Source organism: Panthera onca, chromosome B1 (assembly GCF_046562875.1).
Source record: "Panthera onca isolate mPanOnc1 chromosome B1, mPanOnc1 haplotype 2, whole genome shotgun sequence".
NCBI classification, from domain to species: domain Eukaryota; kingdom Metazoa; phylum Chordata; class Mammalia; order Carnivora; family Felidae; genus Panthera; species Panthera onca.
This window is the reverse complement of record NC_138342.1, coordinates 200208705-200280793: the sequence shown is the minus strand read 5'-3', so window position 1 is coordinate 200280793 and position 72089 is coordinate 200208705. Positions and strand designations below refer to the sequence as shown.

At 43.3% G+C, this 72089-nt stretch overlaps 1 protein-coding gene and 1 long non-coding RNA gene across 3 annotated transcripts in view; one reads left to right on the top strand and one right to left on the bottom strand.

The window, feature by feature from the left end:
- CSMD1 (CUB and Sushi multiple domains 1) overlaps nt 1-2644 on the bottom strand; it is a 2002273-nt gene extending 1999629 nt beyond the window's left edge. For both annotated transcript variants that reach the window (XM_078445226.2, XM_078445227.2), the window contains exon 1: nt 2230-2644. In XM_078445226.2, the coding sequence (XP_078301352.2) occupies nt 2230-2314 (85 nt within the window). In that variant the 5' untranslated portion in view covers nt 2315-2644. The remainder of the gene's footprint in view (nt 1-2229) is intronic.
- Nucleotides 2645-25786: 23142 nt separating this feature from the next.
- On the top strand, nt 25787-47319 carry LOC132693166 (uncharacterized). Its single transcript, XR_009616628.1, has 4 exons — nt 25787-25834; nt 35670-35763; nt 42722-42833; nt 47137-47319. It is a non-coding gene; the product is annotated as an uncharacterized LOC132693166 (long non-coding RNA).
- Nucleotides 47320-72089: the final 24770 nt, after the last annotated feature.

Sequence of the window (72089 nt, the reverse complement as noted above, 5' to 3'; positions counted from 1 at the left end):
CCAGGCTCCGGACGCCCGGGACTTGGGGCCCCTGCCCGGACAGCCCCAGGACCCGCCCGGCAGCCCGCGCCCCAGGCCCACCAGCACACTCCCGCCCACTGCCTCGGCCCACCCGCGAGGGGGCGGAATCCGCCCGGCACACGTGTGCGGATTACTAAGCAGCTCCGGCAGGGCCGCCGCCGCGGTCTCCGCGCAGCAACCCCTGCTAATTGCGGGGGAAGGGCTCTCGGAGCGCGCGGAACCGCGGGGAACCGAGAATGCGCTCGGAGGCTGCGCCGCCTGCCTGGGGAAGGAGGCGGCCGCGGGGACACAGCTGGACTTGGAGTGCAGCGCGAAGGGGTGGGAAGTTTTGCCGAGTTGCGTAGCAGGTGTTTCCTCCCCACGCAGGGGCTCGGCCGGGCAAAGCCAGGGTCTGTCCGCAGGCCCCTGCCCCGACCCGAGGGAAAATAAACCCGCACGCACTTCCCGGAGATACCCTCCTCGCCCGGACTTTGCTCGCTTCGCCTCTGTGTTCCCAGCCAGGCCGGCGAGACCCAAGGCCGCTGCCCACCCGCCCCTGCTCGGCCCGCCGCGCCTCCGCAGCAGCTCCAACAGTGGCGCCCAAGGCAGGGCGTCCGGACCGAGCTGGGCCCGTGGGCAGAGGGTAGGTAGATGTCTGCCGGAGGGTCCCCGATCCGGAGCGACCGGGAGTTCAGGCGACTAACACCAAACATTTGCGCTCCCTGAGATGTCGGGGGCGCATTCCCACCGACACCCTGTCGTAGGGGCGAGTGCGCGCGTGGAGGGTCTGGTGCCTGGCGGTCGGCTCTCCACGGGCCCTGGCCGCCGGGTGGGGAAGGGCGGCCGGGAGGGGAAGCCTAATCTGCCATTCTCTCCATCTCTCTCCAGGCCAGGCCCATCTGGAGTTTCCTAATGGAACCAGAGACAGTCCTCCTTCGCCTTGTCAATCACCCTCGAATCTGGAACACTCAAGGAATAGAAAAAGGGTGGGGAAAAAATGGAAGAATCTAGAGAGGGAAGGGGGGGGATAATATGTGGGGAAAGAGCAAGTGGCCATTAGAAAACACACACACACACACACACACACACACGCGAGATGTGACAGCACCCTTCAAAAAGGAAAAGAAAAAAAAACGTATTTAGATATAGACGTTCCCAGGAGCGGGACGATGGGGTGTCGATGGATACGAGGGGCACGCAAGGAGGCCAAAATGAGGAAGGGGGGCAGGCACTTTGCAATGTGAAAATCAATCAATATCCCCTCTCTCCGGCTCCTCTGTGTCCCTCCTCCCCCCTCTCCCGGAATCAAGAGCGAGCCTGTTTTCTTTCCCAGAGAATAGACAAACGCCGGGGCTCCCGCCAGCCCCGACATCGCAGCCTGTGGGCTACTTGCAGGAGAACATTCCCCAACTCGTTTCAAGGAGAAAACCAAGTTCACAGAGCTCCCAGCCCCGGGAGTGACCCGGGGAGACTCCTTCTCTGGACCAGACGGAGCAAGGGGTACAGCCCCGTGGCCACAGCGGGCACCAGCGAGGTGGAGCCCCAGCCGGGTCTCCCCGCGTCCCCCACGCACCTCGCCAGCTCCTGCCAACTTGCGAGGAGCGAAGTCCAGGCAGAGGGAGACGGGGGCGACCTTACGGAGGCGACCGGCCAGGCAGTCCTCCCGGGGTCCGCTGGAGGAGGAGGAAGGGGCGGCCGAGAGGGCGCGCGGGTGCGGGGAGCCCGGGCGGCAGGCGGGCTTGCCCGCTGGCTCCCACCACCACCACCACCCCCCCCCCCCGCCCCAGCCGCCCCGAACCCCTGGAGAGGCAGAACTTGCGAGGCCGGCTTCGCCCGGGCCACTTTGGCAGCCGCCCGGGGTCCGGGGAAAGTCCCGGGGACCGGCCGAGCCGCCCCGACCCGCCGTGCCACATCCCGGAGCAGGCGGCGTCGCTCGCCACGGCGCAGGTGCAGCCCCAGTCGGGCTCCTTCCTCCCCGGCAGCCCACCGCGCCCCGCCGAAACACGGAGAGCGCGTCGTGCGGGCCGCGGGAAGGGGAAGGAGGGGAGGGGGAGACCAGGGCGGTGGGGAGGCCACGGCAGCCCGGGTCCCGGGCGTCCGCGATGGAGCCCCCCGCCGGCCGGCGCCGGCCCCGGCACCCTGCCCGCCCCCGAACGCGCCCCCGCGCCCGCGAGCGGGGCCCTCGCAGGGCTCGCCCGCGTCCCCCGGCAGCAGGCGAGCCCGCCTTACCCTTGGCCGCAGCGAGGAGCCCCGCGCACAGCACCAGCAGCGCCGGGAGCAGGAGCGGCCGCTCGCGTCTCCTCCGCGCAGTCATGTCTGCAGATAGTCCACACGCTCGCGGCGGCGCGGGCGCTTGTCGGGGGCTCGGCGGGGCCACGCACCGGGCCGAGCGGTCAGCGGCGGGCAGGGCGAGCCGGAGAGGGGTCCCGCCGCCCCGAGCCGCCGCGCACCCGACGCCTCCCGCAGGTCCGCGCGCCCGGCTCGCCGCCCGCCCGTAGCATCGGTCCCGAGCCACTGCGGGGCTGAGCGGCTCCGGGCGGGGAGAGGCTCCGAGGCGGCGAGGCTGCGGGCGGGGGCCGGCGCGGAGCGAGCGCGCAGCCGGGCGAGAGCCGGAGCCGAGGCAGCTGGAGAGCGAGCCGGCGAGTGGGAGCCGCGGGAGGGAGGGAGGGAGGCAGGCAGGGAGGGAGGGAGGGGGCGCAGGGAGGGGGGGGGGGGGGAGGAGAGCCAGCCCGGAGAGGGAAGGCGGGGAGCGCAGGAGACAGGCTGCTAGCGGCACAAGGAGCCGCCGCGGCGGCGGCTGGACTCAACCATCCCTACCCACGGAGAGGGGAAGGAGGCTGGGCTCGGCGCAGCCCCAGACACAGCCCGGCCTCGGGCCCCGCGCTCCCCGCGCACCCCGCGCCGCGCTCGTGCGGCCTGGGGCGCAGCAGCAGCAGCAGCAGCAGCGGCGCGCAGGCTGGAAAAAGGAGGCTCGGCGGCCGCTCCGGTGGGGGACACCCAGCCACGCGCGGGGAGAGGCCGCGCCACCCGGCCACTCGAGCGCACGGGAGGGACTGTGCGGGGGCGGGGGCCGGCCTCCACCTGCTGGTGTCTCTCTCCCCGCTGACCTGAGAGGAGCCCCCTGCGTAACTTGGAAAAGAAATGCGGGTGGAGACAGCCCGCAAGCTCTAACCCCAAGGAGCAAAGATGAACATTAAAATAAAATGAAATAAAATAATTATTATTATTTTGAGATCTTTGGGCATGATGGCTATCTGCAAGAAGTTAGACCGATTTACCTATTTCCTGACTTAGGTCGTGTTAGGGTTATCTGTGAACAAACTTAGGTTCAGATGAAATTCAGAATCAGGCAGGACGTCTGGAATTGATAGCATGGTCTAGGCAAGAGAGACGGCAGGTTGGCAAATCTTCAAGTGGAACTGTGTCAGATTTAATGGGCTGGGTAGAGACTTTAAGAGAAAAGAGACAGAGATCCTTTCTGAATCTGCTAAAGGGATGAAGCCAGCAGAGAGAGAACAGAGCCCTAGAATGGCAAGTGGTTGGTAGAATGAACCAGATTCCTCCCTCCCCAAATTAAAAAAAAAAAAAAAAAAAAAAAAAAAAAAAAAAATGTGTTTATGCAATCTCTGGGGAATATGTAAGGCAAGGCATTTTAGGGAATGCCGCGAAGTCCATACAAGACAGAAACCACAAGTGAGTGCTAGCACTAACAAAGGGTCATTTAAAGGATTTATCACTTCTGACCAAAAAAGGTTTAGTAACTCCATTAGAGGATTGGAGGGAACCAGAACATGGACACCCCACACCTTAGTAAGAGAGGATTCCATTTTATCTCCAGAAACACAGTCACTGTTGATACTAATCGCCGATCTGCCCCATCACTGAATGCCTTTGGTGGAATGGAGAGCCCATGGTTGGCAATTGCCCATGGTGCTTTACCCTTGTCTCTTTCAGTGTTCAAGACTGAATCGGCTGACAACTTCAGAATAATTTCTTACATTCCTGCCTTATTTCTCTTATATTCTCCTTGCCCCAATGGTCTCTAGGCTACACAAGAATGTGATGACCATCCAGAAAATGAAGGGTTACAATCTTGAAATGTAAGCCCCAAAGCATGATTTCCTCAGCCTCCCTACAGCCTACCAGGAACTGGGAGTGCCATCAAAACCAAGGTCTCGGGGCGCCTGGGTGGCGCAGTCGGTTAAGCGTCCGACTTCAGCCAGGTCACGATCTCGCGGTCTGTGAGTTCGAGCCCCGCGTCGGGCTCTGGGCTGATGGCTCGGAGCCTGGAGCCTGTTTCAGATTCTGTGTCTCCCTCTCTCTCTGCCCCTCCCCCGTTCATGCTCTGTCTCTCTCTGTCGCAAAAATAAATAAAAAACGTTGAAAAAAAAAATTAAAAAAAAAAAAAAACCAAGGTCTCTCTCAACAGAGATATGAGCTTCCAAATATGAGGAACCAAATGTGCTTCTCTGAAAGTTGCAGTGTTAGTAGACATGACTTAGATACATGCAGAGTCCTATTATGTCGTAGCTCTCCCTGGAGGGAGAATAAGAGGGCAAAATGGCTCAAGCATTGGGGAATTCCCAGTGGATTCCATGAGTTCTATTCTTTGGGCTAAACTGGGCATTTAGAGGGGAGGATCATCCCTCTGTGACTTCAGATCAGATCCCAGACGGTACCCGTAAATCAGCAAGTCAACAGAAATGCGTTCTAAGACCCATTAAGTGCTCCAATAGTTCATTTGCAGCTTCTCATCAGGAACAAACAAAAAAATTGGTTTTAGAAGGCTAAAGAGCTGACTTCTTGAGAAACAGAGTCTTGTCTTTCCACTGCTATCCTTAATGACTCATGTCACCAAGAAGGATCTCTCCCATTAAAAAATCATTTCCAAAATGTAACCATCCTGGTCTGGATGCATAGATGATTTTTGTTTTATTCGGATCCCAATCAGCAACGCTGAGTGTCACCGGCACAACCCAATACTCTTACGCGTGTGTGACAGTCCCCAGGCTGTAGTTTGAACTTCATGTTTCTTGGGTCCTGCTTAAGGTCTTTAACGCCACCCCCTTTCTCTGGGGTACAAAAAAACTGTCCGACTCTCATTTTTAGGAAACAATGATCCCCAATAACCATAACTACCTTTTCTTGCTGCGATCTAGGTGGGGCATTTTCTTTGCCCAGATCATGTGTCAGAGAGTTACACTGGTTCCTGCCAAATTGCTCCTTGATCTTAAGTATGGTGAGGGTGGCGAGAGGGCTGTCAAATAAAATCGACTGATCTTGTAATCTGGTTGTGTTTGTGTGTTAATAATACGAGATTTTTTAATCCCCAAGACCTTAAGGTTTCGTTTGGGAGAAAAGCGTGTGGTGTTGCTGCCATCTAGTGTCAAGCTTTCCTTGTTGGGTGTTGCAGAGAAATTGGTGGTCCCTTAGTTGATCCGAGGACCCCTACTTGCTTTTAGAAAGCCCCTCTGGAACTCTCTTGCCCCCTTCATGTAATCAGGCTGTCGATGAAGGCCATGATTATGTTCCTAGGAGCTCTTTCCCCCTTTGATTGTTAAATGGATGTGAAATCCTTGATTTATATCACAATTCTAATGCCAGTTATTTAGAGCAGCATTAACCAAATGGGATTAGAGTTAAGTCAGGTACTGTGGGGAATTCACACCAGGCAGATTTGTGACCACTTTTCTGTTTTGGCCTGCAGTGTCTGGCACACCGTGCTTTTGCATTGAGGTGTTTTGTTTTGTTTTGTTTTGTTTTTTTCTCCCAGCCGTAGGCATACTACTGTCTTAATTTTCGGGCTTCTGGCTAAGCAGTACTAGCGATATTTTTGGCACTCAGCAATGGGAGTTGAGCAGGTAAAAACTACCTTATTAAGACTCAGGTGGTGGGATGGCAATAGAAACCTCTGAAAGTCTTGTAAATGAAGAGGGAGAGTGGTTTTAAGTGAAATGGCCTGAGGAGGGGACAGAAAATAGGAACAGGATACCTGAGATACAATGAGGAATTAAAAACTTTGCACAAATGAGAATGCTCATTCGCCAGAAAAGCAACGCATGCATGAAAATCTTAGAGAGTACAGTATGCTGTCGTGAATGCTAAGCGGGTCACTGTTTGGCTTTTTTAATGTCATGGACTAAAATGTGAGGGGTGACTATGGAACTGGGTAAATTGTCAGAGCCACAGGATTCCTGTTTCCCTAAATGCAATGCCTATCTTGGAGGAGCAAGAAGATTGGATGCTCAAGGAATTAAAGCAGAAGTCAAAATAATTGCTGATAGTTTGCAGACGCCTTTGATACATAATCTCAATAACATGGATGACATGATCACCACCCCCGCCCCTTGTGAGGAGGAGGAAAGGGGGGGGGGGGTCTTTCAGGAATCACGTGACTTTGTAGGAGGTCACATCTTACTAAGGACCAGATGGTGACTAACACTCAGCCTTTCACTACATCAACATTTACAGACCATGTCTACTCCCCACCCCCCACGCCGCCCACACTGAGTAGCACCCAAGCCTGGGCTCCGGTGCTCTCACAAATGGGCCTCTCCGCTCCTGTGGTTGCTTTATGAAAGAACAGAGCCAGGGATCTATAGAACACTCTGCTCAATATTGGCAGACTACACATTCTTTTCAAGTGTGCGTAGAGCATTCTCCAAGATAGACTGTTTGCTAGACCATAAAATAAAATAAAATAAAATAAAATAAAATAAAATAAACAGATCCTGTGACTATTTGCAAACTATTTACTCATGTAAATCTTGATTTTTAAAACTATGCTCATTGCATGGTTTGAAAATAAATAAGCTGAGTGCTTTTCAATGTTTTTTAACAAAAGGACACCCTTAACTACATGTATATGTGTATATAAACATACATATGTATATATGTGTATGTATATGGAGATTACTTTCGCTTTGTTAATGACATATAAACAGAAGACAGATGAATGGTATTAGGATGTAGGAAACTAGGATGTGTTAAATCAATCTGAGAAGACAAACCATGCTATAAGTGATCCACTGGGAAGGAGGAGAAAATTGTGAATTCTCTTCTTTCACAAACAGGTAGCCAAATTAAAGAGGCCCAAAATGCAGGCTTCTGTGTGCCTCAAAATGGCACAGAAGGCTTGTTGAAGCACAGATTTCTGACCCCAATCGTGGTGCTTCTGATTCAGCATGTCTGGGATGGGGCCCAAGAATTTACATTTCTTACAAGTTTCTAGGTGACACCGGTGCATGCTGGGACCATTCTGGGGAACCATTGGTATGGGGGTTTAGTTTGTGGTCACAATGTCATGCTTTAAATCCCATATCTGCCACTTTCTAAACAGGGGACATTAAAAACCACCTAATCTAAGTTTGATCATCTGAAAATACATCAAATGCTACTTACCTCATAGTCCTGTTGGAAAGTTAACAACAGTTGATATATAGCACAATGATCAAAAAGATATGATTTTCCTTTTCTATCCAGTCAATCTCTGAAGGAGGAGAGAAGAAAACAACCCAGATGGAGAAAGGCTTACCCATCTGCTCTGATCCACATTTTAGGAGTGGCAAAGTGGAGTTTGGTAGTGAAAAAGGAACGCATTCAGTCAACATCCCCCAGATTGTCTCAAGGTGAATCCCACAAGAATCCATGTGGGGAAAAGCACAGGCTTTATTGACTATGACTTTTAAGATCAGCTTGAAAGGCTGCTTCACGCCTGGCTCTTTCCCAAGGCTTGCAGAACACCAGCAGGCTTGAAAACCTCAGTCCGGAACTAGGTGACATGACCTTCTGAATGTTCATTAATAATGCTTTCTTCTTGCACTAAAACAAACCTAGGGCAGAGATGCTTTTAATAGCTACCAGCACGGTCTAATACTGAGGTCATTAGATCAGTGAGGAGAGATTTGGTTGCTTCTCCAGGTCTCGATACTGTTGTGAAAACACAACCAAAAGTTTATCTAGCTTTAGGGACAGTTGCCTAGCAGTAGGTGACTTTTTCCAGAGACTTCCGCAGATAGCCATTCTCCAAAGAGATGAACTTTTAGAAGGGCTGAACATTTTCTCTAGCTTGATGCTTTTGGCAAAACTACCTCCCTTCTGAGACTCAATTTCTTTAGCTAGAAAAGAGAGTTTGGGTTCATATTTACGCTAACTCTAAAGTTCTGATTCTTCCTTTCTTATCCTACTTTTAGCATTTTCCTCTTCTTCAGGTAACTATATAATGACAAGTGTTTATATGTCTCTTGTTAGGTTCAGGGAGTTAAGGAAAAGCATTACAAAATTATAATATAAAAATAATCCTTTTATCAGAATGACCTGCAAAGAAGCAGTCACAACACACACACACACACACACACACACACACACACACACACCCCTCTGCAGCAACTTTCCAATACAAATTGTTGCATTTGTCTTCAGGTATGAACTGGGACTGTTCTGATTTTTATATGTTCTTTCTAAAAAGTCGGTGGTTGTACAGTAATCACAAAGCTGGAAATAATCATTTTGCTCGAAAATGTCTTACATTCAGACATCAGGAGGAGACAGTGACACCATCCACTGTGTTGTATCAATCCATCTTGCTTGTGATGACTGATTTCCTCATATTGAGAAAGCATCGAATTAAAATGTTTCATTTGCCTGTTTTTAAAACACATGGAGAACAGCCATAGAACCATGGCTCCATTTGAAAAATGGGGATTCTCATACTGGTGGGCTTTCATTCCACCCGTGGTCATGTAGCATGTCCTCATTCTGCCAGATTGACTGTATTAGAGAGAAGGTCCCGGGATGAGCATTAAAGGTGCCAGGAATTGAGGTTGAACGTGCTTGGTCTTCTTCTCCTCCTTCTCCCTTCACATATTTTGGGAAGAATATGACTGAGCAGTGGGGGGGAGCAGGGGGTGAAGAAGGGTGTTGTAAAAATCTCCTCATAAAAGAGACACAGACTGCTCTAGAATATTTCCATCGTGCTTCCTCTGCCTACCCAGGAGTTCCTTCCCTCCACTCCTTGCCCGTTTCTCTTTGACCTCAAGGATAGACGAAGTGTATGATTACCTGTATATTTTATATGTCAACTGTCCAAATCCCTTTGAATTTCAGTATGTCTAAAATGTCACTAGCAGAGTCTTGTCCTTTGAAGCTTGGAGGCTTTTTGGTATTCCCAAACACCCCAAGAGGCAAAGATACTTGTATGAATTTTGAGTTGTCATAGTCAACTCTTACGAACTAGCCTGACCTTTCACTGAGAAAGCAAAATCCCTGGAGATTTGGGCAAAGTATGGTAGTAAAGGCAAAGAAACATGTTCAGAAAGGCATCGCATGATCAAGGACTGATAAGGCTACCTTAGAAGCCCTGTTTCTTCCATCTGGCTGTAGGTCAACATTCTGTAAGTGGAGAATGTGTTCTCCCCACACATTCCTGGTGTGGGGAGAACACGAGTCTTCACTGACTGAGGTGATGTCCTAAATTCTTCCATTTCCTAGTTGGTTGATCTTGTGCAGTTACTCAAGGACATCAATTGCTAGGTCCCTAAAAGAATATCTACTTTTTTCTTAAGATTGCTGTGAGAAGTATTTGAGACCCTATATAAAAATACTAAGTTAGAACTTGAGGAGAAAAAAAAAAAGCAAGTTTAGCTCCCTTTGTCCTCATTCTTTTTAGTTCTGCCTTTGAGTTTAAATATGTTTTCATATTTTTTTTTCCTGAAGGATTATCCTTCCTTACTTATTGATTGAAATGAGATCCCTCTAAAATATTTCCTGAAGCTATATATACAAAATCTTTCCTATTGGAAAAGCTTCTCTAAAAAGCAATAGTTGGCATCCTTGGAATTACCACAAAACAGTTCATTCTTAGGTTATTCTGTTTAAATGAGGAGCAGAGCTATAGTATGATCTAAAATAGTAGGTGATTGCTACATCAACAGCAGTAGCAATAATATAATTTATGCTGAGCTTCTGAAATGTGTAGGATTCTGCGATCGGTGCCATAATACAAAGAGGTATCAGGCATGGTTCCTCTTGGGATCATCATCAGAAGAGAGAAGTTGCCCCCATAACACACCTACTATGTGCCAAGTATGTGCTTATGTAGAAAGGTAGACTCCAGGTGATTAATGAACATGTCCTGGCTCACATAAGTAATTATCAGGAACCAGACAGAAACTCAAGTATGAGGTCCAGGCTTTTTTCATGACATCCTGATGCATCTGGGGTTGGTACTGAAGGTTTTCTGATATGTCAAGGTTTTGGGTGACCCAGGAGGAGAGATGGGATTTCCACACCAATGGAAAAAAGGAAGAGAATTCTAGGGGAGGGCACAACACATATGAACAGGTTTAGAGGGGTATATACATAATGAATCAGAAGATGTTTTACTTTTTTTTTTTTTTTTTTTTTTTTTTTTTTTTGAGCATGGACCCAGGTTTGGGAATCCTACCGTGAATGTGTATTTACAGACTATGGATCATTTGATCACAGGCAGGGTCACCCGGATTGTGCTGTGTCAGAGGGGAAGGAAATGCAGTCCATGACATGGTAAATGACCTGGGGATGGGAGAAGCCTGTTCCTGACACAATTCCAGCCGCCCTTCCTGGATTGCCACATGAAGCCATTCCCACAGATCCCTACTTCCATTAGAAACACAGTGTGCCCAGCCTCAATTGCAAACAGTGTTAGCAAGAGGCTGACAAGCCCTTGGGCACTCGATGGAAAAATGACTACTAACAGCAGCTATTGTCTCTCCCCAGGACTTTACTACCCCCTGCCCAACATTACCTTATTTGTAAACGGAACTAATCAATGGAACTGATCTATCCAAAGGCAATCAAGGGCCCTATGTGTTTATGTAAGTATTGTCCATCTCTGAAACTATGCTCTATGGTATAAGACTGACATGTGTTTAAGCAGATGATGCTCTAAGTTAAATCATAAATATACGGAGAACATTGTACTCAGAAGCCTCAGAAGAAGCTGAAGTGGAGAACTTTGCAGGGATTTGCTAATTGTCTTAAGAACAGCCCCCCTGTGAATCTGGGCTTCCGGAAGGTAAGGAAGCAGGCGGTGGGAGGAGGGCCCCAGGGGGCTAGGAGATAATAGAAATCCGTGCACCAGCACTGTTACCTCTCATTCTACTCCCGTACAGGGCTGTCAGTTCTGATACCAGACTAAAGAAAATGCTGAGTGAGATTGAATTTCCGCGAGAGGAAAACAATAAAAAGATAGATCTTCCTAGCCGGGATTGCTGTGTGGCGGAAATGAGACAGCCACCATTCTGCCGCTCGCTGGGGAAGAGACCCAGGAGGACAGTAAGACCAGCCATCTTGCTCATATAGAGGACACTGCCTTGTTCTCAGGAAGTGTAGAGGGCCCAGCAATGCCTTGGATACTTGGGGGACATTTGTATTGGATCTTTGGATTAAGACATGCAGGATCCAGTCTCCCTGTGACTGTCGTCACTCTCCATCTAGGTTGAGGGTCTGTTCTTCTCATGACTGTGCTGACACGTTAACCAGAGCAGCAGAGAGTGACCCCTCGGTTAGAGTATCTGTCCTTCAGTGGACTCCCCCACAACAGGAAGCTGAAGTGTTTTCACCTTGGGGCAGACTCACCGTCAGCAAGTGGACGCCCCAGTCAATGCAGGGCCTCTGTCGCCCTTCCCGAGCTCACTAGGATGATCGAGGCCAAGAAGTAATCAGTGGTAATCTGGCAGGGGAGTGCTAAATCTACACTCAGTGGCCCACGATTCCTTTAAGACACGGAGCATCCCTGGAAATAGACAGGGATTCCCTAAGAAGCGGGTCAGCTGTGTATGGCATGCGGTGGGATTCCCTAGAGCCTGGCCTGTTCTCAGGGACCTTGAGCATTAGAGCTGCCATTACAGGATGGATGCAAGCCCAGATCTAGGATGCTGGTGGGGAATGCAGTGCCAAACACTGGAGAGTGCTGGGAAGGACACGTTGGAACCATGCTTACACGTCTTCTAGGAGAATGGCCGTCCATAGGCCCTGAGGATAGGTATTACGTCCATCTAAACAGTAATTACGTGGATCTCGAAGACACATCCCCACGGGACAGTCCTCAAATGGGAGTAGAAATTGGAATCTGTAGCTCAGGCCTGTGACCTCACACCAAAGGTAATGAAAAAACTTTTGCATGTCCATTAAGACATTTTTGTATCAGTCTCCCCAATAGTTTGGAGAATTGAGCAATTTGTCACTGGAATCATGTTCAAAGAAGCTTTTCGGGAGCGATTCAGAGTTTATCTCTGCACTGACTTATTCCTCTCTCCTCTCACCACTGTTTATGAAGCTAATTCAGATCAGAGAAAGCAGCTTGATATTGGGGGCTCTCAGGAAATTAACTGAAGAAGGGGATTTCAAGTGCATGCAGAAGTTGAGTTGGGGGGGACTACTGTTGACGTCAGATGGACCGAGGCCCCCAATATTGCAACGCTTACCAACAAGCCTTGCAGCAGAAAATAAGTAGACACTTCTATTTTCAGTCAGGAGACACCCCTCAATTTAGCCAGATGCTCTGATTAGACCCAAATCCATGAATTTGCTTCAGATTCCAAGAGTGTGTTCCCAGTCGTGACAAGTGTGACAACTCACGCGCATGCACGTGTGAATGCAAACCCACACGCTCTGAGTTACAAATGCCAACTGTGTCTTTGTTAGTGAAAGGGCAAAATCTTTTGCAAACGGCATCTATTATGACAGTGGTCTTCTGATATCGGCTCAGGTCATGATCTCAGGGTTGGTGAGTTGGGCTCTGTGCTGACAGTGCAGAAACTGCTTGGGATTCTCTCTCTCTCTCTCTCTCTCTCTCTCTCTCTCCCCGTCTCTTTTCTCCCTCCCTCCTCCCCTCTCTCCCTCTCTCCCTCTTCCTCGTACCCCTTCTCCTCCCCTCCTTGCTGTCTCAAAATAAAGAAACAAACAGTAAATAAATAAATGGAATATTCCAGCAGCTGAGTGGAATATGTGATTAGAGAATCTGGAGGAAGAACCTTGGCTTCAGCCTGCTTTTGGGTAGAGCTGGCATCACAGAAAGGTAGAGGCAGAAGGAAATGAATGCAGAGTAAGCCGGCCCAGCTCCAAATTCTCCCTATCCACCAGCCGGCTGTGAGGATTGGGGAAAGTCACTTCCCATTATAAATTTCTTTGGTCTTAATTTCTTAATTTCCTTGCAACAACTAGGCCAATAATATCCGCCCACGTTCCAGGTAATTTTGAGAGCATAGTAAGTACTAGATGGGAGAACACTATTGAAATTTAAAAGGTCAGCACAAATATTTATTATTATTGAGTAGGTCCAGTACCATTAACAAAGAGATGTGGAAATCGTTCCCAGCCATTTGTCACTGCAAACATTGAGGGGCGACCTAGTATAACCGGGGTGGCCACGATTGTGGCAGTCAAGGAGGTGACAGGGCCAAGCCCGTTTATGAACAGGAAATGCTATAAACTGTCATTGTTTGAAATAAGAAGATGCGATTAGAAGAGGTCACTAGACATCACGCAGCACAGTCCCTTCATTCTACACATTGTGCACTCGACCTCATGCAGCCCTCATGGGAGCCTTGGTCATCGGTATGATGATGCTTACATAAAGAAAGGAGACGCGGGGGTCACCACGGACCTGTCCAAGCCACAGCCCCTGCTAGCACGCTGGTGAGTAGACTAAGGTGCTTCTCAAAGGTAGATGTGAAATTGGTACTAGTGGGAAAATGCTAACTCACTGAAACAAAGAATTGTGAACGCATTATAAAACATCTTCCTTCAAAATATTAAAAATCCTGGGGCACCTGGGTGGCTCAGTCAGTTAAGCCTCGAACTCTTGATTTCGGCTAAGGTCATGATCCCAAGGATCCAAACCCATTGGGATTCTCTCTCTCTCTCTCTCTCTCTCTCTCTCTCTCCCTCCCTCCCTCCCTCCCTCCCTCTTTATCCTTTCCCATCCCCACCTCTCACACTCACTCTCTCTCAAAATGAATAACATTTAAAAACATAAAAAAAATAGTGAAATTCCTAATCATTTCAGAAAATTTTCCAGATGGGCAAGTGAAGTTGAGATTTTTAATACTATAGGGAAGGGATTTTAACCTGGGTCTATGCACTGTTTTCAGGTGATTAGATGATCACTCAAATAATTTGTAAGTGTGTGCGTGTGTGTGTGTACGTGTTTTTTGTTTTTTTTTTTTTTTTTGCAGATAACAGTCCATGGCCCCCCAAATGCCCCCCTTCCAATACAAATAATTTCTTCAGTTAGAAATAAAGTAGGTGGGGGCGCCTGGGTGGCTCAGTCAGTTGAGCGTCCGACTTAAGCTCAGGTCATGATCTCATGCTTCATGAGTTCGAGCCCCGCATCAGGCTCTGTGCTGACAGCTCAGAGACTGGAGCCTGCTTCCAATTCCGTGTCTCCCTTTCTCTCTGTCCCTCTCCCCCTCACACTCTGTCTCTCCTTCTCGAGAATAAATAAACGCTAATAAAATTAGAAGTAAAGCAGGTAGAGAAGTTTGTCTCTCCTAATAAAATGCTTAGTTTGTGTTGCAAAAATGAAATGTGCAGAACTATGGCAAAGAGTGCATGCCACTGTTAGCGAGGGAACAGCCTGAGAAGGCAGCAGAGAGAATTACTGCCTTCCTCCCGTCCCCTTCCAGTTTGTTGATTTAATCCCTTTTGCCTGCCAGGACAAGAATTTCCTTTATCACAATTCTGGAGCTTGGTACAGTCTAGCTTGAAATGTCAAAGTGACTGAGCTTCCATCACTTTTATTAGGAAACGGTTCTCCCGCCTGGAATATCATGTGGGGGAAGTGTGCACCGGATAGTCTGAGATCTGCTTTCCTCAGTTTTAGCAAAAACATGAAGCCCTGGGGGAACTGCCCCTCACCCCCCTTGAGTCTCCCCTACACTCTCTGGGTCCAGTGGCTCTAAGCCATGGGGATGGGGGTGTGTGTGCTGGGGGGACCCCATGGTCGATACAGAGAAACAGCGGCACTCTCTTAGTTCAGGCTGCTACAACCTCAATACCATAAACTGGGTAGCTGTTAAAAAAACAACGGAGACTTACTTCCCACACTTCGGAGGCTGGGGGAGCCAAGATCACGGCGTAAACGGATTAGGCGTCTGATGAAGGTCATTTTCTCACCACTTCCTCGCATGGTGGGAGGGGCAAGGGAGCTCTGTGGGGTCTGTTTTATAAAAGCGCTAACCTCATTTATGAAGGCTTCACCCTCATGGCATATTCTCACCTCCCCAAAGCCCCACCTCCTAAGACGGTCACCTTGGGGATCGGCATTTCAGCACAGGAATCTGGGGAAGACACACTCTTTCGGTCTATAGCAACCACCATAAAAGCCTAATGTTCAGGAAAGAATAAGAAGCCAAACGTGGGGGAAAAAACACGAACCAAAGCACCTTCTGTTGCAAAGCCCACTTACGGGATGTACTTCCGTACTTCCAAGAACACCGTAGCTTTTTGGCCCTTTTCCTGTAACCTTTTCCCTCTCGGTGTAAGACTTACTAGACTTTGCTGTCCCCCTCAAGCTCACCATCTCTGTCATTATTTTGTAACTCCTTTGCATTTTCTTTTATTTATTTACTTTGAGAGAGAGAGAGAGAGAGAGAGAGAGAGAGGAGGGACAGAGACAGGGAAAGAGAGAGAATCCCAAGCAGGCTCTGCACTGACAGCATGGGGCCCAAGGCAGAGTTTGAGCTCACAAACCATGAGATCATGACCTGAGTGGAAACCAAGGGTTGGCTACCTGACTGAGCCACGCAGGGGCCCTTCCTTTGCATCTTCTAGTCCCTCCCTGCCGTCCCCAAGGCCTCCCCTGCAGGACAGTCCTTCCCAGTAGCCCGGGTAGTGAGGTAGTTCAATATGTAAAAACGAGGAACCAGGCTCTGGGGAAACCTGTTGACCTTTTCTTGAGCCCCATAGTCTCTGGACACAGTGACCGTGCAGAGACACCTTCTGCCTTTTGTGTTTCAGGAAACACCTGTTGCAAAGAGCTGCCTTCCCTTGTCCAACTTAGTAAGATTCAGAAAGGCCCCTTGCGGGCCTATGACAAGGCCAGACACATCCCTCCAAACTTCCTTCTGTTCTTCTCATATAAGAATAGCTGAACTGTTGCCCGCTGAGCAAGCCAGCAAAACACCTGCTCTCCTGAACCTGCCGGCCGTTAGCCATGGTTCTTAGCCCCACGGGCTGCAGGACTGGGGCACACCGGGGCACTGGCACCTAGAACAGACGCCGCCCCTCTGAGAAAACCCTTCCAGAACCGGAGGTGCACCACCTCGCCAATCCAGCTCATCGCCTGCCACTCCCTGGATTCTGGCAGGGTGCATCCCTCCCACGGCAGGTGCCCGGTTCCACCGGATCTGGGAGACACCTGCACATCTCACATCTCCAGGCCTGAACGTTCCTCCCGCTGCCCCAGTCTCTTCGGTCAAGTCTCTTGTCATCTGAGCCTACATTTGTGGTTCTGTGGCAGGATGGGCGGGGCTGAGTCCTCACCGGTAGTTTGCAAGCTCTATGACTTTAGCTCTCCTCTGAGGACACTAACCTGTTTCCCTCTGGAATCTTCCTGCTCTCTCCTGAGATGTGTTTTTATTTTGGGAAATATGAGCCCGCATCACCCGTTTTCCCCAAGACGCGACCCTACTCACTTTCAGGTTGGCTCATTTTGAGATTTTTTTTCTTCCCTGTTAATAGAATGTGCCCTTCCTATCATTACAGAAGTTTCCGTCTGCCTCTTTGTCTTTACATCTTTCGCTCAAACGTTATTTTGCCAAAATTTCTCCAACAAGCTGCTCATTCGCAGACAACCGATGACATTTTTAACATTTATTTATTTTTGAGACAGAGAGACACAGAGCATGAACGGGGGAGGGGCAGAGAGCCATTTTTAATTAAGCAAATAATAATTAAACCAAAGAAACAAATAGTGACGCTTCTGGACAGCTCCCTAAGCAAAATATTTCTAAACCTAATTCCCATCCACAAATGTGTCTATAATTACCCAATGAATCTTAGAGTCATGAAACTGTACTTAGACCACATTATTTAAATGAGTTCTATTATTTTATAAAACTCTATAGCGTGGCCTTACCAACATTTGTACTTAAAATTTGCTTCCAGGTAATTGCAGATTCAGACGCCACTGTAAGAAATGATCTAGAGAGAGAATCCTTTTCTACTTTGCTCCCCATCTCTGCCAACAGAAACACTTTGCATGCTACAGTAAAACATCACAAACTGGATACTGACAGTGATGTAGTCACTGGTCTTATTCAGATTCCCCAAGATTTCCTGGCACCTGTTTGCGAGTTCCACACAAACGCATCATGCATTCACCACCACAGTTAAGAAACTGAATCGATACCACAGAGGTTGCTGGCATTGGCCAGTGCAACCATCTCCTATTTTAAAATGTACCAAAGACTTGTTTTCTAGAGGTACGGTGCGACAAACAGACCTAGAAATGATGGTCATGATGGATGAAATATATTCTCACGGATTTCTAGAAATAGGAGGCCCCTGTAGGGCCACATCGGGAGGCACTGGGGCCAGTCAGCAGCATAGGGAGCAGTGGACTGGAAGCAAGGAGCTTCACTGTGGTTTCCACTGCAAGGAACAGCTGAGGATGGGGAAGCAGGTGCAGGATGGGCTGGTCTGAATAATTTCAGTGGGCTCAAGGACACAGGGGTCACTGTGAGTTGTCTGCACCTGCCCTGCGGTGAGTGGGGCAGTGGGAGAGTGGCCTGGGGTGTGAGGGCCCAATTAGGGAAGTCGTCAGGGGGTGTGGGGCGCTAGATTGGTTGTCTTGCATACAAAGGATGCATTTAAGCAAGGTGTTTGCTCTCTAGGAGTTTGCTTGCCCTGGAAGGGGCCATCTTTCCAGAGTCAGTAAGGCCTCCCTACGTCAAACCATCAGAAAATGCAGAAAATAACAAGTTATAGTTAACACACCCTCCTTTCTTGTCTCTACTCTTAAACTCTGTCAACCACTAAGCTGTCATTCTTTCCTAAAACCTTGCCTTTCAAAATGTAATATAAATGGACCCATACAGTACGTAACCTCTGGGGACTGGCTTTTTTTCACTCAGTATTTCTCTGGAGATTCATCCAAGTTGTTGGTGGATCAACAGCGCATTTATTTTTATTGCTAAGTAGTTGTGCATGTTACAGATACATCACAGTTTAGTTAACCATTCACCTGTTGAAGGACATCTGAACTGATTCCGTTTGGGGCTATAAGCGGATAAAGTTGCTATAAAAATCTGTGTGCAGGTTTTGCGTGAACCTATGTTCCATTAATCAAAATCCCAGCAAAGGCTTGAGCTGAGTATCAGACGGGGCTGTGATTCTTGTCTCAGGGATGAAATACTGTCTATAACAATCAGGAGGAGAATATTCTATTGCATACAGCCATGTTTCCGCTCTACCTGCGGTGCCTTCTTTCTGCTCCAAGATTCCTTCTTTTACTCTTCCCTGTTGGAAGAACACCCGTTAGCCAGTTTCTACAGGAAGGTCTGCTCGGGACCAATTCCTTTCTTTTTCCCTTACGCGAGAATGTTCTCATTCCCATCTCATTTCTGAGTGACAGTTTCACCAGATACTGAATTTGCAATGGACACATGAAAAACAAGGTGCTACCTGCTTCCGGCTTCCATGGTTTCAGACAAGAAATCTACTGTCCTTCAAACTCCTGTTTCCTGCAGGTAATGCCTCATTTCTGGTGGCAACCTTCAAGATTTTTTTGTCTTGAGTTTTCAAAAAATTATCTAGGATGTGTCTTCCCGCATTCGTGTCTGTGTGTGTATGTGGGGGGTACATCCTATTTGAGGTTTACTCAGCTTCTTGAACCTTTAGATTTGTATGTTTTACCAAATTTGGGGAGTTTTCAGTCACTATTTCTCCCAGTACCTTTCTAAATTTTCTATTTTATTTTAGAGAGAGAGAGCACGTGAGTGGGGTAGAGGAGCAAAGGGAGAGAGAGAGGGAGAGAGAGAGGGAGAGAGAGAGGGAGAGAGAGAGGGAGAGAGAGAGGGAGAGAGAGAGGGAGAGAGAGAGGGAGAGAGAGAGGGAGAGAGAGGGAGAGAGAGGGAGAGAGAGAGGGAGAGAGAGGGAGGGAAAGAGAGGGAGAGAGGGAGAGAGGGGGAGAGAGGGGGAGAGAGAGAGAGAAAGGGAGAGAGAGAAAGGGAGAGAGAGAGAGGGAGAGAGAGAGAGAGAGAGAGAGAGAGAGAATCTTAAGCAGGTGCCATGCTCAGTGTAGAGCCTGACATGTCGCTCGATGTCACAACCGTGGGATCATGACCTGCATTAAAATCAAGAGTCTGATGCTCAACTGACTGAGCCACCCAGGTGCCCTCTCCCAAAACCTTTCAACTGCACGCTCTTCTGTCCTACTAGGACTTCAAAGAGACAAATGCTGGATATTTCCTTACTGTCCCACAGGCCTGAGGATTTGTTCATTATTTTTCAGCCTAATTCTTCCTTGTGGTTCAGATTGGGTGAATTACTCTAATCTCAGTTCACTGGCTTCATCCTCCATCATTTCTCTACTGTTGGAGTCATCTCTTGAGTTTTTTAACTTCCGCTGATGTGTTTTCCATATTTATATGTCCATTTGTTTTGTTTGTTTTAAAGTTTATGGATTTATTTTGAGAGAGAGACAGCAAGCAAGCAGGAGAGGGGCAAAGGGAGAGGGAGAGAGAGAATCCCAAGCAGGCTCTGCGCTGTCAGCACAGAGCCCAATGCGGGGCTCAAACCCATGAACTGTGAAATCATGACCTGAGCCGAAAGCAAGAGTTGGATGCTCAATTAATTGAGCTACCCGGGCACCCCTGTTTTGTTTTGTTTTATAACTTGCAGATATTTGTTGAGATTTTGTTTTACCATTTATTTCAAAATTTGAAAACTGAGGGCAAATGGGCAGGAGCAGAAATTAATACAGAGCTCGCAGAGACTCAAAAAGCAACAGCAAAAAAAAAAAAAAAAAAAAAAAAAAAAATCACAGTGAGAAAGAGACACGTGAATGAGGGGAAAATGCCAGAGAAAAACATCCTGGCAGAGAAGAGGAGACAGATGCCAAGGAAAATAGTAACAGCCCACAACAGCCTTGATGGAAATGCCTAGAATGCCTTTTTTTTTTTAATAGAGTTAGTATATAAATTGTTTTTCCATTGAGTTAGTATGTAACAAATTATGAAAACAACACTGTTGAATGTCCACCCATCCTGAGCCTCTGTGTGTTGTGTTGTGTTGTTTTCCACCCGGAGCTAGCAGTGAAGGTAGACTACTGGTCACCCAGCATATTGGAGTGCCCTCCCAGGATTAATTTGCCCACCTATCCTTCAGGAACCTGACTTCTTCCCCCAGTCCAACTGAATAATTCCTGGTCCATAGGATTTTATGAAAATTGGAAGACATGATAAGTGTAACAAGTTGTATTAAAGTATCTATATTTTAATGCTTCTTGGTGCATGTGAGTCTTGGCTGAGATCGTTCACCTCGAACATTTGCTTTTCACCTTTCAGTCTGTGCTAAGGGCCTGGGGCTTCCACAGAGACTTTACCTTTCTCTAGGGACATCGGCACGGGTTCCTGGTTTCTGTCTCCTGATGCTACCTGACCCAGTCAACAATTATTTGGCCAAACAGAAACTTAATTTCTTCCTTTTGACCCACAACTTAGTTACAACTGTCTGAATCACATTGCTCCTCAGGTTTGGCACAAGAGTAATTGCTTTCTTGATGCTATTTAAGTGCTTTATTTTAGGTAATAGTAACACCCATCATTTCATGAGTGTTTACTGAGTGCCAAGAACTCTCTATATCTGGGACCTCTTCTAATCCTCACAAAAATCCTTTGAGGTAAATACTTTTATTTTTCTTATATGGAAATACATGTGTCTTGCTCTTGACCTGGTATGTAAATCTGAGGAAAAGAAAGATGAAGCATATGTAGGACCTAACGACCAGCCAGTGGTGAAGCCAAGCTTTGAATGCCATTGTTCTAATTCCAGAGCTTAAACTCTCTCAGCTCGGCTCTCCTGCTGATGGAAACAGAGTCAGTGTCTGTCTTAATTCAGATGAAGTATAAATGGGGAGAAATACTTAAGAGGAAACTACCTTCTAGAGGTTTCTAGAGATCTGAAACTATAAATGAAAACTTTCACAGCTGGACAAAAACAAATGTAAAAGATGGAACCATTTTATTCTTTACAATATGCCCATCCATTTAGAAGTGAAATTGAGGCTTTGTGTCAATGGAGAAATAGTCATTATTTGTTATCTCATGGGTTTAACTCTTTCATGAAGGTTACAGGATTTACAATATCCACTGAGGAAACTTCCCCCCCCCCCCCAGTCCCATTATTCTTCCCATATCTTTGGGCAAGAAAATCCCAATGTTCAATATCCACTGTGTAAATTCAAGTTTCACTTTTCTTCAAGTCCTCAGTAGTTTAAGGGTTATTTTCAGACCTTACTACCATGAAACCGTGTTTAAAGCTCATGCTTTGCTAGATTGTTCTAAATGGCCTGAACTCTCTTTTCCCTTCTTATCCTTCTACCTACATGAAATCATTTTATACTTTCAGGTACCCTTGTGCACAGAGTTGGTTATACAACAATGTGGTTACCTCTACAAAAGGATTTAGTTTCTAGGTTTTTTCAGTAATGAGTCAATATTGAACACCAATAATTCCACATAAAATTATTTATATTACGTCCTTCACCTATTACTTTGTTGAACTTTCATGTCTAGGTTGTTTGCTGCATATATCCACTGGAATAAATATTTTGTGAAATATATATATGGAAGGAAGAAGACTGGGTCACCGTACATGACCCCATTAGAATCCGCATGGGCATGCATTTTGGAAGGGGGCATTGTGGGAGGGGTAGATAGAACATATGTGGTGTGGAACTCAGAAAGGAAGATTATGTTAACGGTCCTGCCATGGATGGAAGTGGTTTGGGGAGGGATGGCAGTTCCAGTGGAGAAAAAAGAGGAGAACAGATAAGGTGTGTTCAGGTACAACCTACAGAAGACGTGTCCCCTTCTCCGCCACGAACAGAATTTGTTTTGGAAAAAATAACCAGCAATGGAATTTACAAGTTGGAATGGAATCACAAGAAATGATAAGGGATCTTGAACCCTACCTTGAACACAGGCCTATATTCTAAAATCAGGGCCCCACGCAATTTAAGATTCCTATTTACAAAAGAAAACAGTAAAGTCCTGTAAGTGATGGCAGAAGAACTAAAAGAATGGGAAGATCAGATACCTTAGCTGACTTTTCAGGAATCAGAATGGAAGGTAAGGAGTCAGGAGGACTAGGGAGGCATTTCTGTGTGGAATTTCACACGGGACCACTTTTGAGAAGCCGGCTGGAAGGAAAGGGCTGGGAGTATCAGCAGAGCACTGTCTTCTGTGACCAGTACAGAGAGAAGCCAGGGCAGGTGAGGCCACTCTCTGCCCCCATCTGCTGGGGCTGCCACAGCCGAGTGCCACCGACTGGGGGGCCTTTCCAGCACACAGAGCTGAGTCTCACTGTTCTGGAGCCTAGAGGTCCAGGATCAAGGCACCAGCGTGGTTGGGTCCAGATGGCAGACTTACATGTCCTCTCATGGTGGGAGGGGGAAGGGGTCCGTCTGGGGTCTCTTCCCTGAGGGCACTAATCCCATTCGTGAGAACCCCACCCTCATGAGGTAGAACCTCCCTGAAGCCCCTCCTCCCAGTATTCACACTGGGGTTAGAATTTCAAGATATGAATTGGAGGGGGCACCCACATTCAGACCACAGCACCCTCTCCTTCAGCCTGTGGTACATGATGCTCAGGTAGCATTCCAAGTGAGAAGCAGGCTCCACTCTTCTCATTACATCCCTGGGGCACCCTGTACTTTAGGTCTTTCCTACTCTCCCTCTATTCTCAGACACCCTCATTGGCTCCTTCACATATTCGCTTGGCTGGAATTAAAAGGAATGAACGCTTTTTCCAGAAATTTTTTTCTCAGCAATTCAAAAGGTTTAAGTATGTCTCATCACTTGAATACAAGACCTCCTTAACTCAGAATTCAATGTCTTTCTCCAAATGTGAGTGCCCACCTTTTGCTTCCTAAACTCCCTGCTCTGATCGCAAACCAACCCTCTTCTCCTGCCAAAGAGCAGAAGCTCAGCCATGTGGTCAGAGGCTCTGTTCTAGCAGGGAGCTGGTGCAGAGCTGGGGTACGACCTCTTTCAAGGTGTAGAAGGAGGTCAAATTGGTGGGACAGAAATGGTTCATGCACAAGGGCAGAGCCTGAAGGGTTATGAAATCTAAAGAAGGGGGATAGAAGGCAAGAGTGTTCACATATGAAGAAGCTGAGAGTGAGTCACTGAATAGAGAAACAGGGATTGCAGGCGTGTGTGTGTGTGTTAATTTCTGGGACAGTGGGCTGTATGAAGCATAGACCATCTTCATAAGGTAATGGGTGGTCTATCCATTACATGGTGTCTCTGTTCTTTTTTTTTTTTTTAATTTTTGATCATACACCGAAATACAGTCTATTCTGCTGCCTATGTTGTTTCTTTGATATTTATTAATTATTTCAGAGAGAGAGAGGGCACAAGCAGGTTAGGGGCACAGAGAGAGAGAGAGAATCCCAACAGGCTCCACACTGTCAGCCCAACTCGCAAATCGTGAGATCATGATGTGAGCTGAAGTCGGGCGCTTTACCAACTGGGCCACCCACGTGCCCCTGTTATTTGATTCAAATTAACTTATACACACAGGAAAATAAGGTGAGTTTGTATACATCCTGCCGGTTCATCTACAATTTCTCCTGGCACGTTAATAATTTGAAGGGATTATGGTTCAAGGTCAGATCAGGATTAAAGATAAAAACATCAGCAATATATAAAGACCTGAAGGAAAAAACATGCAAAATCTGCTAGAAGCATCCTACTCCAGTACAAGAAATCGGTGACTTAGTCTTCGTTCTCCAGCATAAGCTACCTGGGAAGCTGTAAGGATAGACAGAGAAGGTGCAAGGAAATTTCTCCCTGTATTCAAATACTAACTGATGAAGAAGGTCACCCCTGAGCTGGAGTTTTCACTTTGATCACATGGTCTCTACTAGAAGTCAATGTCTTCAAAGCCCCGTAATTCTGAGGGCCTGTAAAGATGCACAGGTGATGGCTCTGAGGGGTGATGGCCATGGAAAGGGCTAGAACTCACCCGAGTATCATTATTGCTTTAATTAGGGCTCTGGATGTGGAGTCCCCAAGGGCTTAAAAGAGTTGTTGCTGACCTTTTTTTCCTCATAAACCCTGTGTTCTAGCCCATGATTTTGCAGAATACAGAGTTTTTCAGAACACATGTGGAGTACTTTACATTATTTTATGCTGCTGCAGGTAAGCATTATTCCGATTTCCAAGGGTCTCTGCTGACAACAATAACTTTAAATCGTTTCAACAATCCAGACTCTGAGTTAAAAGTATGGATCCTTCGGAGATATTGTGAGGTTATGTAATGGGCATCCCTTTCCTCACGTCTTTTGCCTGTAGAAACAGGTCAGGCCTGGGGTCAGTGAATGTGATCGCCCCGATTCACTGAGCAAAGCAGGTGAGAAGGAGCCGGGAAGGGTCAAAGCGAATGCTGAGGTTTTGGAGTTTCCAGCCAATTTCATAGTCCTGGGCACGTGAAAGCCTTCCCACAAAACACAGGAAAACATCTACTCTCTTACCTTTACTTGTATGTTACCGCAGAAGAGTTTTGCTTTTTGGTGTTTTTTTTTTTTTAATCAATATTCATCTCTAGTTTATTACTGCTTTGCTGAAGTTAAAAGTTAACTTTGGAGCAACTGAATGATCTACGGTGACACCAATCACCCAGTGATCCCGACATGCCGCTTGATCTCAGGAGGTACAAATCTATCCCACTGTTAGAATGGACAATGCAGATACCAGCGCCCGGAGAAGATGGGGGTAACGAGGCCTGCTGTTGGGCACTGAATGTTTGTGGCCCTCTCCCCAGTTCATATGCTAAAGCCCCAAAACCCAGTACAGCTACTTTTGGAGATCGGCCCCTAAGAAAGTACTTAGGGCTACTTCAGGTTAAATGAAGTTCTAAGGGTGGGCCCTGATCTCATAGGATTAGTGTCCTTTTAAAAAGGAACCAGAGCCTGCTTGTTAGCTCACGCTTTCTCTCTCTCTCTCCCTGCAGGTGCTCACAGGAAAGGCTAGGTCCGCAAGCTAAGAGTCCTCACCAACAGGGGAAACCAGGCCATGGTCTGGGGACTTCCAGCTTCCAGAACTATGAGAAAATAACTTTTTTATATCATTTAAGCTGCCCAGTCTACAGCCCAAATACACTAACACCCTTGGGGTCAGTTGGCAAGGCATCCAATGGGAATGGCAAGTTGCCAAAACTCTATTCCTTTACTCTGGTGCTAATATCTACCTTGCCGGTAAATATTCGAATTGCAAGGCATTTGGATGGTGAAAATATTACTTCAAATTCAGAAGTAGAAATGCATAATCATTAAAAACATAAACACCGTGTTAGTTTCTAATATTGCCTTGCAAAATCTCCAACCTAAGAATTTGTTTTGAAATTAGGCTTTTCAATGAGCATCATTCAGGAGTCCATCTTTGACCATCTATAAATCAAAGCGCTGTGCTATTTTCAGATGAATATGCTACCATGGAAACATATGTGAGGTCACCACAAGAGCTCCATTGCTATGCAATATATGGAATGTGGGTTTACGTTTCTTGAATGATAGGTAATAATGTCAAGCTTTGAATGGAAAGAGATAATGTTGTACACATAAAATGTGAGTAGCAGGTATTCATGGTTAATTATCTCATTTTTATTTACTGATTCCTAACTTTCTGAATGGAGACAATATCTGGGCATATGGCTATTGAGCTAATGCCATTAAAACACTAATGTAATATTGATTTAATGCAGGTTTCTCAGAGGCTAAATATCCATTGGCTTCTGCATAAACAGCATGAAACAGAACAAAATGCAAAATGCTACTTGATAAGAATCTTAATGTCTAATTACTTAAATCCAGAGACTTTGGAAGAAGCATATGCAAATTGATTAACTAGTTGAGGCAAAATGCCTTTAAAGCCACCTACACAAACACGACAGCTCTGCATCTTTTATCTGTCTGTACCGGATTTCCATTTCTCAGTTCCAAATGTGGCAGGCTTTTCCTCCCTTTGTTCCAATGAATCCAGAACTTTGATATTTCGCGTCTTGACATTTGGCCCACTGAGAGAATGTACAAAACCTCAAGACATCCACAGTCATCACTTCAGGAGCTATGTGTATGGGCAGATGCCTAAAAATGTTGTACTAGTCGCTGTCTTAATTATCACACAGAAAAGTCTTATAACACAAAAGGGAACCTTACATCTAGCGCGTGAGAGCCCCGGGGGGTACGGCGAAGGGCTGAATCACCTTAGAAAGCTTTGAGTCACAGTCTGCCAAGCAGGTGCTCTGGGGATTTGAGCAAGGCCCTTTGCTCTATAGGAGTTTATTCCCTGGATGAGCGTTTAGACACAAGACAAGAACATCACAATTGATCTCACCCGGTATCATTCGGGAATGAATAGAAATCTGAAGAATACTTATGTCATGTATATGCCCTTTCAAGTCACATTTTTGAAATATTCTCAAGACAATTTAATTTCCTTAAAAAGCAATCCCTTGCTTCTTTCTATCTTTTATTTATGATTGCATCTGACAGACAGAAGCCTAGATATCAGATTATTATGTCACAGCTTAGTGATTTGTCAACATATATTCTTTCTTACCCTTCATGTTGCCTTTAAATTGTACTATATGGAGTAGAAGCAAAATTAAAACACTGTGTACAAGAAAAGTTACAAAGACAAGCACCCTTCATGAAACAAAACAATTCAATAAAATATTTGGATGTATGTGTAGGGGAGCATGTATCTGTGTGTGTGTACATCTATTCATGGATGTATGTACATACACTCAACCAGTAGAGAGCTGGGACAGGAAGAAATAGAAAGACACAGTGAGACCATTTTCTTTTTCCTGAATGCTAAAAAAAGCATATTAACACAGACGTTACCTAGACTTAGTGTGATGGTTATTTCACAATATATACAAATATGAAATCATTATGTTGTACACCCAAAACTAATATAATGGCATATATCAATTATATCTCAAAAAAAAAAGCAAACAAAAATGATTCAGATTATTTCTATGCTGGAGATCGTATCAGATTTATAAAGACAAGCCCAAATATGTATTTTACTGCCAAATATCTGATGTTTTTTCAAAACTACCTGCAATCTTCCAGGAAGATAGATGTTGCTTAGCCCACGAAAATTTAATAAATATTCTGTTATTGTGAAGTAATGTTCATCATGTTAATTTCTGTCACTAAGAGTATTAGATCAATCTGACTGTATACACACAAAAACATGGGAAAGTGGAAGGAATCCAGGGAATTCATGGAAACTGTGATATTTGGGGTTTGAAAGTGAAGTGACATAAAAAAAAAAGAGTGAAGTCAACGGGAGTGACTTTGGAAAAATGGAGGACTGGATGGCTCCAAATTCCCCTCCCCCAAGAAAGAAGAGGAGAAGTGCACAGAAACTGAACCCACAGGGTCAGGACTCTGGAAAACAGCCAAATCTTCAGAGCAATCAGACAAATGCCGAATCAAGGATAAGATGACTTGAAAATGGTTGAAAGCTTTGTGCCATCTTAGCTGCCCTTGCTCCACCTCCCTCCCTGGCTCCTGTGTGGGAACCTGGTCTCTGGCTTCAGAGGGAGCCATAACTCATTCTGCTTGTCTATCCTAATCAGTCTGGAAACTACCGGAACGATTGATGCAAGCCTTCCATTTCTGTTTCACCGAACACAGAACCCACTGGGGGCAGAAAATGACAGACATTGCTCAAAAACACTTGGATGGCAAAGAAAGACCCACAGCTATGTGGGGCAGAAGGTAATGGTCGAGACATATGGTTGACTCAGAGGCCTGGAGGAAATTTCTCTGGGGATACTGGGACATCCAAAAGCACCCATGGGTACTGCGGGAGTTTAGAAAACCACAGATATACCCAGGGCAGGATGCGTGCTCACAAAAGACCAGAGAAGACCCTAAGCTGATCTCTAGCCTCCGCACAAGTGACAAAGTCAAGCCACAAAGAATAGAAGAATACTTTCGTCTTCTGGGTTTTTTTTTGTTTTGTTTTGCTTCGCTTAGCTTTTTGCTCTTGGATTGAAGGAAGTCTTTATCTTAACATTACACTAGTTGAACAAAGGGGTCAGCTTTTAGCCATCAAGAAGAGAAACATCTAGGAGGGGAGAGAATTTGATTTACAGAGTTACCAGAGAATAATATTCTAATGTCCAGTTTTCAACACCAATAACAACACAAAATTACAAAGCATACGATGAAGTAAGAAAAGACAGAAGAAAAAGAAATGAACAGAAACCATCCTTGGAGAACCCTAGACCTTGGAGTTACTAGACCAAGACTTTAAATCAACTGTTTTAAATATTTTCAAAAATTTAAATAAAACCATAAGCAAGAAATAAAGTAAACCAGAAAAATGATGGATGAACAAAATGGGAATATCAATAAGGAGGTAAAAATCACAAAGAGGAAACTAAAAGGAATTCTCTCATTACAAAGTACAACAACTGGACAAATTTATAAGCAAATTTCAACTGATTTGATTCTATAGAAGAAAGGATCAGTGAACTCAAAGATAAATAATCGAGTCTGAAGAGCAGAATGACAAAAGAGTGGAGGAAATGGAATGAAACCCAAGGGTTCTGTGGGTCACCGTTAAGTAGACCAACCTGTGAGAAAAGTCAGACAAAGAGGTCGAGGAACCATTTGAAAAAATAATGAATGAAAATTCCCGAACTTGATGAAGGAAATGAATGAAACATCCAAGGAGCTCAAATGAACTCCACACAGGCTAAATCAAAAGCCACCAAGACACGTTATAGACAATGACAAAGACAGGATCTTGATTATACACCTGGAACTCATATCACACTGTATGTTAACTAGAATTTAAATAAAAACTTAAAAACAAGGAGAGAGGATCTTGAATGCCACAAAAGTGACTCATCACAAGGATCCTCAGTGTTATTACTAGCTTATTTCTCTTAACATACCATGAGGCCAAAAGACAGTGGGATGACATAATTAAAGTGTGGAAAGGGGAAAAAGAAACCCCTCAACAAAGAATTTGAAATAAAAATTGCTCTTCAGAAATTAGGGAGAAATCATAACATTCCCAAATAAGCAAAACCAAGGGATTCTATTGCCTTTAGACCAACCATACAAGAAATGTTAATATAGCCCCTTAAGTTGGAATGAAAGAATGTTAGACAGTAATTAAATACAAGAAGAATGGATGAATAAAGAACACTGGCAAAGGTAACCACCTAAGTAAATACAAAACCTAATATTATGCATTTGGGGTTTATAACTCCTCATTTGTCCTCTGATTTATTTTTGTTTTTTTTATTTATATTATTTATATTTTTAAAATACAATTTATTGTCAAGTTAGCTGACATACAGTGTATACAGCATGCTCTTGGCTTCGGGAGTAGATTCCCGTGATTCATCGCTTACATACAATGCTCAGTACTGATCCCAACAAGTGCCCTCCTCAGTGCCCATCACCCATTTCCCTCTCACCAACCCCCATCAACCCTCAGTTTGTACTCTGTTTTTAAGTGTCTCCTATGGTTTGCCTCCCTCTCTGTTTGAAACTATTTTTTCTCCTTCCCCTCTCCCATGGTCTTCTGTTAAATTTCTCAGGATCCACATAGGAGTGAAAACATATGGTGTCTGTCCTCTTCTCTGACTGACTTATTTCACTTAGCGTTAACACTCTCCAGTTCCATCCACGTTGCCACAAAAGGCCATATTTCATTCTTTCTTATTGCCATGTAGTATTCCATTGTGTATATAAACCACATCTTCTTTATCCATTCATCAGTTGATGGACATTTAGGCTCTTTCCATAGTTTCGCTGTTGCTGAAAGTGCTGCTATAAACATTGGGGTACAAGTGCCCCTATGCATCAGCACTCCTGTATCCCTTGGGGAAATTCCTAGCAGTGCTGTTGCTGGCTCATAGGGTAGATCTATTTTTAAGTTTTTGAGGAACCTCCACACTGTTTTCCAGGGTGGCTGCACCAGTGTGCATTCCCACCAACAGTGCAAGAGGGTTCCTGTTTCTCCACATCCTCACCAGCATCTGTCCTCTGATTTAAAAGGCAAACACACAAACCAATGTATTGTTTCTATCGATATTAATGGGCATGCAATGCAGAAGGATGTAAGCAGTGAAAATAACAATATAAGGGGGAGGGATAGATATGTACAGAAGCAGAGTGTTGCATAATTTTGACACTAAGTTGGTATCATTGGAACTAGGTTGATATAAGGTGACCAAGTGACTGCTTCCCCAAGATAACCACTGATCTCACATGCATGCGCACACACACACACACACACACACACACACACTGACTACGTATGAGGAAAGGGAATAATAGAAGATAGAACAAAAAAAAAAAAAAAAGGAAAAAATTAAGACACACATAAGGAAATAGCCACATGGTATAAGTGAATTTTTGTTATCAACATTACTTTAAAATGAAATAGATTCAACTCTCCAAATAAGGCAGAGATTGACAGAGTAAGTAAAAAATCTCACTTATCTATAGACTGTGTGAGAGTATTTGGATGCAAAGACAAAACATTTGAAAATAAAAGGAGGGAGAAAGATATTCTATGGACACGGTCACAAAAGCAAAGAATTATATTAGCAGACAAAACAGATTTTAAGTAAAAAAGATAAATACAGACATAGGGAAAGACATAAATAGTATAAGTTTACAAGCCACAAGAGACAAAGAAGTATATTATCTATTGTTACAAGTTGCAATCCATTAAGAATATGTAACAATTGCATGTGGCTAACAACAAAGTCCCAAAATAGGCAAAGGAAAAAATCTGACCAAATTCAAGAGAGAGAGAGGAGGGAGGGGGAGAGAGGGGGAGAGAGGGGGAGAGAGGGGGAGAGAGGGGGAGAGAGGGAGAGGGAGAGGGAGAGGGAGAGTTAGTTCTACAACAGTTGGACTCATCAGAACCCCACTTTCAATACAGAACAAGCAGGTCAGTGAGGAAACAGAATGTAAACAACACTGTATGCAAATTAGATGTACAGGTTTCTGGAAACATCCAACAGGCAGCAGCAAAACACGCCATGTTCTAAGTGCACACAGAGCACTCACCAGAACAGACCACATGTCACCTAGGCTGCAAAACAAGTGCCGATATACTTTTTTTTATTTGAAATCATACAGGGACTCCTGGGTGGCTCTGTCGTTGAAGCATCCAACTTCCACCAGCTCAGGTCATGACCTCATAGTTCAAACCCCACATCCGGCTCTCTGCTGTCAGCACGGATCCTGCTTCAGATCCTCTGTTCCCCTCTCTCTCTGCCCTTCCCCACACATGTGCACGTGCGCGCGCTCTCTCTCAACTACATAACCACTTAAAAAAATGAATTGAAATCATACAAAGTACCCTTTCCAACCACTGTGGAATACAACTGGAAAATAGCAACAGACGGAAAACTGGGGGATCCATAAATATATGGAAACTAAAGGGATACAGAATCCACCAACGGGCCAAACAATAAATCATAAGGGAAATGGGAAAATACCTCAAGATGAGTAAAAACAGAAATACAAACTTTGTGAATCAGCAAAAGCAGCGGTCAGATATGTAAACAGTCAGATACGCCCAGTAAAGATGCTCAGCATGATTAATCACTAGGGAAGTGACTTTGTAAATCAAAGCCACAATGAGATACCTCTTCATACCTATTAAGATGGCTATAATAGAAAAGAAAAGAGAAAGAGGGAGGAGAAAAAATAAAATCCTTATAGCTCGCGGGTGGGAATGTAAAATGTAGATTGCCGTGGAAACCGTGTTTCAAAGAGTGAAACAGACTTACCATAGGACTCAGATTTCACTAAAAGATACAGAGGCAAACGGACTGAAAGCAGGGACTTTAGCAGATATTTGCACACCGACATTCCTAGCAGCATCATTCATGAGAGCAAAAGGGTCCAAGCAAGCCAAGTGTCCATTGATGGGTGGACAGATAAGCAGAGTGTGGTCTATACAGAGAATGGGCTATTCTTCTGCCGTAAGAAAGGATGAAGTTCTGATAGTTGTGACCACACGGATGAACTTTAAGAACATTATGCTAAGTGAAAGAAGACGGGTACAAAAAGACAAGTCCTGTATGATTCCATGTACGTGAAATCTGGAGACCAGGCAAGTTCGTAGTGACGGACAGTAGAATGCAGGCAAGCCCCTACTGACCCCGCGAGAAGAGGAGAAAGTCTGCACCACAAGAAAAGGAAACTATGTAACCCACTTCATATTCCAGACATCCATCTCTGTCTCCTTAAATTTGCACACATACAATTGAAATCACAAAGGATAAGTTCCTTTCCCATTGAATCAACAATATTTTCAGACACTCCAGATACTGCTATCAGAAACGATACCTACTCTGAGCTCATTTTCGTTTACTAAATTAGAGTCTAATGACACCTAATAGTTTAATCCACAGACTATAAAATGCACTGTTTATCATTTACATTTTTATATACGAAGAAGATGTATTACTCTATTTTGTTGGAGGTATTTACACAGAGGATCTCTAATGGATTTAAATGAACTTATTACTGCCCTAACTCCTTAGGCCTGTTATAAACTTCCTAAATACCTAACGAGGAATTTGGTTTGAATATAGTCTATAAATTCTAGGAAATCGAACACACACACATGCACACGTATTGCACTAACATTTTAGTAAGATTGTGCATTAAAACAGATCAATTTCGACTGTGAGCACATAACGAGCAATCAGTACCTATGTCATTAATGATGGACTTTACATTGATATGGGAGTATCTTAACTCGTTTCCTAATATAACTTTGGCACATGTAAGATTTCTACAGCCCATTGATCAGGTTGCCCAAATAAACTGGCCCCTGAAGGCACATCACCGGCGTGAAGTTTGAACTGAGGAATCGTGAGTTGGCGAGGGGTGAGTATGTGAGGGGATCCGGGACTTCTGGAGGCATGCACCCTCCCCTGGGTGCGGTGCCCCACCGTCCCCGTCCGTGGGTAACCAGCCTCTGCTTTTCTTTCCCTCTGTATCTTCAGTATTGATTGAGACCATATGAAATGTCTACCCCCTCTCCTTCAGCCTTGATTTTGATTCTCTGCTGTTTCAATGCACTGTCTCAATGCGGTTGGGAATTAGGAGGAAATAGAGAGTTATGGTTAAAGCACTTCCTAAAAACGTCATTGTGCAGCAGCTTAAGGTGAAACGCTGAACAACTTCAAACTCTTTCCCTCCGCAACTCTTCTCATTTCCCTGGTGCTACTAACTCACTTAAAGCAGCATGATTATCAGCTGCTTCCACGGAGAATTAAGGGTGTTGACAGTCAGAAGTCCCTAGCATGAGGTCATCTGACTAGAACCCTGACGAGCATGTGGCTTGAACCCCAGTGGTGACGATCAGGATCTGTGGCCTCTAAGTGGCCGCAAATCTTCATAGAGAAAAGAGATGATCACATGTGTTTAAGCATCTTCCCGTTGTAAAGGTACGATAGCTAGGAGAGCTTGAATATATTGTAAAGGAAATATTCATGCCTAGAAACAAGTGAAGGATGGATTTCTCAAACGTAATCACCTGTTTGTCAAATTTACGAAACAGGTTTCTGATTCCAACGACTTCAGGGATATATTCTGTATATGTGAAATATATTTGTATATATTTTAATTTATATTCATCAGTGTATTTATAATATATTAAAATATAATTGAAATACATATAAATTATATTCTACAATATATTATAGTTATGTATACAACTATTGATACTAAAAAAAAAGAAAAAAAAGAAAAACCTGTTTAACTTTCTTTAAGCCAGCATTCACCAAATTCACTAACCAGATGCCTCTTTTCTTAGTATTTATTATTACGTTCGGGGCAATATTTTCAGACGGGATGGAGGCATGATTTCTGTGTTACGTATGGAGCAGAGAATAAAATAAAAATGGCATTCGTCGCTTAGGGAGGATGATGCGTTTTGACAAAGACGACCCTGGGTGTAAAGTCGACAAAAACTGTAATATTTTAAGAAAGCATTTTGGAAATATCTCATTTACAATTGCCTTTAAAATAATATGGGCAGAACCCTGAGAGTATTTCGGTCTGACCCGGCATCACGAGAATCTGGGGATTCTATTTTCTATCACGGTTATGATTCAGAAGAAGAACCAGAAGACAAGATGGAAATGCTAGTTGATAAGATACTAAAAAGAAAAAAAAGCAAAGTCAAGCCCACAGTTGCTATCTTGTTCACAGATGGAGGGATGTTTGGGGACAGGACCGCTGGAAGACATGTGTTCTGTGCTCTCGGCTCCTTCCTGGCTCCAGCCTCCACCCTCACTTGCCACTAAGGTCCAGTCGCAACCAGAGAAAACCAGTCCCAAGCTTCCCACTGCCCCAGGCATTGTCAGATTGAGGGTTCGCATACCCTCATCATACCCTTATCTTTAGGGTTTACACTAAAGATAAGCCACCTGCTCGGCTCTTTCTGTAACCTGCCCATGTGATGTTTCCATACTGCCACTATGGTTCCCACAAAGTACAAGAGGTTTAACAAAGCCTGGCATCAGAATGTTACCCACAGCAGCCACCATTCCCTTTATCTTGCTCATGTTCACGCCCTCTGCACACAAGTACATCCCGCAGACGCCATTCTTCCCGTGCTAACGTTGGCACAGAGTTCCCTGGACAGCTGACCATTTGGTGCCTTTTCATATTCCCATTCTTTAGGTACCAGTTCAGCTTGTGTGTGTGTGTGTGTGTGTGTGTGTGTGTGTGTGAGAGACTATGAGGTCCCCTTCATAAAATCATGTACCTCCAATTTTATTGTCAGCTACCAGGGTCTCTGGAGTCCTTCTGCCACATTTATTGATGTCTTGGGAATAAGTGCCTGTTCCTAACCTATCCCACCATGTCATATGTCAAACAATAGCCAAAATATGGAAACAGCCCAAATGTCCATTGATGGATGAATGGATAAAGAAGATATGGTCTGTATATACAACGGAGTATTACTCGGCAATAGGAAAGAATGAAATCTTGCCATTTGCAACTACGTGGATGGAACTAGAGGGTATTATGCTAAGTGAAAGGAGTCAGTCAGAGGAAGACAAAAATCATATGACTTCCCTCATATGAGGACTTGAAGAGACAAAACAGATGAACATAAGGGAAGGGAAACAAAAAAAATATAAAAACAGGGAGGAGGACAAAACAGAAGAGACTCATAAATATGGAGAACAAACTGAGGGTTGCTGGAGGGGTGGTGGGAAGGGGGATGGGCTAAATGAGTCAGGGGCATTAAGGAATCTACTCCTGAAATCATTGTTTCACTATATGGTAACTAATTTGGATGTAAATTAAAAAAAATAAATAAATTAAATTAAAAGAAAAAAAAAAAAAGAATCATGTTGATGGCATTTGCTCATTTCAGGTCACCACCCACAGGCTGGCCCCACCATTGACACTTTACTCTGGAGTTGAGGGATGTAACCTCTCCAAGTGAATCACCACAAACCAAAAAACCAGTAAGTTGCTATCAAGGAGAAGGGCTTGTGTGTGGTTGTGTTTCCACTCAAGAACACGTGCATGTCACTGGGGATGGGGTAAACAAACATTTTTGCCTCGAACATAAAAAAAGATCAAATCTAGGAGGGGTGCCTGGGTGGTTCAGTCGGTTGAGCATCCAACTTTGGCTCAGGTCATGATCTCACGATTCGTGAATTCGAGCCCCATGTTGGGCTCTGTGCTGACAGCTCAGAGCCTAGAGCCTTCATCGGACTGTGTCTCCCTGTCTCTTTGCCCCTCCTCCGCTCATGCTCTATCTCTCTCTCTCAAAAGTAAACATTACAATTTTTTTTAATTAAAAAAAGAAAATCAAACCTAGGGGGCACCTGGGTGGCTCAGTCGGTGAAGCATTCAACTTTGGCTCAGGTCATGATCTCATGGTTTGTGAGTTCAAGCCCTGCATTGGGCTCTCTGGTGTCAGCAGAGAGCCTGCTTGGGATCCCCTCTCTCTCTCTACCTCTCTCTCTGTCCTTCCCCACTCTATTTCTCTCTCTAAACATCAAAAAAAAAAAAAACCCTAACTTAAAACTTGGTTAATGCTCACCACAATTTCAATTTGTTCCTGGAATATTTTAGAACAGTAATTGCCATTCTCCCCTGGAGAGTAAACATTATCTATGGAGCTTTAAAATATACTGATAAACCTCATCATGATCCCTCAGAGAATCTGATATAATTGTCAATTGAATTCAAGTGTCCTATGGGCACCTGAATTTGCATAATATCTCCAGGAATTTCTAAGTTGTGGTCAAAGTTGAGAAGTCCTGCATTAGAATCTCACGAATCTGGGGGCTACTCAGAGCTTTGCCACCACAGCTCAAGCACAGGGACCCTTAGTGCCTCTGACTCACTGTGTCCCACTGCCGATTCCAGGGGCTGGGGGTGGGGAGCCTGTCCCCACTTTGAGGAGGCAAACCTCCCTGCTACCGATTCTCCCTCATGTCGTAAACACCTTGCAGTGTGAACCAGCCTTTTACCTTTTACACTCAGACGCTCAGCCACCTTTTCCGGTTTGGTAACAGCAGGAAATCAAAACCAAGTATTGGTCAGACTTACCTGGAAAGGCAGCGCCGTGGACTTCCGGCCTCTGGTCTGAAAGATGAGGGGCTTGCAAATCCCCAGGGTCACCCTCGCAAGAAGAAAACAGCCGCACGCACTGAGCATCTACAGTCCTTCCTGGACTCGCCCAAAGACACAAGGTCACGGGACAAACCATCACCAGGCAAACAGGAGGCACAGGCGAGCTGGTAGATGCAGGCCTAGCTGGAGAGGAAGCTGCTGCTGGGGCTCGTTGGGAACACTGAAGGGGTGGGGGGTGCTTGCTGGAGCCTGAACCTGGGCTGGATTGGGGGATCAGGACTCTGCCCCGGCCCCCTGAAGCCGCTCCCCACCCCAAGCCTTGCCTGGATTTTCTGCCAGGAGCCCCATCAAGTGCTCAGATCAGAGAATCACCCCTCACGCCTCCAGCAGGGGGAGGGGAAAGTAATCTTTCTGAAATAAGCCCAGAGAGCTGTTATCAACAAAGGCCTTGCCCTCAAAGGAGGCTATTGGGCACACCTGTTTGAGGGAGCCTTCGGGGCCGGGGGGCAGGGAAGCAGCCCCTCCCCTGCAGCTGGGCATCTCCCTGTGGCCTGCCCTCCCTGACTGGGTGGAAAGCTGAGAAGCGCCTGTGAAGGTCTCTGTCTGGAGACGGGGGCCCAGAGAAAGGGGGGGGGCGGGAACTCGAGGCAGGACTACAGAATGACATCACCCCGGAGGACATCTAGCCTTAGCCAGCTACAGCTCTAACAAACCTCAAACACCTGCCAACCCCTATGCTTGACCCCAATGACCTCATTCACCTTTAATTGTCTCTTTAGAGGCCCCATCCCAAATCCGGTCCCATTCTGAGCTCCTGGGAGTTAGGGCTTCAACGTATGAATATGATGCTTCTCAAGCTGAAAAGCGGAGAGAAAGAAGAATGGAGGAAATGAAAAGAATAGTTATGAACGGAACAGGATATTTAAGAACCGTGAAATCACCCAAGAGCTAACAAACGCATGTGGGAAGACAAAAAGGAAAAGAAATGGAGAAAGGAACAGAAGAAATATTTCAAGTGATTAATGACAGACACCGAATCCCAGATCCCGAAATCTAAGAAAACTACACAGGATAAATGCCAAAATGCCACATTGAGGCCTAGCAATTCTGCAGAAAATGAAATTTAGGTTGAAAATCTTGAAAACAAAGAAACCCCTTACCGGTAGAGTAACAAGCATATGAATTATCAGGGACTTTTCTTCAGAAACCAATAAGCAGGAAGAAAGTGTAAAAAGAAAAACAAGAAACAAAACCACTAGCCTAGAATTAAGACTGTATCTAGGGAAATTGTCTTTCAAAAGTCAAACAGAAATAAAGACTTCCTCAGGCAAACCCAAAATGAGATAATTTGTTGCCAGTAGGACCGACTTGCAAATTATTTTAAAAGAATTTCTTTGGAAAGAAGGATAATGACATAGGTCAGAAACTCAAATCTTAGCTATATAGAAGTACATAAAGAAAGAAAGTGAGAGAAAGCATAAATGAAGGGAAAGTAATCTTTTATTGATTTGATTCTTAATTGATACAACAGATAATTTGCCATAACAAAAGTGATGATGTATTTAGTAATTCTAGCTTACGGATTGCTGAAAAGGATGACAGCAATGTTATAAGGGACAGAGGCAGGAATTAGGAACACCTGATACACCCACAGCACCTCTGAGGTGGTATAGTTTTATCTGACAGTAGATGTGAAATACTTATAAATGTATATTGCAAACCCGTGCCAAGAAGGAAATGTATAGCATTGAATGTGCGTAATAGAAAAGAATAAAGATTGAAAATCAATAATCTAAGTTTCCACATTAGGAAACTAGAAAATAAAGAGCATGCTAAACCCAAAATAAACACGAGAAAAGAAAGGATACAGTATAACAGAAATCAATAAAATTGAAGACAGGCTATCAGTAAAGATCAACAGACCCAAAAGATTTTTCCTTAAAAAGATCAATGATATTGATAGACATCTAGTCAAGCTAATGAAGAAACAAAACAGCAAAGATGTAAATTAACAATATCAGACACAAAAGAGGGCCCACCACTACCGATCCCATGAATGTTAAAAGGATAATAAAGGAAAATATGAATAACTCTATGTCCAGAAATTTGAGAACTTAGAAACAGTGGACCCGTTCCTCGAAAGAAACTGAAATTTACATAAGAAGCATTAGAGGGGCACCTGGGTGGCTCAGTTGGTTGAGCATCCGACTTTAGCTCAGATCATGATCTCATGGTTCATGAGTTCGAGCCCCGCTTTGGGCTCTATGCTAACAGCTTGGAGCCTGGAGCCTGCTTCCAATTCTGTGTCTCCCTCTCTCTCTGCCCCTCCCCCGTTCATGCTCTGTCTCTCTCTGTCTCAAAAATAAATAAACATTAAAAAAAAATTTAAAAAAATAGACAATTTGAAAAGGCATATTTCTGTTACAGAAAGGGAAGAGAGAGTGAATGACCTTCCAAAACAGAGAGCACAGGCCCAGAAGCTTTCAGTGTGAATTCCATCAAGCATTTAGGGAAGAAATGATACCGATTCTCTACAATCTCTTCCAGAAAACAGAAGCAGAAGAAATACGTCCTAACTCATTCTGTAAAGTCAGCATCACCATAATACTAAAACTGGACAAGATATTATAAGAAAGAAAAATGAGAGACCAAAATCTGTCCTGAACAGAGATGCAGACTCTCAGTGAAATATTAGCAAATCAAAATCTACGCGTAAAAAGAATTATAAATCACAACTGAGTGAGACTGACACCAGGTGTGCAGGGCTAGACCAACATTCCGAAATGAAGGCCTGTCCCGTGCCATCAACAGGCTGAAATAGAAAAATCATATGACCATTTTAGCCAATGCAGAAAAAGCATTTTGCAAAATTCAATACTCACGATAAAAAAAAAAGAAATCCCAGAAAATTAGCAGTAGAGGAGTATCTTCTCCAGTTGACAGAAAGCAACTATGAAACACCTACAGATAATATTTTCCTTAATGGTAAGAAGCTAGAGGCTTTCCCCCTAAGATTGGAAACATCATACTGTAATTCCCGTAGAATTTAATTACACAAGAAAAAGAAGTAAATTTTCTTTTATTTTATTATTTTAGACTATATATATATATATATATATATATATATATATGGTGGTCTATGTAGATATGGTGGTCTATGTAGAAAATCTCAAAAAAAAAGTAAATAAAACCTTCTTGGAACAAATAAATGGTTAATGCAAGGTTACAGGATACTAGATTAGTCAATTAATGTTTATATACCAGTAAGGAGCAATTGCAATTTGAAATTAAAAACACAATACCACTTATATAGCACAAAGGAAATGAAATAATTTAGTACAAAATCTAAAAAAAAAATCTTTAAAAAATTGCCCCAAATTACGGCAATGAAAATTGTAAAACTCTCATGCAATAAACATATTAATAAATGGAGAGATAGTACATAATAATGTGTAGGAAGAGTCAATATGGTCAAGATGTCAGTTTTTCCCATGTTCATCCATAGATAGAATGCAGTCCGAAACAAAATCCCAATAGTTGTTTTGTGGATATCAATAAACTAATTCTTATTTATTTATTTATTTATGGAAGGGCAAAGGCTTAATAGTCAACACAATAGGGAGGAAGAAGAACAAAGTCAGGGGACTGGCAATGTTTCAAGAGTTACTCTACAGTCAGAATAAGTAAGAAAGTGTGGTGTTGGTGCACTAAGTAGGAAAATTGATCAAGGGAACAGGATAGAGCCTCTCCAGATTCCCTGGGTTAATAATCAAGACCGATCTTGCTTTGCTGACTGATCTTAAATCATTCCTAGGACTTCCTGATAGTTCTCTAGTTCCATCCTATTCAACAACTTTTTTTTTTTTTATTATTTTGTAAAATTAGATGGAAAAAAAGGGAAAGAGAAAAAAAAATCACCATAAAACTCACTGTGCAGAAGCACTTGTCATTAAAATGTGTTAAACATCATTTTACATATTGATCCATATATCTTGATAGGTAGACTAATGAATAGACAAAAAATAAGATTTTAAAATATCAAATATTGTATCTGTCTTTCTCTGTATGACTTATTTCACTTAGCATAACACCCTCCAGTTCAGATACCATATGTTTTCACTCTTATGTGGATCCTGAGAAACTTAAAAGAAGACCATGGGGGAGGGGAAGGACAAAAAAAAAAAAGTTAGAGAGGGAGGGAGCCAAACCATAAGAGACTCTTAAAAACTGAGAATAGGGGCGCCTGGGTGGCTCAGTCGGTTAAGCGGTCGACTTCGGCTCAGGTCATGATCTCGCGGTCCGTGAGTTCGAGCCCCGCGTCGGGCTCTGTGCTGACAGCTCAGAACCTGGAGCCTGTTTCAGATTCTGTGTCTCCCTCTCTCTCTGACCCTCCCCCGTTCATGCTCTGTCTCTCTCTGTCTCAAAAGTAAATAAACGTTAAAAAAAAAATTAAAAAAAAAACAACTGAGAATAAACTAAGGGTTGATGGGGGTGGGTGATGGGCATTGAGGAGGGCACCTGTTGGGATGAGCACTGGGTGTTGTATGGAAACCAATTTGACAATAAATTTCATATAAAAAATGTAGCATATGTAAATAAAATAATAAAAGTTTTATCTTTAATGAAAAAAATTAAATATTTAAAAATTTAAAATGTTTATTGAATTTATATTAGGGATAGGGATGTAGTAAAAAGAATGAATTGTGTCAGACAAAATTTGTTAAAAATAAGAGAAACTATGATATGGTACCTCTGATTTCAAAAATTATGAAAAAATATTAAGGTTGTAATCACTACGGTTTTTGAAGTGAACATTTCCCCATTAGACCATATGATTTTCTCCTTGCTACGAACAGTGAGGAAATTAGTACTTAGGCTCTCCTCTCTTCCCTCACTCCTTACCGTGATTCTGTACCCCACCTCCATAGGAAATTGGATGTTTAGTGTTCTTTCCATTTACAGATACAAACTATTTCAGGAACGCTTTTTTTTTTTTTATCTCCAACCTTTTTGTCCCCCTGTTTCATTGTTCTATCCTGTTTTTGAGAACATTAAGAATTAGACCTCTTTTGTCCTCCAAAGATATCACTGCTTTAAAACCCATTATTACCCACGAACAGTCACCTATGTTCCATGGAATTAGTGTAGTTTTCTGTTGTATATCCACTCCATTTTTTCTGTTTTTCTAATGCAGTTTTCATTTCCGTAACTGTAAGATTGTGCTTCAGTTTGACGGAGGGCAAACAATTGGTACACAGTTCATAACGGCAACTGAGGATCTTTACAAACAATTCTTCACGAATTATCTACTAGTCATTGACACAAAAGAGTATCTCCCTCAGTATTTGGTATTCAAGAAATTGGTAAGGTTTATAGCAAAACCCCTGAGTAAGAGACTGATGTCTTCAATTTTTACATATCTTCCCTTCACATTCCTGGGCCCATAGAAACTTCCCTAAGCTTGAAGGCCATGGTGTAAAAACTGTATGTCAGGCAATTCTCACTCTCCAGAAGTGTCACGAGGAAATTGGAGATGATCAGCACAAATTTCTTTCATGGTCCATCCATATCCTAAAGATAACTCTTGACTAAAGATCACCTTTAGGACACTGGTCCTTATTTTTAAGTAAATATATTTTATTCCGCCTGAGGTTTGACGATTTAGCTATGAAGTCTCAAGTTCTCTCTTTTATTTTGACTCACATTTACAATATTAGGATATATATATATATATATATCGTAGTTGATTGGAAGTCAGAGCTATTCCATTTCATCACTGGAGATAATGTCTTTTTTTTCTCTTTTCTTATTTTGTTCTTCTCAATGTGGAAAATGGAGAATGAAGTAAAAACACAAATAAAACAAAATAAAAATGTGTGTCTTCCATTTTTAAAAAAGGCCCTATGACATTACTTCTACCGTCATTATTTTGGTCGCAATCGACCTACAGGTGAGTTACTGCAATGGCTCTCTAACTGGACCCCGTGCTAAAATTCTTTACTCCCTTCTGGTTTGGACTATACAAACTGCCAATTTAATTTTCATTAATATCACATAGTGTAAAGGTCAGTGGGGGCTATAACATTTATTCATCCATTCAACAAATATTTATTGAGAAGCTATTGAAATTACTTCCCAAAATAGCTGAGAATAAAAATAAAAACTCTTTATGTTTATGGAGCAATAGAGAAATAGAGACAGACAATAAAAAGTAAACAAATAGATATATAAGTTACAGTAGCAATAAATGCTAGGAAGACAAATTTTTAAACAAAATGATAGGAGTGCTTTTTCGGAGAGCATTTTCACAGATTTATCAAGAAAGATGGTATTTGAACAGGAACAAAAATATATTGAAGAGCTGAGGGATATTAATATCCAAGGAGAGCATTTCAGGCAGAGAGTGGAGATAGTCCAACAGGCAGGCCTAGCTGGGAGCACCATGAAAGATGTGAGGAAGAGCAAGGAAGCTCTCTTGGCTGGAAAGCTGAGGCAAGGGCCAGAGTGGCAGGAGATGAGGTCAGAGAGAGGGTGGGGGCAGGATTCTGCAGGACCTTCTGGGGCTTCCTAAGGACAGACAGTGCATACATTCATCAGCATGCGCGCAAGAACAGCCTCAGGACTCTGAGGTTAGCCAAAGGGCTGAGAAGTGCAGAGAGAACCCTCACACATCCACACAATCCTTTTGCCATTGGGTGCACTGAAGCCCAAAGAGACGATCTCTTTCCCAAGGTCAAGCTGCCATTCCACAAGATCCACAGGTCTACCTGAGGGGGTCCTCTGCCTGGGGCAGGAGTCTTCATTACTAAGGGTGAGGATGACAGCATTTGGCTGTTGTGTGGAAAGAGCCAGGGAAGGTATCCCTGGGGTCGGTGTGTCCACCTTGCCATCTAGCACTCTGTGTCCCTGAGACAAAGTCTACACCACGGACGCTATTCTTCCTCCCCAAAGCACCCTAGGGCAATGGGGTGGGATGAACCCCGGGCCTGCAGGCAGTCAGATCTGGGCCACATCCTCCTTCTTCCCTCTCACTAATGAGCTGCATGGCATCAGGCAAATAAGTGAAGTCCTTTCGATTTCAGTTTCCTCATCTACACAATGGAAATGACCTCGCTCTCTCAGAGGGGTGTCAAATGGTATAAAAAAGGCAATTATGGAGGGAAGTGCTACATTAAGATGGGGAGTACAGAGATAGAGACTGGACAGATGAGCTGAAGAGTTGCCAAAGCCCAGATTTGGTTGCTTCGTGGGCTCTGGTTCAGTTAAAGAGGTCCGGGAGAGGCCTTGAATCCCACCCACATCACTGGTGGGGAGGTGGTTCACTCTACCCAACCCATATGTCTTGGCTTTTGACAAGTCAGATGCCCATGAGCTGTACAAGTGGAGATGTCTGGTGGGCAAAGGGATGGGGATTTGAGATGTAACATTCGGGAGTGTTCCATGTGAAGATGCTATGTAAAGCCTAAGAACCACTATGGGCTCAAAGGTGCAGGAGCACAGAGGGAGAAGAGAAAAGAGCACCAAGAAATGAGCCCTAGGGCGATTCAGGGTTTAGGGAACAAGAAGAGATGTGGGGTGTAATCAAGGATGTTAAGGAGTGGGCAGTGAGGTGGGAGGAAAACCACGAGCATGTATGGTCCCAGGAGCCAACTTAAAAATGTGTTTCAAAGAAAAAGCAGGTCGTTACCTGTGTCAAATGGTGAAAGGCAGAGTAAAACAGAGACACAAATTCCATTGAACTTGGCAACATGTAATTCACCAGTGACCTTGAAAAAGCTGACTTTGGAGGAGAAGGTAGGGAAAAGTATGACAGGGACTCTTAACAATGTTCTTCTGTTTTGTCAGTTAAATAAGAAGTAAGGCCATCAGACGGGGGAGAAAGGGAGGTGTGGTAGTTAGAAGACAGGCGATGCGTGAAACATTTATGGCAAAGAATTTGACTAGAAACACATGGCAGGACTGACAGACAACAAGGGACCATGTGAACTGTGTAGTCATGAATATAAAACGAAAGCAACCAACACCATTGTGTATTTTTTCTCCAACAGTTTCCAGGTATTTTGATGGCACCAGAATTGGCAAAAACAGATTTAGTTTAGGGATTATGGACTGAAGACAAAGAAGTTGGAAGTGTGTAAACAGGGAGGAACCATATGAATGAGAGACCAGGGTATCAAAGCTGGATATGGGGGGAGTGAGTGTTGAGCTGGGTAGGGGGTAGAGAGAGCTTGATCGCCCAATGGATCAGAAGCCTTGGTGACCGTAAATATTTGCTCAAAGTGGCATCTTTGAAGAAGGGATATCAGAGGTAGGAGGTTGCGGTCAGAGAAGGTCATCCTCTCAGTCGGGGGAAGGACAGTTGCGGAGCTCTGACAGTATTGTTCAGAGGACCGGTGGGAAAGGACCACCAGCGTGTCTGGGGAGACCATCCATCAGCGAATGGAAAGCCCATGTGAGACAGTGTGTGGCTGCTGAATTCATCAAGAGTGACAACATCCCGGCCATACTCAGAGCCAGAAGCCAGATTCTCAATAGGCGAAGCAGGGGGTGACCATGGAAGACAGGAGTAGTTGCACTTCAGAGGGAAAGTGTTTGCAGGCAAGAGTGGGGATGGTGGTCCATCTGCAAGCAGGAGTGAGGATTAGGGGCAAAACTTACGGGGTCTCTGAGATCAGGGGCATAAGAAGTGTGGGAAGGGAGAAAAATCAGACACCTCCCTGGGGAAGCAGCATCTTCATTGGGAAACGCATTTTAGAGAGAAAGCATGGAAGGGCATGGGACGTGGTAAGAATGAGGCTGGACTCTCGGGAGGGGTCATGACCCACAGCACAGGTGTCGTCTCCAAGGCTTCGAGTCTGTCCTGCAGGTGCTGGTGGAGACAGGTGGACACATGTGGTCAGGTGAGCCAAGGTCAACTTTAGAATGGGGTGTGAGGGCGGGAGCCTGGGGCTATGGTTGGGGGCAAAACTGGATATGGGCCCTGCTAATTAGGTGCAGAGAGATGACAGTGTGGGAACCAGGACCGTGGCTACAGAGGAAGGGTCAGCGAGGGTTCATGGGAGGGGATAGGAATTGCAGCTGGATAAGGAAAGAGGGGGAGGAAGGGTTCAGGGGCATGGAGTGTCAGTGGAAATGGACAGGGCTGACCCAAGGGTCCTGACACTGCAAGACTGAAAAAGAGCCTGAAAAGCCACCAGGAGGGATTGGGGTTCATAGCTCAGCGTTGGAAAGGGGGTGTCCAGGGAAGGGTGTTTCTTACCTGTGCAATAGCCCCCGATGCGTAAATGTGCAGCATTAGCCTGGCTCCCCCAGCACTCCAAGCGATGAGGGGGACAGAAAGACTATGTTCTGAGATGTACCAGCAAAGAGAGCTTTAGGCTACATTCGCAAGTGTGTGTACCTCCTGAAATAACCTGTTTTGAATTCCCACTTTTTAAACCTACTTTCTAACCTCTCCAAATTATTTCTGATGGGGAAGGGGCAGGGGAGGAGATGGGAAATGGGCCAGGAGAGAGAACTAGAGGCAAATCATTTTCATTTCTTACACTATGTGAGCCAGAGAGGAAAATACACTTTACGTGCTTAGTCAGATAGCTTTCTCTGTTCAAATGTCTGCAAATCAAGTGAACTGGGGAACTGCGGACCTCACTTCAGGGACCTGAAGAAAACAAAACAAAACAAAACAAAACAAAACCAAAAAAAAAAAAACCAAACAAACCTCGAGCTAAGTCAGAACAATTGGGACTAAAATGAGCCAAAATATTTACATTTAAAAATAAGGTTCCAAACTCCCAAGTTTTAAGTACTATCTTTTAAATGCATTTTGCACATTTATGCAACGCTGAAAAGGGCAAAGTTAATGTAAATTTAATCCAAACTATTTTTCATTGTAAATGCATAAAAAATGCCATGCTCTCCCATAAAGCCTATCAGATCTAAGGAGATATTTTGAGATTGGGCTCAAAAATGAAACAGCAATTTAGCCCAGTGGAATTTATTTTACAAAAAGCATCTCAAGTTGCAAAAGAGTTATCAATGGACTATTAGCAAAGGATTGAGCTAGCAGTTGTTAAAAGCCATCAAGAATGATTCTTATTAGCATAGACATTGTGTTTGGGGTGGGTACCTCTTTTTTGATACTTAACTCTTTACATAACCAAAATTAGGAAAGACTTCAGTGTCACCTAATCTTTCTTAACATGTCAATAATTTACTAAATTTGGTCCTGTTAATAAAGCAAATTTTATCTGCAGGAAATAACCAGCGAAGCACGGGGGAGACTAATATGGTAGTATTGCCCTGAAGGATAGCAACGACTTTTCGGCCACACCCATGGCACCAAGCACAATCCAGAGTATACGGGAAATGCTGGGCAATTGACTCCTTCAGTTAAACGCTCCACCACCACCACAAGTCGCTCAAGATGTGTGACATATGGAAATTTCATGAAATAAATGAAATTATGGTTTACCAGGGCTGGGGACGGTGTCAATGCTCAATGACGCATCCGTGTCCCCTCTCCTCATCTGAGTCTCAAAAATGTGGCAGAGGAAGTCAGTGCAAAAGAAAGTGTCAGCGCTCATGAGGTTTTGGGGTGATGGGGTGTTCGTGGGGTCCGGAGCTGACGGCCAAGAATGAATTCTTGAAGACGTCTTTGGTACAAAAAGGTGATTTTATTAAAGCACGGGACGGGACCTTGGGCAGAACCTCTGCACTGGGGTTGTGCAGAATGGCTGGTTACACACTGCGGACTTGGGGGCAGTAAAGTCAAAAGGGAAGTTTCCAAAGAGACTTTCATATGCTAAAGACTCACAGATTACTGGAAGCCTAGCTATTGTCAAGCTAAGGTTGCTTTTCCCTCTGGCAAATCATTAACATTAAGACAGTAGGGCGTTCCCAGAAAAATGTTATATTCTTTCTGTATTTGCCAGAAGTATTTGTCGTTGGGATGCAGGTTAGGAGGAGATTTAATTTTACCTGCCATTTCCTTCTTGCCTTTGCCCCCCATATCGCTACGGAGGGGTGATGTTGGGGCTCCAGGAAACGGAGTCTGTAGGTTTCATGGAGGTGAGGCTACTGATAAGATGGTCTTTCTCTTGTAATTTACTAAGACATTTGTAAACTGATGGAGACTCGTGTCCTGCAGGGCTGTGGTCTCTGTCAGTTAGCCATTTCTATCCTTTCCTCTCCTTTGTTCTTGGGTGGCCAGGAGCACCTGAGGAGGAGCACACATGTCCCACCCTGGGCGAGGTGTGGGGTGTGAGCTTGTGCTTGTCCCCTCAGCTCACCTTACGGTCCCTCATCATGCTCAATCAAGAGGAAAGACACGGATAAAGAGACAGCAGGAGTGAGACTGAGGGTACAAGAAGAATCAGAGTGGATTACATCCAGGTCAGGTTAAGGTGCTATCTCCCCCGCCAGCCTGTAAAACTGTCTACACAAGAACACCAGCTTCTTTCCCACGTTATTGATATGAATATAAAATGCTGCACGTATGCCTGTGCATTTAGTAAACTATATAGTGTTCTAGGGATGTAAGGTGTTTTTTGTTGTTGTTGTTGTTTTTTCATTGTTATTGTTGTATGTCAATGTTTTGTCCACAGCTGGTGTCCTCGTGTTTGGTTAATTACGCCTAGTAGGAGAGGGTGGGTATTTGAAATTAAAAAAGGAGCCTTAAAAATAAAAAAAAGAGGGCCTTGATGTCCAGTTGCCTATCTGCTGTTTCCCTCCGGCTAGGTCCCTAATTTGGCCAAGCCCGGCTTCCTCAGGTACAATAAGGACAGTAACATCACAATAACTTGGGTTGTGTGGGGATCATCAGAGACAACATAATATCAGTGAAATTGGATGGCAAATTGCAAAGTGCTCAAGGTAATCACTGTGCTAACCTTTCATAAAGTTAGACCTGCTGAAAGGTTTATAAAATAACCACAGTATTCTGGAGTCCTGTTCAATATGCTTTTGTAAACTCATTAAAGATCTTTTAAGTAATTACAGTGGACTCGTAGCTGTCAGAATTTACTGAATTAAAAAAAAAAAAAGAACCTGAAGTGCTTTTCTTCCATTTCATGCGTTTTATGTGAATATTGCGGGCGGAAAACATGCTCGGGTGCTGCAGGATCAAAACAAATTAACACGCTTGTGTATATCATCACATGCAAATCAGCCACAGAGCCAACGTTTCGAAGTCTTGCTTTAATTTGGTATCATTTATCATCACTCTTTCGATGTGCGTCTCATTGAGCTTTCATCCCACAAGCTGGTGAGCTAATATATAAAGTAATCTGAATTAATGTAGAAAAACATTAGAGATGTTCATTTCTCAGGTGTGAACGATTTCCCCAAGTATCGACATCTGCCTCGGTGCTTCTCCTCAGTAATTGTGTAAATTGGTAGAGCCATCATGGGCTTGGCACAATTTTGATATTGGATTTCCAAACATAGAGGACTGTATTTCTCTCTAGATGCTTGCGGATTTTCACTGACTCACCTACAGCTGTTCGTTTGTGAGAATCCCCCATGTTCCAGGTGGTGGGTCATACGGATTTTCCCCCATCTTTTTCTTCTGGGAAGCCCATTTTCATGTGACCCGTTGCTTACAGCCATGCCACCAGCAGCCAAGCAGGGTTGGCCTCTATTCAACAGAGATGATTTTCCTCTCTGTGTTGTAAAACATGTTACAGATGCTTGAAATAAGGAATATGCTGTCAACAGGTATAATAACGAATATAATTCAATTTCAGTTGTCTATATCCTATCTTAGTTCTTCATCTATTTGATGTGTTACAGATGAATCGGAAGTCTCTCTCATACAACCGTGATTTTGCCATCCTTGAGCTTTCCTACTTTTGCCTTCTCAAATGTCAGCATGACGTGGGCATAAACGTTGACGACGGCTATACCCTCCCTGCGCGGTGCACTCTATTTTACCGTGGTGCTGAACAACCACTGCTTGGCTCTGCTCTTCATACATCCTCCGTGGCTCTGTGACTGGAGGGTGGTCTGTGGGGGTGACTTCACTGGGCTCTGTCACCTTCTGTTATTCATTTGAGTTTTGCCAGAGATCGGAGAGAGGGAAGAAGGCGAGTTTGGGTTAGCTCACCAGGGTCCGTCTCAGAGGGTCGCTCCGGATGGTGGTGAGTCTGGAAGTTCAAGGTATCTGTGGGTGGGCCTGCTGCACGTCTGGTCTCTCCCCATAGATCTAACTGCCCCCCTTCTCAAATTTTACACCTGAGGGCATTGGGCTCTGCTGCGGCTAGCAGTGAGGTAACACACACACTGGTCCTTGGATGCCCCTCTGCCCACATTTTAACACCTATTTCCCTCATCAAGCACCTTTCAACTTACTTCAGTTTGAACAGGCCACCTATTCTTGTCAGGACCTGACACTTAGGGCAATATCCTTTGTCTTCTAAGTATCCTTTAAATTAAGCTTAGTCCTGACTGATAACAGCATCACGGGTTTCTCATTCACTACTATTTTGTCTGTCCTTTTAATCATTTAAGTTACTTTGTCTAAGCTGTTTATCTTTGGACTTTACATTTTACATGACTTCAGGTCCATTTTTCCTTTTTTAAAACAAACTTATTTTAGGGAGAGAGAGAGAGAGAGAGCATGAGTGGGGGAGAGGAACAGCGGGAGAGAGAGAATCCCAAGTAGGCTCCAGGCCCTGCCGCAGGGCTCGATCCGTGAACCTGGGATCATGACTTGGCTGAAACCAAGAGTCAGAGGCTCAAGTGATTGAGCCATGCAAGCGCCCCCTTTTTCCTTCTAATATCCAAATATCTATATTCATGTATATATTTCCATTTATATTTCTTTTTTGGGGGGGACATTTTTATTGATATTTGTGAATGAGAGAGAGACAGAGTCCAAGCTGGGAAGGGGCAGAAAGAGAGGGAGACTCAGAATCCGAAGCAGGCTCCAGGCTCCGAGGTGTCAGCACCGAGCCCGACATGGGGTTTGAACTCACAATCCGTGAGATCACGACCTGAGCGGAAGTCTGACACTTAACTGACTGAGCCATCCAAGGTGCCCCCATTTATATTTCTTTATAAAGGTGATGTGCTTGATTTAATTTTGCCACTTTATATGATTTTAATGTTCCCTGATTTTGTCACTTCTCCTATAAAGATTGTAATTTCTGTTCTTTGTTTCCATGCATGTGTTGAGGGGCACACATTTTCCTACTGGCAATTTGGAAAGTTTATAGTCTAATTTTAACAAGAATGAGCCGCAGTGTGTGTATTTCACCCAACATCTTAGCACTTTAGAAAACAGGTATGATTTCACATGGTCAAAGAGGAGAGCATTTTGTTACTAACACTTCCTAGAAGGGCCTCTTCCTTCCCATCTCTGATTTGTTTAGAAATTACACTTATTTTTAGTTATCCCACAGGTTGCTTTCATTATTAATTTTTTTTTAACATTTATTTTTGACACAGAGAGAGACAGAGCATGAACGGGGGAGGGTCAGAGAGAGGGAGACACAGAATCTGAAACAGGCTCCAGGCTCCGAGCTGTCAGCACAGAGCCCGACGCGGGGCTCGAACTCACGGACCGCGAGATCATGACGTGAACCGAAGTCGGACGCTTAACCGACTGAGCCACCCAGGCGCCCCGGTTGCTTTCATTATTTAAAATGCTATGTGTAGGGGCGCCTGGGTGGCTTAGTCGGTTAAGCGGCTGACTTCGGCTCAGGTCATGATCTTGCGGTCCGTGAGTTCGAGCCCCGCGTCGGGCTCTGTGCTGACAGCTCGGAGCCTGGAGCCTGTTTCAGATTCTGTGTCTCCCTCTCTCTGACCCTCCCCTGTTCATGCTCCATCTCTCCCTGTCTCAAAAATAAATAAAACGTTAAAAAAATTTAAAAAAAATAAATAAAATGCTATGTGTAGACTTTCTTCCCTTGATATTCAAACTAGCACAATATCATTTCATTCCAAGAAATATTAAGAATTAATACAATCACATTTTGCTGATCTTTTCTGCCTACCCCGAGCATTTTGAGAGGACTCTTTGTTCACACTTTCTTTTTCTGTTCCTTTATTTTTTCTTTCTATACACTGTTCCATTGTCTTCTCCTGTTAATTGTTACCTGAAGTCTGAATCTAACCTGAATTTCCTTTCAAAATTTTTTGAATTGTTCCTCCTGCCCAAATGCCTGGAAGAATTTCCTTTTTCAGAAGAGACATCTTTACATGGTTCTGAGCTAGTCTTAAACTTTTTGTTTTACTTTTCCCTCTAGTCCTTACTTTTGTCACCTCCTTCCTTCAGTCAGTCACCAAATCATATAAATGTCATCTTACTGTATATGCCTTTAGAATTACATGCCTCAAATCCCTCAACACACACCATACCCCATCTCCTACAGTGGCAATGGTATCATGTAGCTTACTGATGTTTTGAACATTCTGTGTTTATCTTCCTGGTCTTGTCCCAAATATCTTCACACTTTCATGACCATTTTGAGAAGCTCCCGGCCATCGGGGGCTAGAGCCCTTTGTCCTCATTGTGGAGTACTGCTCTAGTTTTACTTAGGTATGTTAAGGTTTAAAAGGGATCTGGGCTCCCTTGGGGGTGATCATTACAGTTGGTTTTATTAATTTTTTTTCTCCTTTCCTCCCTTAGAGCTATGTGGATCCCAAACAGTACTCAGAGAACTAGAGAATTAAAATCATCTCCTGTTTTAAAACCTATGTTTATAACTATTTAGGCCCAGGACCTAAATCATATCCCTTTGACTAGTTAAGTCTTTTAAACCACATATCTTTTTATTGTAAGTTCCTCTTTTTGGTCCCTCCATGGAAGGAACTTCCCTAGAGTACCTTCTACTCCTTCCGGGGGCAGCGGGGGGGGGCGGGGGGGGGAACCATTGTCTAAGATGTTACAAACCTCGTTCTCTTTACCTGAAACTATTTTTCTCAGTCCTAGTTGCACATTAGATTTACCTGAAAAGTTTTCCTTACAGTCTGAGCCTCCCTCTAAGGCAAATACGTGTGACCAGAGAATCAGTACTTTTTTTAGGACTTACAGGGGATTCCAATTTATAGTCAGGATACAGTCAATAGATGACTACTGTTTCCCAGTGTCTGACCTCATTCACACCTGTTCCCAGCTGAACAACATAAAAGCTATAAATAAAATATAATAGGGAGCCCTTCTGAAATGGCAGAGTAAGGGCCTCTGAAATCCCACTCCTTCATAAAAGTGATGACAACACAGGCTAAATGGTCACATTCAACTATTCAGAATTCTGGAAGTCAACCAAAGGCAGCAAAAACTAGAAGATTATTTATTAAATAAAAATGTCTAGATATTGGTAAAAGCAATGGGCTTTGTGTCATTTTAATTTTCTCTATTTCTATATCCCTCTCCCTAGTTCCAAAGTAATTGAGAAACCCAGTAGTGAGTAAGTCACTAAAGGGGGTAAAATGAGCTTGGATCTCCCCTAAAGGCCCCAATCCCAGATTTTTTTTCACTATTTGACCTTCCTTGCAGTTTCCAGGAAAATTCTCATTCATAGAGCTTGTATTTATTTGATTTGACTGAGTGTTTGCTCAGTGAGAAACCGTCTGCCCAGGGTAACTGTTGAACAAGGAATCAGGGGTGATTGCTTAACAGTAAAGTTGCACGAAATGGCAAACAAAATGCTTGCAATAAAATAAAAATTTTTATTTTGGAAATCAGATGATCGTTGAGGGGTTTGAAAAGTTATGATGTATTCCTGGGAATCAAAGAGATAACGTGCATGTAGAGGGCTTGTGTATGCCCAGGAAGGACCTAAGAACATATTGTCTCATGTCTGGCTGACCAAGAGTCTCTGTACAAGCTGAAAATGAAAGCTAAAGCAGAGTTGTAAACACTTCCATTAGATGAATAAAAAAGAAATAACAAAACTTTAATCTTTAAGTAAGGTTTCAAATATATTTATAATTTTAAAAATACCAAAGCCCAGATTTATTTTCATTGTTTTCTTTTTCTAAAAAAAAAATTTTAATGTTTATTTATTTTTGAGAGAGAGACAGAGACAGAGCACAAGTGGGGGAGGGGCAGAGAGAGAGGGAGACACATAATCGGAAGCAGGCTCCAGACTCTGAGCTGTCAGCACAGAACCCGACATGGGGCTCCAACCCACAAACCATGAGATCGTGACCTGAGCTGAAGACGGACACTTAACCGACTGAGCCACCCAGGTGCCCTTCAATATTTTCAATTCATAATTTTGATGTAGCTGTCCAATCATCCACTTCCCATTAAGCTAACAAAACAGAGACTTAAGAGACATCATATGAAAAAATTAGACTTTACAGAATGAGACCAGGAAAGTCACCAAATAATCAAAGAGCAGCGACGATAATTTAAATATAGGCAGATTTAGTGCACAGTGTTGCCACATTACATTATTTAAAATGTCTGTTTTTCAACAACAAAAAATATGACACAGGAATGTCAAATAGGAAGGTTAGCTCTTCACAGGTGATACATTTTTTGCATATTGCTTAAATAAAGTTGCTATTAATATAAATAAGATTATTTAAAAATGCAAATTGTAATCCTCTGGATGAGGACAAGAAAGTTAATTAAAAATGTGTCCTAAAATTAACAACTAGAAAATTAAAACAGCACACAAGAATGTATCTATTATGGAGGAATAGAGGAACAAAATACATAAGACACATTGAAGGCAAAGAAAACAGAAAATATAAATCCTACTTTATCAGGAAATACATTAAGCATAAATAAATTAAATGGACTAATCAAAAGATAAAAATTGATACAATGGATAAAAAACAACTCTAAACTATCTAAAAGAGATACATTTTACATTCAAGGGCACAAATAGGTTAAAAGTAAAACTATGGAAAAAAATGTGCCTTGCAAATAGTAACCATAGGAGTAGGTGTAGTTACATTATAAAAAAATTGTTTGTAAAATAAAAATAATAAAAGAAATATATTTAATAATCATAAATTTTTCATTACACCAGGGAGACATAACAATGGTAAACATATATATACCTGACAACAGAGGTGAAAAATACATACAGCCAAAACAGAACTTAAATGAGAAATGGATAATTTTGCAAAAATTTTTAGGCTTCAATTTCACAATTTCAATAATAGATAAAAAATCCAGGGGGAAAATCCACTAGGAAATAGAAAACTTGAACAACATTCTAGGGAGCACCTGGGTGGCTCAGGATGTTAAGCATCTGACTCGTGATTTCGGCTCAGGTCATGATCTCACAGTCGGTTGTGAGATGGAACACTGCATTGGACTCTGGGCTGGGCATGAAGTCTGCTTAAGTTTCTCTCTCTCTCTTTCTTCTCTGCCCCTCTCCCACACTTGGTCTTGCTCACTCAAAAAAAGAAAAAAAAAAATCAGTGAATAAAGATAAACATGCTTAGAAGGAAATTTATAGCTGCAAATTCCTGTATTAAAAGAAAGATCTAAAATAAATCAACAACACATTACACTTTAAGAAACTAGAAGGAAAGGACATTAAACCAAAAGAAAAAAGAAAAAAGGAAATAATAAAGATTAGAGTATAAATGGATGAACTAGGGCATAGAGTAACAATAGAGAAAATAAAAAACACCAAGAATTGGATTTCTGAAAGGATTAACAAAACCAACAAAACTTTACCTATCGTGACCAAGAAAATAAAGAATAAAAACTCATATTACAAAATCCAGGAGTGAAAGAGGAGATATGATTACCAGACTTTCAGAAAATAAATAAATAAATAAATAAATAACTCTATGCCAACATATATGATACTCCAGATTAAATTATAAGATTTCTTATTGTTTAAATTTTTGTTTTTTAATGTTTATTTATTTTTGAGAGATAGAAAGACTGAGTTAAAACAGCAGAGGTGCAGAGAAAGAGGGAGACACAGAATACAAAGTGGGCTCCAGCCTCTGAGCTGTGAGCACAGAGCCCAACAGGATACTTGAACCCATGGACCTCGAAATCATGACCTGAGCCAAAGCCCAATGCTTAATTGACTAAGCCACACAGGCGTCCTTAAATGATCAGATTTCTAAAAAGACACACACTACTTGACTGAATGTTTATGTCCTCCCAAAATTCGTATGTTGGAATTCTCACCCCCCAGTGTGATATATTGAGAGCTGGGTCTTTTGAAGATAATTAAGTCATGAAGATGGAATCGTCATGAATGGGATTAGTGTCCTTATAAAGGATAAAAGAGAGCTGGCCACCTCTCTCTCTACTCTCTGCCAACGTGCAGATACAATAAGAAGACAGTCGTGGGACGCCTGGGTGGCTCAGCCGGTTAAGCATCCGACTTCAGCTCAGGTCATGATCACGCGGTCTGTGAGTTCGAGCCCCGCGTCAGGCTCTGTGCTGACAGCTCAAAGCCTGGAGCCTGTTTCAGATTCTGTGTCTCCCTCACTCTCTGACCCTCCCCTCTTCATGCTCTGTCTCTCTCTGTCTCAAAAAGAAATAAACGTTAAAAAAAAAAAAAAAAGAAGAAGACAGTCGTCAACAGGCCAGAAAGGTCCACACCAGACACTGGATCTGCTGGTGACTTGATCTTGGACTGCCAGCCTCCAAAAATATGAGAAGTAAATGTTTCTTGTCAACTCTCTCCAGTCTATGGTAATTTGTTATTGCCTCCTGAGCAGAATAAGATGCTTTTGAAACTAAAAAAGGAAGGAAGGAAGGAAGGAAGGAAGGAAGAAAGAAAGAAAGACATAAATCTGAATAGACCTTCAACAAATAATATGATTCAATTTTTCACCAAAAAACTTAGCACAAAGAAAAACCCCAGGCCCGGATAGATTTGCTAGTAAATTCCTCCAGTTTCTTTAAGGTTTTATTTATTTTTGAGAGAGAGAGTGAAAGCAGGGGAGGGGCAGAGAGAGAGGGGGATCCAAGATCTGAAGTGGGCTCCATGCTGATAGCAGCAAATGTGTTGCAGGGCTCAAACTCACAAACAGTGAGATCATGCCCCGAGCCGAAGTCAGATGCTCAATCAACTGAGCTACCTAGGCACTCCTGTTTTGTTTGTTTGTTTGTTTGTTTGTTTTTTAACTGGGGTAATTCTGTCCTCATAGAACAAATTGGGAAGTTTTTCATCCTATTTTATGAAGAAGTTTGTGAAGAATTTGCGTGGATTCCTCTTTAAACAATTGGTGGAACATGGGGTGCCTGGATGGTTCAGTAGGTTGAGCATATGACTGTTGATTTCAGCTCAGGTCATGATCTCATGGTTCCATGAGTTGGAGCCCCTATAGAACTCTGTGCGGACGGCTGAAGCCTGCTTGGCATTCTGTCCCTCTCTCCCTCTCTCTCTGCCCCTTCCCTGCTCACTCTCTCTCTCAAACAAATAGATAAACTTAAAAAAAAAAACAAAAAAAAACAGGCCAAGGATGACAAGAAAACTTACAGACTAATATTTCCTATAAATATATATTCAACAAATACTAGCAAACTGAATCCAACAGTATCTATCAAGGATTATATACCATAACTAGTGAGTTTTATGCAAGGGTGCAATGTTGGTTAACATGAAAATTAATGCAATCTTACAAAGCTCCAAAAAAAATTGACAAAATCCAACACCCTTCCATGATAAAATCACTTAACAGAATAGGATTAGAAGGAAAGTTTCTCTACTTGATAAAGGGCATTTATAAAACACTCATAGGTAACTTCATTCTAAATGGAGAAAGACTGAAGGCTTTTCCCCTAAGATCAGAAAAAAAGACAAAGATCTCTGTTCTTGTCACTTCTGTTCAACATTTTACCCGGGTTTCTAGTCAGGGCAATTAGGCATGAAAAAGAAATAAAAGGCATCTAGACTGGAAAAGAAGGAGTTATACTATCTCTATTGGGAACTGAAAATCTTGGATATAGAAAGTCCTTAAAATTACAAAGTCCTATTAGATACAACAAACATGTTTAAGAAAGTTGTAGGACAGAGGATCTGTCCTAATATGTCCTAATGTTATTACTTATATTTCTATACACTAGCAATTATCAACCTGAAAATGAAATTAAGGAACAATCCCATTTATAATAGCATCAAAAAGATTAAAATGCTTAGAAATAAACTTAAAAGAAAGGTCAAAACTTGTGTATTTAAACCTATAACACATTGTGGAAGTAAATTAGACACCTAAATAAATGGAAAAATCCAATGTTCATGACACAAAATACTTAATATTGTTAAAATGGCAATATACCCCACAGTTATGTGAAGATTTAATTCAATGTCTATAAAATCCCAGTTTCAATTTTTGCAGAAGTTGACAAGCTTAATCCTACAGTTGGAAATGCAAGAAATCTAGAAGAGCCAGTCTTGTAAATAAAGAACAAAGTTGGAAGAAAACTACTTCCTTATTATAAAAATGACTACAAAATCGTAGTAATCAAAATGGCTTAGTACTGGCAGAAGACAGACATGAGGTCAAAGGAATAGAAAAAAGAAATCAGAAATAAGATATTCACAGTCATTTATTTTCATTAGGGTTACCATGATATTTCAGTAGAAAAAGAATAGACTTTTTTCCACATATGATGCTGGGCTAGTTGGCTACAGAAAAAAAAAAAAAAAAAAAAAAAAAAAAAAAAAAAAAGATGTTGGACCTCTACCTTCTACTGCACACAAAAATAACTCAAAATAAAGAAAATATCTAGGGACGCCTGGGTGACTCAGTCTGTTAAGCGTCCGACGTTGGCTCAGGTCCTGATCTCGCGGTTCGTGATTGAGCCCCATGTCGGGCTCTGTGCTGACAGCTCAGAGCCTGGCGCCTGCTTCAGATTCTGTGTCTCCTTCTCTCTCTGTCCCTCCCCCACTCACACTTTCTCTCTCTCTCTCTTTCTCTCTCTCTCTCAAAACTAAATAAACATTAAAAAAATTAAAAATGAATAAATAAAAATCTAAATGCAAGAGATGAATTTTTTTTTAATCTTAGGGAAGAGAACATAGGAGGCAATTTTCTTAACATTGTGTTAGGTAATATTTATGAAAACATAGGAAGAGTAAAAAAGAAAAAAAGACTTCATCATTATCAATAAATGTTGTTTTAAAAGGCACTATCAAGATGTGAACACACAATAACAAATTTGGAGAATATATTTGTAATCATATATCTGATAAGGTACTTGTATCCAGAACATATTAATATACCTTGGAATAAAAAGACAAAGAACTAAACTGAAAAATGAGCAATGTGACTCTATATTTCTCTAGATAAGATATACAGAATGGCCAATAAACATGAAAAGATGCCTGGGGCATCTGGGTGGCTCAGTCAGTTAAGCATCCCATTTTGGGTTAGGTTATGATTTCCCCGTCCTCGAGTTCAAGCCCAATCTTGGGCTCTGTGCTGATAGCTGAGAGCCTAGAGCCTGCTTCAGATTGTGTGTCTCCCTCTCTCTTTGCCCCTCCTTCCCCTTCTCAAAAATAAATAAACTTTTAAAAAAAAATTTTTTTAATGTTTATTTTTGAGACAGAGACAGAGCATGAACGGGGGAGGGTCAGAGAGAGGGAGACACAGAATCTGAAACAGGCTCCAAGCTCTGAGCTGTCAGCACAGAGCCCAATGCGGGGCTTGAACTCACTGACCACGAGATCATGACCTGAGCCGAAGTCGGGCGCTTAACCGACTGAGCCACCCAGGTGCCCCAAAAATAAATAAACTTTTAAAAAGTTTAAAAAAAGAAAAAAAGAAAAGATGCCCAACATCATGCCATTAGTAAAATACAAATAAAACCCCGAAGAGATACTGTCTCAATAGGATGACTGTAATAATAAAAATAAATAAAAATCGGTGGTGAAGATGTGGAGAAATTGAAATCTACATACAGAGCATGTGATTCCTGGAACAAAGCTTCTAAAACCTGTGGAATTTCCTGAGTAATTACAGGGAGAGGAGTGCCTTTTGTTATTCATGTGGCCGGTCAACCATACCTGAGTTTATGCTTAAGAGGTGACCTTCCATGGACAGACCCCTATAGACCTTCGAAACAGGAGTTGGTGGCCAGAGGAATCACCCATGTGATTAGAAGGTTGGAACCTTCAGCTAGAACATCCAATCTCTAGAGGGAGGAGAGGGCCTGGAGGCTGAGTCAATCACCAATGGCCAATGGTTTGATCAATCATGTCCATGTAATGGGACCTCCATAAAAACTCTAAACGATGAGGTCAGAGAGCTTTCTGGTTGGTGGACATGTCAAGGGCCCACAGGGTGTGGTGTGGCCCACCCCAATTCCACCGGGACAAGAAGAACTTGAAACCCTTCTGGACCTCACCTATGTGGCTCTTCATCTGGCTTTTATTTAGATCTTTTATAATAAACCAGTAAATGTGAATAAAGCATTTCCCTGAGTTCTGCGACCCATTCTTGCAAATTATCAGACCCAAGGAGGTCACAGGAATCCCAGACTTCTAGCTGGTCAGTCAGTAGGTGGCCCAGATGTTCAATCGGCATCTCATGTGGGGGCAACCTTGTGGGATTGAGCCCTTGTGGGATCTGATGCTAACTCCAGGTAGTTAAGTGTCTGACTTGAATTAAATGATAGGACATCCTGCTGCTGTCTGTGGAGATTTGGAGAATTGTTCCCTGAAGTAGGGAAAAAACCACACATTTGATGTTGGAAGTATGTTGAGCAAAAACAAACCAAAACAAGCAAATAAACAAAAACAGATGGATGAAGTGTTCTGTGAGTAGAGACAGATCCTAATAGTAAAGGGACAAGGGTCTTATGCTCCTACATCAGGGATTTTTTGTTTCGCATAGACATGCTGTGATTTAGATTTAGCATAGAAGTAAATTACTTCAGGTTATAACTAATTATCCTCAAGGAATGTCCTTGGAGATCTTTGCTTTGGCCAAACCATACATGCTCTGACCTAAAGGCAGAGGCATAGATTAAATGAACCCAACGTTTCCAGAGTCTTAAATTCTATTACTTTTTAATTATAATCTATACATATGGTTAACTGCTAATTTACAAGATAAAATTGTCAGTAAGTACTTTTCCTTCTCAGTAGGGTTCAAAGTGTTACATGTGAGTGGATCCACTCCATTATTCTCCACGGGGGTGCCTCTGCTCAGTAAGAGAAATCTTTATGTCTAAATGAATTTTCCAGACACACTACTTCAAGGTTTCCGAATATACATATCCACAGCCAAGATAGATTTCATATTTCTTAAAGAATTTATAAATTCCAAATCTTAACACGTTCAAGTTGGCAGCTTTTTTTTTCTTTTTTTCCAGTCTTAAATATAATAGATTTATCTTGAGGTGAATGACAATGCTATCTTCCTCATCAGACTCAAAAAGCGTGTTCACTGATTCTGTGGATATCACAAGAAAGATATTTGGCTTTTTTTTTCTTTTCTCCCCATGAACCCATTCTCCACTAAAATAAATCAGGAAATATGTTCATTGTGTTTACAGGGTACAAATGTAAAACTGACAAGCCATCTTGTGGCCCTGGGGAGATAACACTGGCTTGGCATCGGCTTTTCCTTTGCATCGGCTAATTTCGCTGCTTAACCCCAGTGGTTCATTTCGCAATTTATGGTCAGATTCGGCCTCATCTCTTTGTGCTCATCTCATTATGTAGATATTGAAATCTGTAGAAACGACCCTCTGTGGCCTTTTGTGAATACACTGGCAAAGAGCAAAGTAGATTTATTTTAGCCAAGGGATCGGGAAACACATCACTTCCAGGAAGAGAAAAAGGTACAGCAAACATTCCAGGCATCCAGGCACCAGGAATTAGCTGTACTCACACCCTTAGCCAGGACCACAGTGAAGCGTGCTCCCCCTGGGTCCCCACGTCACTTGTAAGCCTGCTGAGCCTCTGGCTTCTGTCCCTTCCCCAAACCCCAGTCATTCTCCCACCCTGACTTTCCATCCTCTCCCACTCCTTCCCAAACTCGCTTGTTATAATGGAAACTTTTTCTAAGGTTAGCCCCACGTGGACCAGACTCCTAAGATCTCCTGAGTGAGAAAACCCAGCACAACATTATCAAACCTCTTCATTTCAATAATAAAAATGAACAGTCTAAAGTCTCATAGCTTGGCTGAAATCCCACAGTAAGAATTAGGAAGACCAGCTGGTAAACTTGCCTAAAGAGATCTCATATATTCTCCTTCTCTCGTCGTAGGTTTTATTTATTTACTTATTTATGTACTTACTTAGAGCTCATGACAATCAGTACTGACGGGGAGATGCACTTGAATTAATGTTACTGTAACCTCGAGGGGTAACTACTGAAGGGTAACCAAGGTGGAGTGAACATGACAGATTTGACGGAGGGGAGTGAGTTTGCTTTTGTACCAGATGAGTTTTGCTGTGAAAGAAAGAAAGAAAGAAAGAAAGAAGAAAGAAAGAAAGAAAAAGAGAAAAGAAAAGAAAAGAGAAGAGAAGAAAAGAGAAAATTGTTTGAATGGCTCTGGTCTTCCCCTCTATCACTGTAGTGATTGGTTACTATATATAAACCATAACTAACTGTGTAAACTCAGTATGTGTATATGTGCACACACATATACAATATGACTATATGTAGCATATGTATGACTCTATAGAGTGTATATAAGGACAGGACTATATGCGTCGTCCTAATAACTGTGAACTGCATGTATACATATGTGTGTAGCATACACACACATACACACATGCCTGCAGATACAGACAGTTCCTAATTAACAATGGTTCAACTTACAGTTTCTTGACTTTGTGATGGTATGAAAGTTATGCCTTCAGTAGAAAGCGTACTTGGAATTCTGAATTCGGATCTGTTCCTGGGCAGGTGGTTTGCAATATGGGTAGGTAGATCTCCTGTGAAGCTGGGCGGGGATGGCCATGGATCCCCGGCAAGGACACAGTCGCTAAAGGTCAACAACCAACACACTGACAACCGTTCTGCACCCAAACAACCATTCTGTTTTTCATTTTCAGTACAGTATCCAATACATTGCATGTATTATAGAAAATTATCATAAATTAGGCTTTGCGTTAGATGGTTTGGCACACCTGTAGGCTAATGTTTAAGTGTTCTGAGCACATTCAGGTTGAGGGTGGGCGAGGCTAAGCTATGATGCCTAGAAGGTCAGGTTTATTAAAATGTGTCTTGACTTACGGTATTTTCAACTTATGACGAATTTATTAGGACATAACTCCTTCGTAAGTAGAGGAAGATCTGTGCATATACATATATACATATATATATGTGTATATATATATATATATATATATTAATTAAGAATTTCAGACTGCATTTATGTACATATGTATTTACATATATGCATACATATATACACAAACGAATTTAGAGACTTCATGGGGTATTCTCCATTTCCTATTCATCACCCATTTCCCTCTTTTTTGACAGAATCCTACTTTGCTTTTGTGCAATTTTTAAAAATTGTAAGTTAATTTATATATTTTGAGAGAGAAAGACAGAGCAAGCAGGGTTGGGGCAGAGGGAAAGGGAGAGAGAGAGAGAACCCCAAGCAGGCTCCACACAGTCAGAACCTGATGCGGAGCTGGAACTCACCAACCGTGAGATCACAACCGGAGCTGAAACCAAGGGTCAGACGCTTAACCGACTGAGCCACCCCTTGGCCCCAATCTTAATTTGCTTCTAGTGTCCGTTGAAGCCACGTCGCTACAGAATTGTCCTCATCCTTGGGTGCAGAGGCACATCCCAGTTGGTCGCAGCCAGGGGTGGCAATGCCATTCCTTCTACCACAGTTGGCTTGGGCACAAGCACAAGATGTCAGCCCAGAGCATCCGACTCCACATGGTTCTCAGTGTCAAGGCAACACCCCTCAACCTGCTTGCAACAAGACGGGAAGCTGGTCTAAAGACAAACCAGTGCAGTGAGGAGGTAGAGCCGAGAGAACTAACTCTGGGGCACGGGTGCCCGGTGCACTGCCGGCTGATAGAAGTATTTCCTTTTTGTTGACTCTGATGTGAGCCAAGGTTTCAGGAGAGCGCACCTAGAGGCCTCCTCATGGATGCGTGTTTCTTTTCCAAGTTCGTCGTCCTTCCTCTCAGCCTTTATCTTCCATGCTTTCAGAGTGATCCTTTAAAAATAAACATCTTGCTATTTCACTTTCATGTTTCAAATTATCCTCCACCCGACTTCCTGTGAGAAGACGACTAAGAATTTTTAGTGTGACGCGTGTCGTCTGTTCCGGACGTGCACACCTACAGATCTCCCCGTGAAAACCATGCTATTTGCCCTGGCGTTGAACTTGCCATCGCTTAAAACCCTGGACCATCTCAACCCCCAACACCCTCAGCCACCCTTGTCCTCCCCTGGCTGATCATATGAACTCATCCTCCCATGTCAGCCCGACCTCCCTTGTAGGTCGTCCGTGCCATTTTCTCCTGCCACCTTTATCTCCCGTGACCACTCGACTCTGACAAACAAGGTGCCCCTAAAACCCTCGTTCTTTCCGCCTCCAGCACTCATCATAGTGCAGCAAAATTATGTTTGCTTATTTATGTCTCTTCCTAGGTGTGAACTCCTGGTGGTAAGGGTGGTATTTTTCTTCTTACCCTTAGGGTCTGGCATAAAGAATTTGCTCATTATTTTTGCTGATCTATATTACTCGGGAGTACTTTTTGGCATTCGTTTAATCAGTGGGAAAAAAAAAAAAAAAAAGAAGTAATTCCGGAGGGCTATCAACCTGTATCTAACAGGAGAATTCTGAAAGACTTGAAAAACTAAAATTCAATGTCTACTTTAATAAATACATGGCGGGGGGAGGGAAATGAAAGGGCTTTCTGTATTTGACAAAGCAGGACAGCTACCAGAGTGGTTCCTGGGTGTTTATGCAAAGCAGGTAGTTTTATAGAATTTCTTGTCACTCCACCTGATTTATATGCTTTTGAAATGAAGTGTTTAGTATGCTTTGGTTGTAAGGTCAACAATCGGAGTCTGGGCAGGATGATTTTCTTTTCTTTTGATTTTTTTTTTCTCTTTTCATGAGTATCAATGATCTACCTTTATAAAGTAGTCATTAAAGGTATCTTATAGGTTGTTATTTTTATATTCAGAAAGGACACTCGTGACAAGATCCGCAAATGTATTAAGTGCTAACATATTTAGCTAGTCTTTTTTGAGGTTTGATGCATATTCTTTCTCTGCCTTGCGGTCGCGTTTCTCATAAAGATTAATCCTTAGGCATCCCCAAGACTTCTTTTGTACTTAATTCATTTGGTACTGGCATAATGCGCGTACTGTTTGGAAATTAAAGGCAAGACAAAATAAAATCACCAGAGGAAGGATAGTAGATTTAGGGTCAGGACACAGCATTTCTAGCTTTACCAGCTGTGTTGTAATTCACAAATCTGCCTTTTCTATACCACAAGGTGCTTGCAAAGATCTGATGATATAGAACATAAAATTACTCTGCGTCTTAAAATACTCCAATCAGGGAGCCTGGGTGGCTCAGTCACTTAATCCTTGGACTTTGGCTCAGGTCATGATCTCACGGTTTGTGAGTTCGAGCCCCGCATCTGGCTCTGTGCTGACACCTCAGAGCCTGGAGCCTGCTTTGGATTCTGTGTCTCCCTCTCTCTCTGCCCCACCCTGCTCATGCACTCTCTCTCTCTCTCAAATATAAACATTTAAAAATAAATAAAATATTCAAATCAAAATGTAACTGTTCACCCACAGTGAGCTACTGACACCTGTTTCCACAACAGAAAACATGCCACATTATATCTATTTGTGAGGCTGCTCTATTGATTATTTCTTGAAATCTGAGGCCCCACAGAACAGCTTAAGAGCACAACCTGCCTGGGTCCCTCTGCTTACTGGCAATATAAATCTGAACGAGCTGTACAAACCCTTTGTGGCCCATTTTCCTCGTCTGTAAAGCAGGGGTGATGATAAGAAGAACGTGACTTGCTCCGTAAGGCTCCTGTGAAGACAGAATGAGTCCATGCAGACCAAGTGCTTGGACCCGCGTCCGAGCACGTGGGGTGTTGGCCAAGAATGCTAACATCTGTTTCTGCTGCCAGATTTGAAACTCCAAGAGGTCAGGAATCCTGTCCGTGTAATTTGTCTCGGGGTCCCTAGCACCTAGCCCAGCACCCGATACTTCACAGACATTCAAATCCCGTCTGAAGGAACGCATGAACGCACATGAGGGTTTTGATATAAGGGTGTCCTCTACTGAACGTTGGGGCAGGCGGTGTGTGGGGCACCGCACAGGAAAGGGGCAGAACACAGGGAAGGAGGGGGAATTAACTCCTTTGTAGGAGGTCAAAAATCGTGACAGTGGCCTCCCCAAGAGTTGGCTCACATGGTACTTTTCCTGATAAGGCAACACCTTTAGATGGCCCACCTTTACTCCCTCCCCCCATTTCCTGTTGCTCATTACTCTTTCCTTCCCATACATATCCTCATGATGTCTTCAGTTTTGGTCTTCCCCAGCTGGCTGTCTTCAGAAGAGCTGAGACTTCTGTATCTTTTTGGAGAACTTGAGATACGGGGTTACCTTTCTCCAGAAACATCTGTGGTTTTAGCTGTAGCTTCCATTATGGAAAGAGAAAAAAAACCAAAAACAACAAGAGGCACCTTTGGCCTCATGTTAACAAATAAAAGGCATCACAAGCAGATGGTGGGATGATCTTGCCATCCAGGGAAAGTTTCTTTTTCTCCTGAAATTCGATTCAGCTGACCCTTTCATATTTTCATACAGGTGAGTCCATATATAGACAAGGCCAGGCTTGCCAAATTTAACAGCAGACCAAGATTCGTGATCTAAGCTCATATGGTAAAGGAGACTCAGCAGGGGCACCTGCGGGACTCAGTCAGTTAAGCAACTGACTCCTGAATTCAGCTCAGGTCAAGATCTCACGGTTTGTGACATTGAGCCCCATATCAGGCTCTGTGCTGACAGTGCAGAGCCTGCTTGGGATTCTCTCTTTCCCTCTCTCTCTCTGGCCCTCACTCCCTCTCTCTCAAAATAAATCTATAGACCTTAAAAAAGCAATAAAGGAGACTCAGCAGAAATGGAGAATGAGAATATGTTTATAAAGGTAATAATTATCTTTGTATGGCCACTGAGTCCATAGATTTTTATGAAATCTATTAACTCTCTGTTCCTTACACCATTTCCAGGGGCACCATGGATGGGGAAATGGAGAAACAGATTAAGTGGTTTAGACACACTGACCATGCAACCCCGAGCACTAGCATTCTGATCCCTACGCTTTTCCCAACGCGACTTTATGGGCTGTATCCCAGCTCCCTGTTGAAGATGACATTCTCCCTGCAGAGCTGGGTGGGGTCCCTCCTCTGTTCCCCTGTTCTCACTGAGGTGCCACAACTCCCCGCTCCAGTTGAGGAGGCAAAGAGGTAGGATTTTGGCTTTGCGACACTATTGCCCGCAACGTGCAGAACATATTAAAAAGAAAGAAAACTTTCACAGAAATCAATTCATACTCAGCTCAGGAAAAGATTAAACTAGTAATAGATTCCATAGCATCACGTGTGGTCATAAACACTGGTCAGATAACGAAACGTCTGCAACCCCTTCGTCCAGTGATCAGCATACAAATAAGTAAACATTTACTAGAACTTGAATTAATAGAGGAAAATGACAGCACAGTCTTCAGTTCTTGAGATTTCTTGACTTTTGGGCACTTCTATTTTTTTTTTAATTTTTAAAACAATTTTGAATGTTTATTTATTTTTGAAGGAGAGAGACACAGAGTGTGAGTACGGGAGGGGCAGAGAGCGAGGGAGACACAGAATCCGAAGCAGGCTCCAGGCTCTGAGCTGTCAGCACAGAGCCGGACGCAGGGCTTGAACACATGAACTGTGAGATCATGACCTGAGCTGAAGTCAGACGCTTAACTGACTAGTCGGTGCCACCCAGGCACCCCTGGCAAACAGTTTTAAATGTTTATTTATTTATTTTGGTGAGTGGGGGGGAGAGGGGCAGAGAAAGAGGGAGACAGAGAATTCCAAACAGGCTCCAAAGCTATCAGCGTAGGGTCAGACACGGGGCTTGAACTCACCAACAGATATCATGCCTGAGCTCAAACCAATAGTCAGATGCTTAACATACGGAGCCACCCAGGGGCCCCAACTTTTGGGGCCTTTTAATACCTTAGATCTCTTATTGCCTTCTACTCATTCACAAAACCTGTGTGATTCATACAAAAACATGCATTCCCCAAGTGTTGGCTGAGGTCCTGGAGATACAGAAACCGAATGGACACCAATTTCTGAGGTGAAGTGCCTGACAGTTAAATAAAATCTACTGAGCATTAGATGAATCGTACAGAGAAAAACTAAAAGGCAAGAAATGGTGTAACAAGGGTTTCACCTGCAGATGGGGTAGGGCTGGTCTACTCCTCACTTTCCACAAAAGCCTAATGCCAAAAAGGGAGAAGAATCTTGCCCTAAGTGGACAGTCAGGGCAACAGGCAACTGAAGAGTTGTATTTACAGTATAAAAGGGCCAACACCTCTCAATGCAGGCATAACTCAACATCACATAACTTGGTACCTGGTACAAATTACAAGTAACTTGGTACCCTTGGTACAAATATCCCTTGGTACAGGAACGCATCATTAAACAGTGGGTTTCACAGCTACTGAGGACTTACTATGTGCCAGATCTTTAAGTACTTCACATATATTAACTTAGTTAATACAACACCCCGGGGAGTATCCCACCACCCGTATCCTCATATTACAGTGCAGGGCACCCAGGCACGGAGAAGTGAAATGATCTGCCAGCGGAAATGGCCACTGAGGTGGACGGATAGAAATTTAACCAAGAATCCCCTCCAGACCCCAGACTCCCAAACTCTAACACATAATTCGACGGGTATTTTTTCCTGGTGGTGTTTTTATGTGCATATTTCATGGCTTGCTTATTTTTTTTTTAATTTTTTAATGTTTATTTATTTTTGAGAGATTTATTTTTGAGAGAGAGAGAGGGAGAGAGAGACAAAGCATGAGTGGGGGAGGGGCAGAGAGCAAGGGAGACACAGAATCCGAAGCAGCTCCAGCCTCTGAGCGGTCAGCACAGAGCCGGATGTGGGGCTCGAACTCAGGAACCGTGAGATCATGACCTGAGCCAAAGTCTGTTGCTTAACCGACTGAGCTACCCAAGTGCCCCTCCATGACTTGCTTATAATTGAAAAGCTTTTCTTAGTGGACCCATTAACAAGGAGACCTTTAAATAAAAACGTAGGCTACTCCTTCGATGTTGTAGTTTTCACAAAAAGATTCCCATTACTTACTTAGGAGCCATTTCCGTCCTCAAAGGATTGTGATTTTGTGATTTAACATTAGAAGCTCTCTACCCTCAAAGTCGCCTTCCTGTGTTGGTCAGACAAATCTTGACCTCCTCGACATTAAATGATTAAGCAGGTATCAGCGTTTAATTGGAGAACACCAAAGGAAAAAGTTTCTCAAGACTATCATCCTCTTAACACCAGGCTGATTGTAGTTAGCAAGTCTGTTTTATTCTTTTTTAAAGAAAAAAAATACCTCTTGCAATAAACAAAGAGTTTTCTTCATTAGTTTTTTCTAATTTTTAAAATTTTTTAAATTTAAAAAAAATTTAAAAATGTTTATTTATATTTGAGAGAGAGAGACAGACAGAGTGGAAGAGGGGGAGGGGCACAGAGAGAGGGAGACACAGAATCTGAAGCAGGCTCCAGGCTTCCAGCTGTCAGCATAGAGCCCGACGCAGGGCTCGAACTCACGAACTGTGAGATCATGACCTGAGTGTTAACCGACTGAGCCAGCCAGTTGCCCCTCGAATATTTTTAAAATAGAGAAGAGGATTAAACTAATCTGTGCCTCAGAAATAAAGTTGCCATCATGAGGGAGTTCTGATTTTATCTCCTTTCTGGAGTAATTGCCTCAAATTCAAAATACTGAATATTTTGCTCTGGCATTCAGCCCCAGTGATGTTATCAGTCGCTGCTCTGACCCAAATGTATACACACAACCCACATGCACAGAACAGGTTTTGAACACTGTATTTTCAAACACCTAGAAATAATCCCTCTTGCTTTCGTCATGAAAGACTTACCGACATCATACGAAAATAATTTACCACAAAATTTTCACGTGTGTATTTGTCAGCTCAGAAATTTCTTTGAGTCATTTCTTCTGTTAGTTAAAAAATGAATAATGCTGACTTCTAACTTAAGCTTGTTTGGCAATGTCACTTTTTCCCTCAGTTTTTAAAAAGTGTTCTTATTTTCAGTTATTTATTTTATTTTCTGTTATTTACTGTTTTATTTTCCCAGCAACTTTTCAGTTATGCAAAATTGAAGGATTAACTCAATTTTCCTGACCTGAATCTCTTGACCTTTACATTTATATGTTTTTTAAAAAGAAGTAGAAGGGCACCTGGGTGGCTCAGTAGGTTAAACGTGTGACTTCGGCTCAGGTCATGGTCTCACAGTCCATGAGTTCAAGCCCCGCGTCAGGCTCTGTGCTGACAGCTTGGAGCCTGGAGCCTGCTTCTGATTCTGTGTCTTCCTCTCTCTCTGCCCCTCCCCCACTCGTACTCTATTTCTCTCACTCTCTCTCTCAAAATTAGATAAAACATTACATTTTTTTTTGAAAAAGAAGATTTTGAAACTCCTTTATTTTGAAATCATTATTAACTCACAGGAAGGTACCTGCGTTCTCTTTCTTCAGCTGCTGCTGATGGTAACCACCCAAAGAAGCAGAATTTATCATTTCATATTACCCGTCACGTCAGTGCTCTCGAATTCACTCCTGTTTTCTGACTTAGATGCAAGTTAGAAACACAGCACCTGAGGAATCCTGTGTGAGTGCAAGATTGGAATAAGAAATATTTTTAAAGCTATCTAATTAAAATATGTCCTCCAGTTCTTCCAAATAGAACTCTAATTAAGCTTCTGCAAGTTATAGACATCCAAGGCTTTTAGATATACAAGACACTTCACAAAAGTGCAGCGTTTACTCTGAAAAGCAGTTTCTATATCAGTGTACTTATTACTGACGACAAGAGGCTGCTTACACCTGGCTTTGTCTAAGTAAATCTAACAGAGAGGCCTCTGAGGCTTGAGAAAGGTGTTTTGTGAGCTTGACTCCATTCAAGGCAGAATAGTTGAGGGCAATGCTTAAGACATATACATAATGCAGACAAAAATATGATGGAGGGGCTCCTGGGTGGCTCAGTCAGTTAAGTGTCTGACTCTTGATTTTGCTCAGGTCATGATCTCACAGTTTGTGGGATGGAGCCCTGAGCCGGGCTCCCTGCTGGACAGTGCGGAACCTGCTTGGGATTCTTTCTCTCCCACTCTCTCTGCCCCTCCCCCCTCTCTCTCAAACTCTCTCTCTTTTTTATTTATTGTGAGAGAGAAAGGGAGAGAGCATGAGCAGAGGAGGGGAAGACAGAGAGAGAGAGAGAGAGAGAGAGAGAGAGAGAGAGAGAATCCCAAGCAGGCTCCACACTATCAGCACAAAGCCAGATGTGGGGCTCGAACTCAGAAACCATGAGATCATGACCTGAGCCGTGAGCCACAGTCTGATGCTTAACTGACTGAGCCACCCAGGCATCCCAGCCTCCACATCTTTGAAAGCAAATGCTACTTCTAATCCTTTGCAAGGAGCCTTTGCAAGTCACTCTAAGAGGGACTGCATTGCTCTGGATTTGTTTAAATGAACGTCTTGGGATGAAATGTATATTTAAACCCCATAATGTGTAACATGGAAACAAATTATAAATTTGTACACGAGTGAGGTGAATAGGAAGCAGGGCCCCCTGGCTGTGACCTGGGGTCTGATGTGAGCTCCCCGGGTGTTGTAGCCACTCTGCACCCCCTTCCCTGTCCTCTGCAGGCCTGGTGCCCTGCGTTCTGTTCCCACTTTCCTGTTTCGCTCCTAAGAGAGGCTCCTTTCGCTCTGATCTGGCTTCACAATGTAGCTGCGAACCGACTTTGAGGGAATGGCTGGTGCCTGGGGCATTTTAAATCTAGCAAAATGTCCAAATTACCCTCAAACCCAAGACCATATCTCTGCTATTTGTATGTTTTATATTCCCAGCTTTGGGAAGAATTAAATTACTTCTCTAGTCCCAGACGCACACGAATTTTATGTCTACTTGGGAAGAGCTGTTGATGTTTCCTAATAATCACACTGAAGTACATGTTTTATACTCTAATTTGAAAGATAAACTCAGGTAGGCAAAA